The sequence below is a fragment of the Leucoraja erinacea genome, chromosome 4, assembly GCF_028641065.1.
Source record: "Leucoraja erinacea ecotype New England chromosome 4, Leri_hhj_1, whole genome shotgun sequence".
Taxonomy (NCBI): Eukaryota; Metazoa; Chordata; class Chondrichthyes; order Rajiformes; family Rajidae; genus Leucoraja; species Leucoraja erinaceus.
In genome coordinates, this window is record NC_073380.1 from 8,588,199 (window position 1) to 8,660,287 (window position 72,089).

The 72,089-nt window shown below is 47.7% G+C and overlaps 1 protein-coding gene across 1 annotated transcript; it reads right to left on the reverse strand.

Moving 5' to 3' along the window:
- Positions 1 to 7,621: 7,621 nt before the first annotated feature.
- ripk2 (receptor-interacting serine-threonine kinase 2) lies at positions 7,622 to 51,847 on the reverse strand. Its single transcript, XM_055633635.1, has 11 exons — positions 51,367 to 51,847; positions 36,554 to 36,707; positions 32,951 to 33,106; positions 31,626 to 31,783; positions 25,091 to 25,140; positions 23,820 to 23,981; positions 19,124 to 19,209; positions 16,655 to 16,735; positions 13,034 to 13,199; positions 11,833 to 12,024; positions 7,622 to 8,636 (listed from the first exon to the last, which is right to left on the reverse strand). The coding sequence occupies exons 1-11, from the start codon at positions 51,555 to 51,557 to the stop codon at positions 8,278 to 8,280; spliced, it is 1,755 nt and encodes a 584-aa protein (XP_055489610.1). The 5' UTR covers positions 51,558 to 51,847; the 3' UTR covers positions 7,622 to 8,277.
- Positions 51,848 to 72,089: the final 20,242 nt, after the last annotated feature.

Below are 72,089 nucleotides of genomic sequence, written 5' to 3' on the forward strand. Positions count from 1 at the left end.
AAAACCATGGCTCTTTCCAATTTTTACTATTTCCTTTCAACCGAACAGGGACATAAAGATTCTGTACTCTTAAAATTTCACCTTTAAATGTCCTCCATTTCTCTTCCACATCTTTCCCACAAAACAAACTGTCCCAATTTACTCCTTTTAAATCCTTTCGCATCTCCTCAAAATTAGCCGTTCTCCAATCAAAAATCTCAACCCTAGGTCCAGTTCTGACCCTCTCATAATTATATTGAAACTAATGGTATTGTGATCACTGGTCTCGAACTGTTCCCCAACACATACCTTTGCCACCTGACCCGTCTCATTTCCTAACAGGAGGTCCAGCACCACCCCTTCTCTAGTAGGTTCTTCTATGTATTGCTGCAAAAAACTATCCTGCACACATTTTACAAACTCCAACCCATCCACAGAATGTGTTTCCCAATCTATGTGTGGAAAATTGAAATCTCCCACAATCACTACCTTGTGCTTACTACTAATATCTGCAGTCTCCTTACATATTTGCTCTTCCAATTCTCGCTCCCCATTTGGCGGTCTATAATACACCCCTATAAGTGTTGCTACCCCTTTCCCATTTCTCAGTTCCACCCAAATAGCCTCCCTAGACGAGCCCTCTAATCTATCCTGCCAAAGCACTGCTGTAATATCTTCCCTGATAAGCAATGCTCCACCTCTTGCCCCTCCAATTCTATCACACCTGAAGCAACGAAATCCTGGAATATTTAGTTTCCAATCACAGCCCTCCTGCAACCATGTTTCACTGATTGCCACAACATCATACTTCCAGGTGTCAATCCAGGCTCTAAGTTCATCCACCTTTCTTACAATGCTCCTAGCATTAAAGTATACACATTTAAGAAACCCACCCTCTCTTATTCTCTGTTTATTGTCTTTTTCTTCTCTCTCCCCTACATTTTGGGTCAGAGTGCTACCATTCTCTGCCTCCTGCCTCTCACACTGACTGCTAGATTTCCCAATTCGAGTCCCTCCCCCGAACCACACTAGTTTAAAGTCTCCCCATACTTCTATTGTTATACTGACCTTGACTTCCCTTGTCAGCCACGGTCGCCTCTTACTCCCCTTAGATTTACTCTTCCTCTTTGTAATGAATTGCTCCTGCACCTTCTGTATTGTTCCCAGAAATACCTGCCATTGTTGTTCCACTGTCATCCCCGCTATGGTCTCTTTCCAGTCAACTTTGGCCAGCTGCTCCCTCATGCCTCCGTAAATCCCCTTTGCTGAACTGCAAATCCCCTTTGCTGAACGACATTGACAAATAAAGAATCTAATTCTAATTCTAATACTGACACTTCAGATTTTCCCTTCTCCTTCTCAAATTGTTGGTTAAAACTTGTCATATTATGGTCCTAATGGCTCCTTTACCTCGAGTTCATATTTAACGTTTTCTAATAAACTTCTGTCTTCACTTCCTTAATTTTGACCAAATTTGAACATTCACACAACAGAATGTTTCAAAGGTCTTTTATTGTCACATGTACCAATTAAGGTACAGTGATATGTGAACTGCCATGTAGCCATACCAACAAAAGCAACAAGACACACAGCTACATACAAGTTAACTTAAACAACCACACAGTGGATTCCTCACATACCTCACTGTGATGCAAGGCAAAAAAGTCTAATCTCCTTCCCTAATTCATAGTTACATTTCTGGCAGTGAGGAAATGCTGCATTAATATTTTACTCTCATTTCCATATTGGACCACAATTAAATATCATAAAGTGGAGACTCTTGAAAAATGAAGAACTGTAAGCATTGTGATTTTGGGGAAGGGAACTCCACCAGTTCCCTTCCCCAAGGGGAAGTATAAGAAGTAAAGTAGATGAGCATGAGGTTCAGTTGGAGGTTGGTAGATATGACATTGTGGGGATTACCGAGACATGGCTGCTGAGGATTGAGCCTGGGAACTTAATACTCAGGGTTATACATCCTATAGCAAGGACAGGCAGGTGGGCAGAGGAGGGGGGGTAGCTCTGCTGGTGAGGGATAGTAGCTCTGCTGGTGAGGGAGGGCCACAATTTATGAATAAGGAGTAAGCCATTTAGAACGGAGATGAGGAAACACTTTTTCTCACAGAGATCACATTGAATGGCAGTGCAGGCTCGAAGGACCGAATGGCCTACTCCTGGCACCTATTGTCTATAATTCAGTCCTTTGCGAAGGAAGACATAGGGACTGACGAGGTAGAGTCACTGTGGATTGAGTTGAGGAATTGTAAAGGCAAGAAGACACTAATTGATGTTATCTACAGACCCCTAAATAGTAGCCCGGATGTAGGGTGTAAGTTGCAGCAGGAGTTAAAACTGGCATGTAACAAAGGTAATGCCACTGTGGTGATGGGGGATTTCAATTTGCAGGTGGACTGGGAAAATCAGGTTGGTTCAGGTCCCCAAGAAAGAGAGTTTGTAGAATGCCTCCGAGATGTATTCTTAGAGCAGCTTGTAATTAACTAGATTTGATAAGAGAACACGAGGTAAAGGAACCGCTTGGAGGTAGTGATCATAACATGATTAGTTTTAATCTGCAATTTGAGAAGGAGAACGTTAAATCGGAAGTGTCAGTGATGCAGTTGAACAAAGGGGACTATGAAGGCATGAGGGGGGAGCTGGCCAAGGTAGACTGGAAAGGGATCCTAGCAGGAATGACGGTGGAACAGCAATGGCAGGAATTTCTGGGCATAATCTGGAAGACGCAGGATCATTTCATTCCAAAAAGGAAGAAAGATTCTAAGGGGAGTAGGAGGCAACCGTGGCTGACAAGAGAAGTTAGGGATAGAATAAAACTAAAAGAAAAGATGTATAACACAGCAAATAGTAGCCGGAAGCCAGAGGATTGAAAAACTTTCATAGGACAACAGAAGGAAACAAAACGGGCAATACGGGCTGAAAAGATGAAGTACGAAGGGAAGCTGGCCAGGAATATAAAGAAGGACAGTAAAAGCTTTAGATATGTTGAGGGAAAAAGAGTAGCAAAGTCAAATGTAGGTCCTTTGAAGGCAGACATGGGTGAAATTATTATGGGCAACAAGGAAATGGCAGAAGAGTTGAATAGGTACTTCGGATCTGTCTTCACTAAGGAAGACAAACAATCTCCCAGATGTACTGGAGGACGGAGGATCTAAGGGGGTAGAGGTACTGAAAGAAATTTTCATTAGGCGAGAAATAGTATTGAGTAGGCTAATGGGACTGAAGGATGATAAATCCCCTGGACCTGATGGTCTCATCCCAGGGTCCTCAGGGAGGTGGCTCGAGAAATAGTGGACGCATTAGTGATCATTTTCCAATGTTCAATAGATTCAGGATCAGCTCCTGTGGATTGGAGGATAGCTAATGTTATCCCATTTTTCAAGAAAGGAGCGAGAGAGAAAACGGGGAATTACAGACCAGTTAACCTGACTTCGGTGGTGGGAAAGATGCTCGAGTCAATTATTAAAGAGGTAATAATGGGGCATTTAGAAAGCAGTAAAAGGATTAGTCCAAGTCAACGTCGATTTTCTGAAAGGGAAATCATGCTTGACTAATCTTCTGGAATTATTTGAAGATGTGACAAGTAAAATGGATGAAGGGGAGCCAGTGGATGTAGTGTATCTAGACTTTCAGAAATCCTTTGATAAGGTTCCGCACGGGAGACTGGTGAAAAATTAGAGCACATGGTATTGGGGGTAGGGTGTTGACATGGATTGAAAATGGATTGGCAGACAGGAAGCAAAGAGTAGGAGTGAATGGGTCCTTTTCAGAATGGCAGGCAGTGGCGAGTGGAGTGCCGCAAGGCTCGGTTTTGGGGCCGCAACTGTTTACCATATATATTAATGATTTGGAAGAGAGAATTAGGAGCAACACTAGCAGGTTTGCGGATGACACAAGTCAAGTCAAGTTTATTCCTTACATACGCATACTAGATGTGCAGTGAAATGAAAAGTGGTAATGCTTGCGGATTGTGCAAAAAAAACCCTACAAAACAGAATGGAACAAAATCGCATATTACACATTTGTGGGAGGAAAAAAAAGTATAAAAAAACCCCAGCAATTTTAAAAAGACACCACACAACAGTAAATTGGTACAGTAAAGTTAGTCCTTGGTGAGATAGGAATTTACAGTCCTAATGGCCTCTGGGAAGAAACTCCTTCTCATCCTCTCTGTTTTCACAGCATGGCAACGGAGGCGTTTGCCTGACCGTAGCAGCTGGAACAGTCCATTGCTGGGGTGGAAGGGGTCTCCCATGATCTTGTTGGCTCTGGAGTTGCACCTTCTGATGTATAGTTCCTGCAGGGGGGCGAGTGTAGTTCCCATAGTGCGTTCGGCCGAACGCACTACTCTTTGCAGAACCTTCTTGTCCTGGGCAGAGCAGTTCCCAAACCAAATTGTGATGTTTCCGGACAAGATGCTCTCCACAGCCACTAAGTAGAAGCACTGGAGGATCCTCGGAGACACTCTGAATTTCCTCAATTGCCTGAGGTGGTAAAGGCGCTGCCTTGCCTTACTCACGAGTGCTGAGGCGTGTGATGCCCATGTCATATCCTCAGAGATGTGGACTCCCAGATATTTAAAACAGTTCACCCTATTCACAGTATCCCCATTTATCTTCAATGGAGTGTACGTCCTCGGATGTTGTGCCCTCCTAAATTCCACGATCAGCTCCTTAGTTTTTTTGACATTCAAGAGGAGGCTGTTGTCCTGACACCAGAGTGCCAGATCAGCCACCTCCTCCCGGTAGACCTTCTCGTCGTTGTCTGAGATCAGTCCCACCACTACAGTGTCATCAGCAAACTTGATTATAGAGTTGGAGCTGAACCTAGCCACACAGTCATGTGTGTACAGGGAGTACAATAGGGGGCTGAGGACACAACCCTGGGGCGATCCTGTGCTCAGGGTGAGGGACTTCGATGTATTTCCTCCCATCTTGACAACATGGTGAGTGAGAAAGTCCAGGACCCAGGCACACAGGGGGGTGTTGAGTCCCAATTCCATCAGCTTCTCAGCAAGTCTGGTGGGGACTATCATGTTAAAGGCTGAACTGAAGTCTATGAACAATATCCTCACATAGCCCCCCTTCTGGCTGTCAAGATGAGAGAGGGCGGCGTGCAAAACCTGGGAGACCGCATCATCCGTGGATCTGTTCGGACGGTATGACTGGGTTGCAGTGTGAACTGTGAAGAGGATGTTAGGAGGTTGCAGCGTGACCTGGACAGGTTGAGTGAGTGGGCAGATGCGTGGCAGATGCAGTATAATATAGATAAATGTGAGGCTATCCACTTTGGCGGCAAAAACAAGGGGGCAGATTATCTCAATGGGGTTAGGTTAGGTAAAGGAGAGGTACAGCGAGACCTGGGTGTCCTTGTACACCGGTCACTGAAAGTTGGCGTACAGGTACAGCAGGCAGTGAAGAAAGCTAATGGAATGTTGGCCTTCGTAGACATAGAAACATAGAAAATAGGTGCAGTAGTAGGCCATTCGGCCCTTCGAGCCTGCACCGCCATTCAATATGATCTTAACTAGAGGATTTCAGTATAGTAGTAAAGAGGTTTATCTGCAGTTGTATAGGGCTCTGGTGAGACCACCACTGGAGTATTGCGTACAGTTTTGGTCTCCTAATTTGAGGAAGGACATCCTTGTGATTGAGGCAGTGCAGCGTAGATTCACGAGATTGATCCCTGGGATGGCGGGATTGTCATATGAGGAAAGATTGAAAAGACTAGGCTTGTATTCACTGGAGTTTAGGAGGATGAGGGGATATCTTATAGAAACATAAAATTATAAAAGTTCTGGACAAGCGAGATGCAGGAAAAATGTTCCCAATGTTGGGCGAGTCCAGAACCAGGGGCCACAGTCTTTGAATAAAGGGGTGGCCATTTAAGATTGAGGTGAGAAAAAACGTTTTCACCGAGAGTTGTGAATTTGTGGAATTCCCTGCCACAGAGGGCAGTGGAGGCCAAATCACAGAGATAGTTAGATAGAGCTCTGGGGGTTAGTGGAATCAAGGGATATGGGGAGAGGTATAGAAAGTGTAAAAACACACATCTCCAGATTCATGGACCGTTTCTTCCCAGCTATTATCTTAACCCCTCAGATTCCTATTAAATCTTTTCCCCTTCACCTTAAACCTGTCCCTCGATTCACATACTCTGGGCCAAAGATCCTATAGCAAAGATAGAGGATCTTTGCTATAGGATCTTTGCTCTGGGCAAGCCACACTGGGCATCTCCCCAATCTATTCCTCTCATGATTTTATAACTTGATACTCATTTTTATACACTTTTATACACATGATTTTATAACTTGGATACACCAAAATTCTTACCACCACAAGGATAACTCCTTCACCTCAAGAAACGTTGCCTGGTTAGAACGTTCGATCTTGCTTATCTGAAGAAGGCTCTCAACCCGAAACATCACCCATCCTTTTTCTCCAGAGATGTCGGCTGACCCATTGAGTTACTCCAGTTACGCAGGAGAATGGGGTTAGGAGGGAGAGATAGAGCAGCCATGACTGAATGGCGGAGTAGATTTGCAGGGTCGAATGGCCTATTTTGGCTCCTATCACTTATGTTCTTATGATTTTTATACACCTTTATAAGCCCACCCCTCAGACTCTAGCACTCCGTGGAATAAAGTTCTAAATGTCCATAGCTAAATTTGTATGGTCAGTGTTTGGAAGACCCACTTGATTTTGTTGTTGAAGATACACAATCTGGTATTTTGATTTCATATGAATTCACTTTTATCCATAACTTCACAGTTAGTTTTAGTTAATTGTCACGTGTACCGAGGTACAGTAAAAAGCTTGTGTTGCGTGCATTCCAGTCAACTGGAAGACAATATGTGATTACAATCGAGCCATTTACATTGTATAGATACATGATAAGGGAATAAGGTTTAGTGCAAGGCAAAGCCAGACGAGTGTGGAGCGATTGTAATATGTGATTGTAGATCTGCTTCTGTGGCTAGCGCGCAAATAGTCGCCTGGGTTGAGCGCCATCTTGGAAGCTTCGCCCTTTTAAGCTTCAGGAGGGTTGTAAATGGATTGAAGTGCCTTTTCAGCAATTCGAAAACCCCAAATCTGCAATTGGAGTTTTGCAAACCGAGTGAAAACAACATTTCCATTTCAGTTCTGCTAAAAATGTATTCTAAAATTCAGATGTGGACATCACTTATGTTACAAACGAGGCAGAAAATTGATTTTTTTTCTCCCTTCAGAAGTGCACAATGACATCCAATCTCAAGTCTCTTAAAGGTATAGCACTATTATCTTGTTGCTCCATACAATGTCACATTCGGGCAAAAGACTACTTTAAACGTTATCACAAGTGATAGGAGCAGAATTAGGCTATTCGGCCCATCAAGCTTACTCCGCCATTCAATCGTGGCTGATGTAACTTTACCTCTCAACCCCATTCTCCTGCCTTCTCCCCCTGACGCCCGTACTAATCAAGAATGTATCCATCATTGCCTTAAGAATTTCCATTGACTTGGTCTCCACAGTCTTCGTGCTAATGAATTCCACAGATTCACCACCCTGATTTATCTCGCTACTTGCTGGAGAAACCATGTAATGTGAAAATGCAGACACATTGAACAAAAGTGATTTGGTCATGATAAAATTCAATGCTCGTTTATATGAGAAATATTTAAATGTTAAAAATATTAAATTGTTGCTAGGTCCCACCCATAGTCCAATGAGAAGACAGCTGAAGATGAAACAATCGTGACATTATAACTTATTGGTAACAATAGATCCAAATAAACAAATCTGAACCATAGTCTAGACACAAGGAACGGCAGATGCTGGTTTACCAAATGTATTGGAACAACTCAGCGGGTCAGGCAACGCCCCTGGAGAATAAATGTCTAAAGAAGGAGTCCCAAGAAATTCCTTGTGCGGCACACAATGGCGTAACGGTAGAGTTGCTGCCTTACAGCACCGGGTCCGATCCTAACTACGAGGTGCTTGTCTGTACGTAGTTCACGTGGGTTTTCTCCGAGATCACCCGTTTCCTCCCACACTCCAAAGACGTACGGGTTTGTAGACAAATTGGCATTGGCAAAATTGTAAATTGTCCCTCGTGCGCTGGATAACGTTAGTGTGCGGGGACCTCCGATCGGCGCGGACTCGGTGGGCCAAGGCCTGTTTCCACGCTGTCTTTCTAAACAAAACTAAACTAAACCAGAAACGTCAACCATCCATGTTCTCCACAGATGCTGCCTGACCTGCTGAGTTACTCCAGCACGATGGGTCTTTTTCAGATCAATTCTCACTTGCTTTTGTGGTTGGTGGACATCAGGCTCATGAAAGAGACTGGACTGGACAGTGTACATAGATCCGGGTAAGGTTGAAGACCCATCTGCTTGTTGTCCTTTAACTTCTGAACGATGACCCTGGCAAAGTCTTCTCCTTGGTTGTCGCTAGTGTCTAAGAGTTGCCGGATTTTAGCTGTCCTTGTGGGTTTGGTGCTGATGAGCTCATAGTCCTCCTTCATTATTAGGTCACGAGATATCAGGGCGTCCAATGTCTGATTCAGACACGCTTCTGTCATTTGGCAAATAATATCCTCCCTTTTGGTTTGAATCCATTGGTCAGCGACACCTTGTTGGACAGATTCTGCGAAGAAACCTGAAAAAAGCAACCTTCATTAGTAACTGGAGCCCAACACTAACCCCAAGGGAACAAACAATGAACTACCAACGCGTTCGACACTTCAACAAGTTAGAAAACAGTAATAACAAGGAATTGTTCATACCAAAGAAAGGCACAAAATGCAGGAGTAACTCGGTGGGCAGCACGGCAGCGGTAGAGTTGCTGCCTCACAGCGGCAGAGACCCTGGTTCGATCCCGACTACGGGTGCAGTCTGCACAGAGTTTGTCCTTTCTCCCTGTGACCGTGTAGGTTTTCTCCGGGTGCTCCAATTTCCTCCCAACAGGGTTGTCGGTTAATTGGCTTCAGTTAAATTGTCCGTAGTGTGTAGGATATAGGTATGTTGCAAAACCTACCTTCAGCGGGGCTGCAGATCTGTCCCAGCCCGTGTGCGCGATATTATAATAATAAAACGCGATTTTCCCTAGGCTATTCAAATCGAGATTGTTCAACCTACTTAGTTGCTGATGAAAAATCGCTGGGAGATTTTTTCGCTGGAGCTATTTTTAAACTATAATGGTTAATTTAGCTGTTATAGTAAGTTAAAAATTATCCTCTAAACCCGCGACCGCCGACAACGGGATGGCTCTCATACAGAGGACAATGGAAGGTAGGTTGTTTATTTTTACGTTAAAAAGGGCTTCTTAAGATCCCTTTATACAAAGTTTAATGTTGCGAGTAGCTAATTTGGGGCCCCATTAAATCCCGCAGTATTGTTCTGGGCATTTGGGGGTACAAATCTACCGCAATGGGAACGTTCTAAACCAGCGCATGCCACAGAGTTCCAAAGGATGCCACTCAAAAGCTGATTTAAATGGCCATTCATTTACAGCAATTGAACACTAAATTCCTTCCATTTGGCCTATAAATCAAAGTAAATGAGATTTAAAAATCATGTTTTATTGTGAATTCTTTGTGAATGTTCTTTGGACATTTAAGCTATTTAATAATGTTAATCTTTCCTTAAGAAATGGATAGATGTTTAGATCTAGTAATTGAAGTTTGTAATTAGCTACAATTGGGTAACTAACTAATTACATGCTTTAATTTCAGGTCATCCAAGTAAGATTGTTTCATATTTGTTTCAGAATGCTTCAATCTGTAATAACTGAAAATGTCTTTCAGTTCTCTTAATTTTTAAGAAAGTTATGGCCATTTTCACTGTCCTCGATCACAGCTTTTGTGTTAAGTCAATGGAAAATCATTAGGGAACAAGGTGCTAATTTCCGAGTATGAAAATGGCCATAAGTTTTTTAATACTGAAGATATGAAAGTGAATTAGGTGTCAAATTAAACTTATTTCTGTGCTTTATCTGGTGGGATAAATTGCAGACTTGATTTTTTAAATCTCAAAATTTTGTAACATTGCTAGAAGTGTAACATTGCTATAGTCTTAGTGTACGGTGAGATCACTGGTCGGTGGTGGACTTGGTGGGCCAAAGGGTCTGTTTCCGCGCTGTATCTCTAAACTAAACCATCTCAATGGGTCGTGCAGCATCCCTGGAGAACATGGATCGGTGATGTTTGGGTCGGGGCTGAAGAAGGGTCCTGACTTCAAATGTTGCCTATCCATGTTGGCCGGGGATGCTGCCTGACCCACTGAGTTACTCCATTATTTTGTGTCTTTCTTGACTATAAAACAATGTTTGACCATTTTTTTGGGACTAGACCTCTGACTACAGTCGAGGTCAGATAACCCCCTGCCATTCCATTATTCAGAAACCCCAATGGTGCAGTGCCCTGTTCACCAGGGTCCTGTTTCCAGCACTCTTGGTTTAATGAAGAACTTATTACAGCAGTGGTATAGTATGCCTGCCTTCATTTGATCAGGGCTTTGAGTATAAGCATCATTTGCAGTTTTATAGGACTTTGGTTTATTTGGAAGCAGTTAGAGTATTGCATGCAGTTCAGGCCGTCCCATGACAGGAAAGATGTGGAGATTCTGGAAAGAGTGCAGAGAAGGTTTACCAGGAGGCCATTGGGATTAGCGGGTATTAGCTACAGGGATGGGATGGACAGACTTGGATTGTTTTCTTTGGGACCACCAGAGGTTGAAGGCAGACCTGGTAGAAGCATATAAAATGATGAGAGGCAGAGATAGGGTAGACAGTCAGAACCTTTTTCTCCAGGATGGAAATATCAAAGGCGAGAGGGCACAGCTTTATGGTGACAGGGGCAAAATATTTAAAGGAGATGTGCGGGGTAAGATTTTGTTTTACACAGAGGGTGGTGACTACCTTGAACACGCTGCCAGGGCTGGTGGCCATTGCTAGGACGTTCTTTTTAGGAAGGAGATGAGGAGAAATTTCTCTAGTCAGAGGGTGGTGAACCTGTGGAATTCTTTGCCACAGAGGGCTGTGGTGGCCGTCAGTGGATATTTTTAAGGCAGAAATAGATTCTTGATTAGTACGGGTGTCAGAGGAGAGGTTATGGGGAGAAGGCAGGAGAATGGAGTTAGGAAAGATAGATCAGCCATGATTGAATACTCTTATCACTTATGACCTAAACTAAGTTTGGAAATTCTGCCTGTCTGGTACTACCAATGGCCCGAGTGTGCCAGATTATTAGATTTTATTTACGATACCCAGCAATTTTAGCCGAGGGTTTAAGTGCAGTGAAGGGTAACCAACATGGGAAGATCTACTAAAGTTACGGCAGGTCAGGGCTAAGATTCAAAAACTATCAATTTCCAGTAATGTAGCGTTGGTAAATAATGCATTCTGGAGTCAATCAGGTGGGAGTTATATTCAAGCTCAGGTTCCTCGTTTTGCCTGACACTCAACCCCATGAAGAACATTTCACTCTGTGTTTAGATCCGACTCAAAGAAAATATCATTGATACGCCTTTAGACTTTGGAGATACAACACGGTAACGGGCCCTTCAGCCCACCGTCCGCACCGACCAGCTATCAGCCCGTACACCAGCATTATCCTACACACACTAGGGACAATTTACAATAGCCAATTAACCTACATACCGGCATGTCTTTGGAGTGTGGGAGGAAACCAGAGCTCCCGGGGAAAACCCACGGGGTCACGGGGAGAACATACAAACTCCGTACAGACAGCACCCACAGTCAGGATCGAACCCGGGTCTCTGGCCCTGTAAGGCAGCAACTCTACTGCTGCACCACTGTGTTGCCTCATGGTTGATCACAATATAATTGTACTCACTTGAGGAAGGCTGCAACGTTATGAGTCCCCGTCCGTAGTCGGGCTCGCTTTCTGGAATTCCACTTCGTGGAGCAAAGTCGTTTTCTGGTTGACATATAGCGGTCTGAGGCAAACTGCCTTTGTCACTGAACCCAGCTAAAGGCGGTGGACTCAATTCTTCTTGGCACTTCATACTACACAGTGCATTTGTGTCTGTATGACCAACGCAGTGAGATAGATTAAACAATAAGCCACTGATAAAATGGTAAGATTTATTACTAAGTGAAACAATTTAAAAACACAAAAGATAGTATAATAATAAATATGTTCACATGAAATGGCGTGCAAGGAGAGGAACGACCGGACTGTTCACGGGACGACCAGAATGGAGGTGACGGCAAGAGTGGGCCATTGTCGCCAGTCGCAGCTGGGACTTTAGTTTAGCGATACAGCGGGGAAACAGGCCCTTCGGCCCAGCGGGTCCACACCGACATGCGATCCCCGTACACTAAAGGACCTGTCCTACAAGCATGCGACTCCATGCAGCAAGCGCGACCTAAAGGTCCCACGAGCATGCGACTCCATGCGGCAAGCGCGACCTAACGTGGTCGCTTGAGCCGTACGGCCTCGCGGGGCTGGTCCCACTTCAATTGGCAGAGCCGTATGGAGTTGTTCAGAGCTGGTCCCGACATCGCGCGGGGCTCCGAAAAACTGACCGTGTTCAAAAATTCCGCGCGGCAACGGCCTGGCCGCGATTGCCGCATGCAGTCGCATGCTAGTTGGACAGGCCCTTTTAGGTCGCGCTTGCCGCATGGAGTCGCATGCTCGTGGGACAGGCCCTTTACACTATCCTACACACATACACATTAGGGATAATTTAAAGTTATACCAAGCCAATTAACCTGCAACCATACATCTTTGGAGTGTGGGAGGAAAGCGAAGATCTCTAAGGAAACCAATGCATCCACGGGGAGAACGTGCAAACTCCATACAGACAGCACCCGTGGGCTGGATCGAACCCGGGTCTCCGGGGCTGGAAGGCAGCAACTCTACCCGCTGCGCCATCTTGCCGCGCCTACTTGTGTTGTCACCTTTAGTGGGCTATGAACTTGGCCTCCAAGATCCCTTGGCACATCAGCGCTGTGGAGGTCCTCCGCATCTGTTTCACCCCATTGAGTCAAATACCAGCAAAGCAGCATTTTCGGAGGTCACTTTTACTTACTTGTATCCTTGTGTTTGTCAACTCGATCATCCACTAACGTAGGAATTAGGTTGCTTGGAGATAATACGGGAGCAGTTGGTGATAGCTGGTTACATGCTGCTGATATCCGCTGGCAGGAGACATTACTCTGTAGGGAGGATAGGCTACATGGCTCTGCATTTATCGCCTGTGGCACAATAGAATCAGATCAAAAAGGCGAATTACAAAGCGGTTTATGAATATCAAATTACTATAAAATAACTAGCAAGATAGAAACACTGGAAGCCTTCAAACAATATGGGCGGCACAGTAGCGCAGCGGTAGAACATAACTTGGGTGGCACATCGGTCGAGTTGATGCCTTGTAGGGACAGAGACGGGTTCAATAGACAATAGGTGCAGGAGTAGGCCATTCGGCCATTTGAGCCAGCACCACCATTCAATGTGATCATGGCTGATCATCCCCAATCAGTACCCCCCCCGTTCCTGCCTTCACCGTGTATCCCCCTGACTCCTCTATTTTTAAGAGCTCCATCTAGCTCTCTCTTGAAAGCATCCAGCCTCCACTGCACTCTTGAGGCAGAGAATTCCACACTCACCACTCTCTGTCAGAAAAAGTGTTTCCTCGTCTCCGTTCTAAATGGCTTACTACTTATTCTTAAACTGTGGGCTCTGGTTCTGGTCTCCCCCAACATCGGGAACATGTTTCCTGCCTCTAGCGTTTCCAAGCCCTTAACAATCTTATATGTTTCAATGAGATCGCCTCTAATCCTTCTAAACTCCAGAGTGTACAAGCCCAGCTGCTCCATTCTCTCAGCATATGACAGTCCAGCCATCCCGGGAATTAACCTTGTAAACCTACGCTGCCCTCCCTCAATAGCAAGAATCCTGACTATGGGTGCTCGTCTTTATGGAGTTCGTATGTTCTCCCCGTGGTTTTTATCAGAGATCTTCACTTACCTCCCACACTCCAAACACGTACAAGTTTGGAGGTTAATTGGTTTGGTTAAAGTGGAAATTGTCCCCAGTGTGTGTAGGGTAGTGGTAGTGTGCGGGGATCGCTGGTCGGCGTGGACTTGGTGAACCGAAGGGCCCGTTTCCACGCTGTATCTCTAAACTAAACTAAAGTTGGCATCGAGACAGGAATGAATGCATGAACGGGAGATGGCACGCTTGCACCTCCCACATAATAGCTATTATTTAAAAAAATAAATTCACAGGAGGGATGTGGATTTTCCAGGATGAGTCAGCCATTCTCCTAGAGGGCCCTGAGCAGAAACATCACCTGTCCACGTTTCCCAGCGATGCTGCCTGACCCGTAGAAACAGGAACTCCAGATGCTGCTTTACCAAGGAAAGCAGGTAGTGAGCAGGTGTTGAACCCTGGTGGTGGTCGAGGTGTGGTTAAATCTGCAATGTCGTTAGGCCATTGTGTTCATCTGTTATGCCATTGAACGTCATGGGGTGATGGCTAGATTTTATATTGCTTGATATTGTCACTGCCTGGCATTTCTAACGTAATTATTACTTATGTCTGGCAACAAACGTTGGCCCTGATCTTCTAACACCATTTTTTTGTTACCCCCATCGCAACTTTTTTTTCTGCTAGTCAATTTCCACAGTAACTTTAAAGTGGTTTTCTAATTCCTGATCAAAATTATGTTGTAGCCAATTTGGCCCACATAATAGTTTCAGTTTCAGTTCAGTTTAGTTTACAGAGATACAGAGAATAGCTTTTGTTGCGTGCTAGCCAAGTCAGCAGAAAGATAACACATAATTGCAATCGAGCCATTTGCAGAGTATAGATACATGATAAAGGAATAAGGTTTAGTGCAATGTAAAGCCAGCAAAGTCCGATCAAGGATAGTCCGAGGGTCACCAATGAGGTAGATAGTAGTTCAACACTGCTCTCTGGTTGTAGTAGGATGGTTCAATTGCGTGATAACTGCTGGGAAGAAACTGTACCTAAATCTGGAGGTGCGCATTTTCACACCTCGACCTTTTGCCCAATGGGAGAGGGGAGAACAGGGAGTGGCCAGGGTGCGGCACGTTCTTTCGTTATGCTGCTGGTCTTGCCGAGGCAGCGTGAGGTGTAAATGGAGTCAATGGAAGGGAAGGTTGGTTTGTGTACAAACAGTGTTCTCCAATTGACCAGTCGTGTTAGATCCAATTTGCACTGTGGAAACATGCCTTGCAGCAGACCTGCCTGTGTTAATATTTCAGTGAGTGCTGTAAGTGTGCAAACACACAGTGCAGAACTTTTCTGGGGCTGAAGCACACCGAGATACAACCCCATTCTCCTCCAAGAGGTTCATGCGACTGAACTGAGCAATGGCATATTCCTGACCTAGCAACGGAAAGGAAAGTTGGGCCATTGGGTTCGGTTTAGTTTAGAGATACAGCGTGGTGACAGGCCCATCGGCCCGCCATGCCCTCGCCGACCATCGATCACCCGTGCACTAGTCCGATCCAATGCACTAGGAACTATTTTACAAAAGCCAATTAACCTGCACATCTTTAGAGCGTGGGAGGAAACTGGAGCACCCGGAGAAAACCCACGTGGTTAAGAGGGAGAACATACAAACTCCGTACAGACAGCACCTGTAGTCAGGAATGAACTCAATTCTCTACTATACCGCTGCGCCACTGTACCATCCTAGAGTGAACCTTGCAGCAGCTTTCACCGTCAACAAAATAAGATGGTGAAGGGCCTGTCCCACTTGGGCGTCACGCAGGTGGCGCGCGAGGATTTTGAGAATCACCAAAATCCTGGGGCGCTGCACGCTACGGCGCATCACAGATTACGCCACCACGTGCCATGCGCGCGTAATGCACGCCATGCGCGCATCGTGACGGGTGCATTATGTCGCGTAAATTACGCGTAAATGACGCCCAAGTGGGACAGGCCCTTGAACGTAGTTTTACGGTGTGGGAATTGTGTGTGATTGCGTATCGAACTCGCAACTCTTTCGCGTATCGAACCCGGGTCTCAGGTACAGGAAGGCAGCAACTGGACCGTCGCACCACTGTGCCACCATCTTATATAGCGTTTATTTTTCATTGTAAGCATCCTGCTCAAGGCGTGAAACTGGCTTTAATAAGTAACTCCTGCATATATCTTCTACAGTAATTTGTTGTAAAAGTTATTACTGTAATAATACAGTAAATTTAATCTTTAATTTTGGCCAAGGACAATGCAACCACGGAACACTACGTGGTTTTGTTGAAGTACAAGCTGATTGGTAGTTTAGTTTTAGTTTAGAGATACAACGCAGAAACCGGCCCTTCGGCCCACCGGGTCCGTGCCGACCAGCGATCACTGCGTATTAACTCTCTCCTACACACACAATGGACAATTTTCACATTTACCAAGCAAATTTACCTACATACCCGTACGTCTTTGGAGTGTGGGAGGAAACTGAAGATCTCGGAGAAAACCGACGCCTGTCACGGGGAGAACGTATAAACTCCATACAGATCAAACCCGGGTCTCCGGCACTGCAAGTGCAGCAAGGCAGCAACTCTACCACAGCGCCACAGTGACCACCATATTGTTCACCCCTACCTCCCATCACCTATTGTTCAAGTTCAACACGCATGCTTCCCCCAAACACAGACATTTGTATAATGCTTATATTTATTACCTGCACGGGTATATTAAGTGACTTCAAATCTCCATTTATCTTTTCATATGATGCTGAGAAATAGCCTGAGGCACAATTCCCCTGCAATTATTAAAATATATATTTATTTGCATTCTTTGTATGCTCACATACATGACATAACTATATTCTCTTCATGGAGTGTACACAGCCACCGTTAACCTACTTCAGTCCAATCAGTATTGATTGATCTTGATTGGAAGCAGAATTTACCAATAACCATCCTAAATCTGGCTTTTATCAATTTAATGTGAGGCCTTCTAGTTCAACTCTTACAATAGCATTGGGGAGAGTCTAGGACCAGAGGCCAGAGCCACAGAATAAAAGGATGTTCCTTTAGAAAGGAGATGAGAAGAGATTTCTTTAGTCAGAGGGTGGTGGATCTGTGAAATTCTTGGTCACAGACGGCTGGGGAGGCCAAATCAATGGGCATTTTTGAGGCAAAGATTGACATATTCTTCATTAGTACGGGAGTCGGGAGTTACCGGGAGAAGGCAGGAGAATGGGGTTGAGAGGGACAGGTAGATTAACCATGATTGAATGGCAGAGTAGACTTGATGGGCCGAATGGACTAGTTTTGCTGCTAGAAATGGCCATATATCCCTTTCCCATGTGTATACATGAGCAACTACAGATGCTGGTTTACACCGAAGATCGACACAAAATGCTGGAGTAATTCAGCAACTCTTTCGGGTCGAAAGACCTGAAGAAGGGTTTTGACCCAAACCGTCACCTGTTCCTTCTCTCCAGTGATGCTGCCTGATCTAAAGATAGCGGAGTCAGGGAACATGGGGAGAAGGCAGGAACGGGGTACTGATTGTGGATGATCACATTGAATGGCGGTGCTGGCTCGAAGGGCCGAATGGCCTACTCCTGCACCTACTGACTCGCTGAGATACTCCAGCATTTTGTGTCCATCCTTTCCGATGAGATGTTCCTTTACAAAATCACTTGAGGGGCATCCTCTATCAAGGTCAACGCAACAGTTTCTCCCCATCCTTCTTCACATTTGTCTACGGGAGGCATCCCCAGGGCATGAAGGTGGCCGGGCAAGGAGAGGGACAATAGTTTGTTGGACGGGTCCGGACATTGGAGATGGCTGCAATGGGCCTTTATAGCCAGCTGTAGCTGGGACTCTGAAATGGTGCCAAAACCTGGAGACTTTGCATATGGGCTCAGTGGGTCATTTCTATACGTTTTGTACTTTAAAAAATATATATATATTTTTTATATTTTATTTTATTAGAAGCAAGTACAATCATATGGCACCAAAGTGCCTAATATATATTTTCATAATACATTTTATGTACAGCTTCTTATTTTTTGTTATAATAAAGAAGAATAAGAATAAGAAAAAGAAATTAGACAGTAAAGGATAGAAAGACGTGAGATATATAGTGTGTGAAGAAAAAGAAAAAAAGAAGAATGAATGAAGAAAGTTGACATACGTTTTGTACTTAATCTGGGATTGTCATAAGGGATAGGGGTAGAATTAGGACATTTGGCCCATCAAGCCTACGCCATTCAATCATGGCTGATCTATCCCTCCCTCCCAACCCCATTCTCCTGGCTTCTCCCCATAACCTCTTACACCTGTTCATACATCTATGTATGTATGACGATAATTTTACTGAACTGCATGCAAAAAAAACCCCCAAAAAAAAGAATTTCACTGTAGCCTGGAAGAATTGAAGAACCAGTGAAGTTATCCATTCAAGGAGCAATTATCAATGCTACTACAATTTTGAGTTTAGTTTAGAGATACAGAACGGAAACAGGCCCCTTGGCCCACCGGGTCCCCACCGACCAGCGATCCCCGCATATTAAAACTATCCTACACACACTAGGGACAATCTTTACATTATCCAAGCCAATTTACCTGCACACCTGTACGTCTTTGGAGTGTGGGAGGAAACCGAAAATCCCGGAGAAAACCCACACAGGTCACGGGGAAAACGTACAAACTCCAACTCCGTACAGACAGCATCTGTGGTCGGGATCGAACCCGTGACTCCGGCGCTGCAAGCGCTGTAAGCCGGCAACTCTACTGCTGCGCCACCGTGACCACCCTTCTATTATTGGACCCAAAATTCTATGCACTTCTGTCTGTATCAAATATAATATTTCAAGTATGGCCTGTCTAGGTTTCACTTGGAAATGACTTATTTGAAGTGGTCCAATAATTTTATACACTGTAATTCAGTTCTATTGATTCTACTCATACCTACATTATTCTGTTCCATGTAAGCGGTTTTGACTGAAATCTTTGCTTATAAAGTTATGACAAATGATAATTTCACTAATCCTCTGCTTTCCCCAAATGGCTCTCAACGGGCCCTCTATACCTGCATCTTTCCCACCAAGGAGATTATATTTACATCACCGCACACTGCACTGTATTGATTTAATTAAAATATTTTAACCGGTGAGGTTAAATAAAAATGTACTTACTTTAGCTCGTTTGAGGTACAGAACATCTTCAAGCAGAGTCAGTTCACTAAATGTCCGAACTATAGGTTCCAATTCTATGAGGCATTCTGCAAACAAATAAGGATTAGATCAATGGATTTGTCTTTTTGTTATTTTTTAAGGTAGACAAAAATGCTGGAGAAACGCAGCAGGTGTGGCAGCATCATTGGAGCTACGCAATAGGCGACGTTTCAGGTCGAGACCCTTCTTCAGACAGATGTTCGGGTGGGGGTTCGGGGAAAAAGAAAGGAAGAGGCGGAGACTGTAGGCCGTGCGAGAGCAGGGAAGGGGAGGGGAAGGAGGGAGAAACCTGAAATTGGAGAAGTCAATGTTCATACCGCTGGGTCTTTTTTTTTTTTAAAGTTTAGTTTAGAGATACAGTCCGCACTGACCAGCGATCCCCGCACATTCCCCGAAATTCTGTAAGATTCCTTTCAACATATCCCACACTAAATTAGCCAAATCAGCATTAAACATTTTTGAAATTTCCTTGTTGTGGGTGGCACGGTGGCACAGCGGTAGAGTTGCTGCATTATAGCGCCAGAGAACCCGGTCCGATCCTGATACGTGTGCTGTCTGTACGGAGTTTGTACCTTCTCCCCATACCTACATTATTCTGTTCCATGTAAGCGGTTTGGACTGAAATGTTTGCTTATAAAGTTATGACAAATGACAATTTCACTAATCCTCTGCTTTCCCCAAATGGCTCTCAACGGGCCCTCTATACCTGCATCTTTCCCACCAAGGAGATTATATTTACATCACCGCACACTGCACTGTATTGATTTAATTAAAATATTTTAACCGGTGAGGTTAAATAAAAATGTACTTACTTTAGCTCGTTTGAGGTACAGAACATCTTCAAGCAGAGTCAGTTCACTAAATGTCCGAACTATAGGTTCCAATTCTAATTTGTATCCTGATACGTGTGCTGTCTGTACGGAGTTTGTACCTTCTCCCCGCGACCTGCATGGATTTTCTCCAGGAGCTCTGGATTCCTCCCACATTCCAAAGAAGTACAGGTTTGTAGGTTAATTGGCTTGGTATAAGTGTAAATTGACCACAGTGTGAGTAGGACAGTGTTAGTGTGCGGGGATCGCTGGTCGGCGCGGACTAGGCGGCAGAAGGGCCTGTTTCTGTGCTGTATCTCTAAACTAAACCAAACTAATAAAACAAACCCACCGAGTCCACACCGACCCCCACACGCTAAGGCAATCCAAATGGACAATTTACAATTTTACCAAAACCAATTAACCTACAAACCTGTATGAGTGGGAGAAACCCGGAGCAACTGGAAGACAGCAACTCTGCCGCTGCGCCACCGTACCACCTGGGAGTCACCCAAGTCAGACCAAGTGCGTTTGTTTATTAGGCAATTGGCCGTAATTACTCATGAAATTCAAACCTAGCCAATTTCTCCCCCACAATCCTCCTTCATGGTTACACAGTCCTGTACTACTGCACTGTCCTGGCATCAGAAGGCAGATTGTAATTTGATCTTATCCTGCATTCAGATCCAAAGCAAACAGCCCCACATAGTTGGAGATATGATGCAGGAAACCAATCCTGCACAGTCCACATGAAGCTCTATGTGACTGTTTAACAGAGAACTTTCTGCAAAGTGTGATAAGAGTCATACAGTGGGGAAACAGGCCCTTCAGCCCAACTTGCCCACAGTGGTCAACGTGCCCCATCTACACTAGTCCCACCAGCCTGCATTTGTCCTATATCTCTCTAAACCGGTCCTATCCATGTACCCGTCTAAGTGTTTCTTAAATGTTGGAATTGTCCCTGCCTCAACCACCTCCTCCGGCAGCTCGTTCGATACACCCACCACCCTTTGTGTGAAAACGTTACCCCTCTTGATGGATGTATGGATGCAACGGTGGAACTGGCAGGATAACCAAGGTTGGGGAGGGGCGGAGAGGAGAGGGAATGCAGGGGTTACTTGAAATTGGAGAAATCAATATTCATACTGTATCCGGAGACTTGATGTCTCATGAGAGAGACACATAGAAAGGCTGGGACCAGGAGGACAAAGAAGAGGTGTGAAAATGGTCACGTGATGGACATCTGGTGAGAACAGAGTTGAAGGTAATTTCATGGCTATGTCGTGTGGCCATGAGAAGATAGTGTCTGGGGACGGCCATTTTGCAAAGGAACTGTATGATGAGAATGAAAACATGAACAGGCAACATACTGTAATTAAGAACACTCTAGTCTGTGATAAGGAACGAAGATGCGTTTTGCTTATTCCGCACTTGGATGAGTGACTTCAGAATTGTGAGAGCCTTGGGTTAGAACAAAGGCTTCCTTTAGGAGTTTGATGAAAAATTAGCATAAAAGAAGGGCGGTCTGAGACCGCAGGAATGACAATGAGGAAAAAACCATGGCAAGAAGAAGGGAGCAGAGTTGTAAGCTCAGAGAAGACTACCTCCTACCAGCTGAGTGAATCTGGCCAATTCATTCATGCAGGTAATATGTCTGTGGAATCTGTGGAATTCTCTGCCACAGAAGGCCACAGTGAAGGCCAATTCACTGGATATTTTCAAGAGAGAGTTAGATTTAGCTCTCGAGGCTAAGTGAAACAAGGGATATGAGGAAAAAGCCGGAACGGGGTACTGATTTTAGATAATCAACCACGATCATATTGAATGACGGTGCTGGCTCGAAGGACCAAATGGCCTACTACACCTATTTTCTGTGTTTCTATAACTGATTCCAAGTCATGTGTTTTGCGATTTAGTATAAGAAGTGATAAGTTGAAATAGTAAAGTAAATGAAAAGTTATTAGAAGTCAATAGTTTGCATGTTTAAGTTACTCAAGAGTTAATAAAGTTACTCAAGTGTTGTACTACTAAACCTTGCTTTAGAGTCTTTAGTTCGACATGTCTGTTGATACCCTGCAGAGGTAATAGGGTCAATAATACCTCTCGGTTGTCAGCTGCCCAAGCAAGATATGAGGGGGTGTTCCACCAATTTGCACGTGGCCTCACTCTGACAGTGGAGTAGGCCCAGGAGAGAAAGGTCTGTGTGGGAATGGGAAGGGGAGGTAAAATCTTTGGCAACTTGGAGATCGCGTTGGGCAAGGCGGACTGAGAGCAGGTGTTCAGCAAAACAATAACCCCGTCTCACTGATATATAGGAGTCCATGCTGAGAACAATGAAGACAGTAGATGCCTGGAGTCTCATTTGGGTCCACCTGGTAAGGGCAGCGTACATGCTTCTCTGAAGAACCTTTCTGAATAAAATCCAATTTTACAATGTAGAAACAAGGAACTGCAGATACTGGTTTACAAAAAAAAAAGATACAAAGTGCTGGAGTAACTCAGGGGGGTCAGGCAGCTTTTCTGGAGAACATGGATTGGGGATGTTTCAGGTAGGGTCCGCTCTTCTGACCATCACCTGTGCTGTCACTAGTTCTATCCTACACACTAGGGACAACTTACAGAAGCCAATTCACCTTTCTTGGTTTGGTTTCTTGGTCCTCCAAAATATTCCAATTGGAATTTAAACTGGAGGTGGTGAAGGGAGGGTTTAAGCCAGAAAGAGTTATTGGGAAGAAAGAGCTACTTTAAATTTAGTTGCATCTGGTTGGGTAACTATAGTTGGGTGGAGATTATTCCATGCTTTAATTGTGCGGGGGAAGAACAAATTGCTGTGCACATCTGTCTTTGTAGCTGTAAGTCTTTGGAATGTGGGAGGAAACTGGAGCACCCGGTGAAAACAGGGAGAACGTGTAAATTCCACACCTGTGGAATTTGATCACCTACGGGATCAAACCCGGGTCCCCGGAGCTGTGAGGCAGCAACTCTACCACTGCACAGCTTTGGAGAGGGTGCAGAGGAGGTTTACCAGAATGCTGCCTGGATTACAGGAGTCAGCTACAAGAAGAGGCTGGATAAACTTGGATTGTTTTCTCTGGAAAGTTTAGACACCTCCATGACATCACCCCTCATCTTCCCGAGCTCTAAGGAAAGTTGGAAACTTGATAGAAGTACATAACATTACGAGAGGCATAGATAGGTTGGACAGTCGGGACCTTTTTTCCAGGAAACGTCCAACACTACAAGGCCTATCCATAGGGTGAGAGGGGGGAGTCTGATGGAGATGTTGATTACATGGAGCATGGTGGGAGCCTGCAATGCATTGTGGTAGTGACGGCAGACACAATGGCTGCATATACAGCAAGAAGCTTTTAGATAGGCTCATGGAAGGGCAAGGAATAGAGGGATATGGATCATGCACAGGCAGATGAGATCAGTTCAGCTTGGCATGGTGTCCAGCACAAACATTGTGGGCTGAAGTACCCATCCTTGTGCTGTACTTTGTAGAGCGGTAGCGAAGAAACAGGCCCTTCGGCCCACCGAGTCCGCTCTGACCAGTAATCCCCGTACATTAACACTACCCCACACACACTGGGGACAATTTTTGCATGTCATTTACACCAAGCCAATTAACCTACAAACCTGTACGTGTTTGGAGTGTGGGAGGAAACCGAAGATCGCAGAGAAAACCCACGCAGGTCACGGGGAGAGCGTACAAACTCTGTACAGACATGCGCCCCATGGTCAGGATCGAACCCGGGCCTGTGGAGCTGCAAGGCAGCAACTCTACCGCTGCGCCACTGTGCCTTGCCGTTCTACGTGCTATAGATGGCACATTTATGCCGACTCACTAATAAATGAAGGTCGCTCATTGGGGTTTTGCGACCAGCCGGTTGTTATCAGCTCCAGTAGAGGTTCACGGCTGGGGATGTCCAGAGGCAAGCTCTCCTCACTGATGTCAGGTCTCGTGCCCCTCAGTACACTGAACATGACCTGAACTGGGTTGGTAGCATCTGTGAAAGAAGAAATGGATACAAGTTTAGTACAGTTTACAGATACAGTGCGCAAACAGGCCCTTCAGCCCACCGAGTCCACACCAACCAGCGATCCCCGCACACTAACAGTACCCAACAGTAGATCTACCGCTAGGCTACAGTGAAGAAACATTTCTATGGGATGAACACAACCTACTTCCAATCAATTAAAATGTAAGAATATATATTTCCAGGATAAATAATGCAGAAATACAGAGCATGTAGAAATATTTTGTTGGGAACAATTTGGGTGTGCCATAGTTTTTAGTGTCGATTTATTTTTTCCTCATGGCACTGTCACTGGCCAAGACGTTGGTGTTATAAGGAAATGTGTAGGAAGGAACTGCAGGTGCTGGTTTAAACCGAAGATAGACACAAAATGCTGGAGTAATTCAGCGGGACAGGCAGAATCTCTGGAGAGAAGGAATAGGTGACGTTTTGGGTTGAGACCCAACTTCAGATAAGGAAATATGGCAGCTGGTTTATGCACAAAATAAAAACTCAAAAGGTTATAAGACTTCAATTAGTCAAGTGAAATTTAGATTAAAAAAAAACATTTTAGAGGTACAGCGTGGAAACAGGCCCTTCGGCCCATTGAGTCCGTACCAACCAGTGATCCCCCCCCTACACACTAGGGATAATTTACAATTACAGAAACCGAATTAACCTAGAAACCTGCACATCTTTGGAGTGTGGGAGAGAAAACCAGAGCACCCAGAGAAAACCCACACGGTCACGGGGAGAACGTAAAACTCCGTACAGACAGCAACTGTAGTCAAGATCGAAACTTGGTCAATGCATCGCTAGTGCCTATCCATGTATCTGCCCAATTGTCTCGTAAATGTTATGAAAGTACCTGCCTCAACTACTTACTATGGCAGCTCGTTCCACACAACCACCACCCGTTGTGTAAAAAAAGTTATCCCCCCCCCCAGGCTCCCATTAATTCTCCAATCTCCCAACCCCAATCCTTAAAAACACATTGGAAAAAAGTGAAACGTTTGGCTTTGAAATGGATGTTTTAGAATTTATTTAGAATTTAAAAAAAACAGCATAAAGTCTGAAATGAAAACCATGAGACAACCTACCTTCAAATGGCTGTTTTCTTGCGAGGACTTCCCACATTATTATTGCAAAGCTAGGAAGGAATCAAAGCACATTTATGCACAATTCTATTAACATGGAGAACATGTAGGGGGCGCTGCTCTGGCAGCAGCCATGTCAGCAGCGCGTCAGTTTTTTTTTTCAACTTTTTCTTATTTTTTAGTATGTTTTAAAGTATGCATTTTGTGTTTCTTTGTGTGTTTTGTGTGGGGGGTGGTGTGGGGGGGTAAGGGGGAAACCGCTTTCGGTCGCCTCCTCCATGGAGAGGCGACTTTTTTCCAGGTCGCCTCCCCCGTGGCCTAACATCAAGGATCGGCGCGGCCTTTCCCGGAGACGCGCCTGGGGCTTCAGCGGCAGGCGCAGCGTGGACTCTCGGCGTGGAGCGGGTGAGCCCTCGTTGGGGCTCGCTGGAGGGGAGCGCTCCGTTTCGCTGGCCCGGGGCAGCCGGCAGCCTGAAGTCGCAGCCTGAAGCCGCGGTCTGCAGAGCTCCAGCTGGCGCGGCGTCTACAGCCATCAATGCCGGCCCGCGGCCAACTTCTACCGCTGGTCCGGCATGGACTCACCATCACCCCTGGAGGGGAGCTTCGACCACCGGCCCTGCAGTCTGCGGTGCTTCTGTCTGCGGCGGAGACTTTAAATCTCGACCACCGGCCTGCGGCCTACAACAACTTAAAGCCGCGGTCTCTGGTGAGGAAGAGCCGATCCTGGACTGACTCTGGACTCTGGACCTGTCCACGGGGGGGAAATGGAGGAGGACTGGCCAAATGTTTGTGCCTTCCACCACAGTGATGAATGCTGTGGTGGATGTTTGTGTTACATTTTTTATTGTGGTTGTGTGTTCTTTATTATTGTATCGCTGCTGACAACCCAACCCAAAATTCCACTGACCCTGGCTGTGTGGTCATTAAAATACGATACAATACAATACAATACAATCACTCGCAACCTGTATCCATCCGTTCACACGCAGCCTATCCAAAATGCCTCCCAAAATGCCGCTATCATAGCTGGCTCCTCCATCACACTTAGCACTGTCAAGTCTAATCAATGGTGACCATAATCCCCACCAGTGGCTCCATCTGCACTTCACACTGCCTCAGAAAAACAGCCAACAACATCAGCAACAGTTTGAGGAAGGGTCCCGACCCGAAAACATCACCTATCCATGTTCTCCAGCGATGCTGCCTGAACCGCTGAGTTACACCAGTGTTTCTGTGGCCTTTCGTGTAACCTAGCACCTGTAGTTCCTTGCTTCAAAGACTTCCACCCTAGTCAGTCTTTCTTCTCTCCACTTCTTCCACAGCACCAGAGACCCAGGTTCGATCCTGACCACAGGCGCTGTCTGTATGGAGTTTGTACGTTCTTCCCGTGACCGTGAGGCTTTTCCCCGGGTGCTCCAGTTTCCTCCAACACTACAGAGACATACAGGTTTGCCACAGAAGGCTGTGGAGGCCAAGTCAGTGGATATATTTAAGGCAGAGATAGATAGACTCTTGATTAGTATGGGTGTCAGTGGCGATGGGGAGAAGGCAGGAGAATGGGGTTAGGAGGGAGTGATAGATCGGCCATGACTGAATGGCGGAGTAGACATGATGGGCCGAATGGCCTAATTCTGTCCCTATCAAAAGTTTCAAAGGTCTTCTGACCTTCTGAGGATTGTAGGTTAATTGGTTTTGGCAAAAATTGTAAATTGTTCTTAATGTGTAGGATAATTAGTTTTTAGTTTAGTTGAGAGATACAGCACAGAAACAGGCTCTTGTGCCGACCGGGTCCGCGCCGACCAGCGATCCCCGCACATTAACACTGTCCTACACCCACTAGGGACAATTTTTACATTTACCAAGCCAATTAGCCTACAAACATGTACGTCTTTGTAGTGTGGGAGGAAACGAAGATCTCAGGAAAAAAAAACCCACGCAGGTCACGGGGAGAACGTACAAACTCCGTACAGACAGCACCCGTAGCCGGGAACTAACCCGGGTCTCTGGCGCTGCATTCGCTGTAAGGCAGCATCTCTACCACCGCGCCACCGTATCTGCTGGTCGGTCAGAGTCAGAGTCAATTTAATTGTCATTTGGACCCCTGGAGGTCCAAACGAAATGCCGTTTCTGCAGCCATACATTACACACAAATAGACCCCAGACACAACATAATTACATTTAACATAAACATCCATCACATAGCTGTGATGGAAGGCCAAATAAACTTATCTCTCCACTGCACTCTCCCCCCCCCGATGTCAGAGTCAAAGTCATAGCCCCCGGCTGGCGATGGCGATTGTCCCGCGGCCATTAAAGCCACGCCGGGTGGTGCGAGGTCGCACACCGGGTCTTGGTGTTGGAGCCCCCGGTGTGCGCTCGCAGAGTCCGCGGCCATTCCAGCCGCGCGGGGCAGTGATGTAGGCCCCGCTCCAGGAGCTCATCGACCCCGCAACTCGGGCGGGAGAAGTCGCCGTTGCAGGAGCCCCGAAAAGCGGTCTCCCTCCAGGGACCCGCGGGCTCCCGGTGCCGTCGTCCACAGACCCATGCGGACTCGATAGGCCAAATGGCCTGTTTCCCCCTGGGTATCTCTAAGCTAAACTAAACAGTCCGGGTGGTTGTTGGGCCTCTTGCTGAATTCTGAATCCAACCCCTCTCCCTTCCTGTTTTTCCCCAGCAGCTTGTTCCACTCTCTGAACCCTCTGCTCATTCTGCCGGTCGCTTCCTAATCTCCGGGAGCAACTGACGGCTGTACAAGCTTGATAACGGCAAAACCTATTCCACGTCCATCGCACCACCTCCTGAAGACTTCTGCACTGTGGCTCATTCCTGCTTGTACAACATTGGCTGATGATAAAGTAATCAACTGTGGTTTGGACTGGCATAGTGGTCCCTATTAAATCTCCTCACTCCTCACCTTAAACATAGAAACATAGAAATTAGGTGCAGGAGTAGGCCATTCGGCCCTTCGAGCCTGCACCGCCATTCAATATGATCATGGCTGATCATCCAACTCAGTATCCCGTACCTGCCTTCTCTCCATACCCCCTGATCCCCTTAGCCACAAGGGCCACATCCAACTCCCTTTTAAATATAGCCAATGAACTGGCCTCGACTACCCTCTGCGGCAGAGAGTTGCAGAGACTCACCACTCTCTGTGTGAAAAAAGTTCTTCTCATCTCAATGGAGGATGGTTCAGTGTCCTGTTAACAGCTGGGTAAACCTACACCCTCTGGTTCTGGATTCCCCTACTCTGGGTAGAAGACTCCGTGCATTTACCCAATCTATTCCTCTCATGGTCCTATACACCTCTATAAGATCGCCCCTCATACCCCTGCGCTCCAAGGACTACAGGCCTATCCTGCTCAATCTCTCCCTATAGCTCAGGTGCTCGAGCCCAGACAACATCCTCGTAAATCGTCTATGCACCCTTTCCATCTTTCCCATTATAGTGGCGGCACAGCGGTAGAGTTGCCACCTTACAGCGCCAGAGACCTGTGTTCGATCCTGACTACGGGTGCTGTCCGTACGGAGTTTGCACGCTCTCCCCGTGACCTGCGTGGATTTTCTCCGGGGTCACCCGTTTCCTGCCACACTCCAAAGACGTAGAGCTTTGTAGGCTAATTGGCTTGGTATAAATGTAAATTGTCCCGAGTGTGTGTAGGATATTGTTAGTAAGCGGGGATCGCTGGTTGGCGCGGACTCGGTGGATCGTAGAGCCTTTTTCCGCGCTGTATCTCTAAACTATACAGGGCGATCAAAACTGAACACAATACTCCAAACGTGATCTTGTTCAATTGTAACATGGCCTTCCAACTTCTATACATATATCCATGAAGAAGTTGGGGCAGGGGATATAGTGCGGGTGGGAGGGGAAGGGAAGAGGGATGAGTTAGCCGACTGAAGAGAGCACAGAGATTGCAAGCACTGAGGTTGTTCTTTAGCAAACATGGTCACAGGGTTTGGGGAGGAGGAGAGAAGGACTTGGACTGTGGTACTGATGAAGGCAACAGGTAGTGGGAAGGAAAGAAAAGAGAGAGCTAGATAGGACTCTTAAAGATAGTGGAGTCAGGGGATTTGGGGAGAAGGCAGGAACGGGCTACTGATTGGGGATGATCAGCCATGATCACATTGAATGGCGGTGTTGGCTCGAAGGGCCGAATGGCCTACTCCTGCACATATTGTCTGTTTTCTATAATACGCACATTTAGTTTGCAGATACAGTGATGAAACAGGCCCTTCGGCCCACCAAGTCCGCGCCGACCAGCGATCCCCATACACAAACACCAGGGGCAATTTTACAAATTTTCCAAAGCCAATTAACCTACAACCTTGTATGTCTTTGGAGCGTGGGAGGAAACCAGAACGCCCGCGGAAAACCCATGCAGTTCACGGGGCGAAGGTACAAATTCTGTACAGACAGCGCCCATAGTCAGGATCAAACCTGGATCTCTGGCGCTGTAAAGGATGCAATTCTACCGCTGCGCCACCGTGCCGCCCTCGTGTGTGAGAAACTGGGGGAGAGCTGACCACAGTGAGGAAATGGCCGCAGTAGTGGTCTCGATTCAGAAAACACCAAAAAAATGGCGAATCATCAAATCCGATTTCACATCGCTCCTGAGTTTCCCAAGCAGCTGAAAAATCTGCTATAAATTGAAACGGTTCTCAAACCAAGAGAGGGGTTCCTAATTATCATGCTGTCATGATAGCTCACCTCTCTGTACAGGGGACCTGACTCTCCCCAAACCTGCCGTGTTCAAAGTACATCCATGGAAAATATTCCACACAACCTTTCCCCCCGAGGACATAGGTTTAAGGTGAAGGAAGGAACAGCAGATGCTGGTTTAAACCGACCACAGACACAAAATGCTTGAGTAACTCAGCGGGACAGGCAGCATCTCCAGAGAGAAGGAACGGGCGACATTTCGAGTCAAGATCCTGCTTCAGACTGGCAGACACAAACTGCTGGAGTCACTCACGGGTCAGGCAGCATCTCTGGAGAAAAGGAAAGGGTGACGTTTCGGGTCGAGACCCGTCTTCAGACTGATGTCGGGGGAGGGGGCGAGACAAAGGTAGAATGTAGTCGGAGAAATGTAGTTCTACAGGCTGGAATCACTCTGAAGAAGGGTCTCGACCCAAAACATCACCCGTTCCTTCTCTCCAAAGATGCTGCCTGTCCCGCTGAGTTACTCCAGCATTTTGTGTCTAAGATGACATTGGAAGATTTAATAGGATCACGAGGGGCACTTTTCTCCCCCCTCCCCCACACACACACAAAGATGGTGGATCGCATATGGGAGGATGGTTGGTTGGAGTAATTTTTTAAGGCAGGTTCGACGACTACATTAACAGGGCATTTTCCAGAAACATGGAGAGGAAGGGTTTAGAGCAGAGGTTCTTAACCTGGGGGTCGGGACCCCCATGGGGGGGGGGGGGGGGGGGGGGGGGGGGGGGGGGGGGGGGTTTTGTTTGGGGCTTTACCCGGGGACATGAAGGGGTCATAAATAACATATCCATTTGTTGAGACTATGTTTAAGAACCTAACAAAGGTACATACCACATACAGTGTTTTGTTCGCGTACGCACGTACGTATGCCAAAAAGGTTAAGAACCACTGGTTTAGAGGGGCATGGGTCAAATAAGGGCAAATATGACCAGCATAGATGAGAGACGTCAGGCCGAAGGGCCTGCTTCCGTGCCAAGAGGGAAGCTACTGTTGTCTGTCCATTGAGTTCGAATTGTCATCTGGCCATTCCCTCCACAGATGCTGCCTGACCTACCGAGTTCCTCCAGCAGTTTGTTTTTCTGCTCATGGTTCCAGTGGCACTGTCGAGCTGCTGGCAGAGACCTGGGTTCGATCCTGTCTGTGTGGAGTTTGCACGTTCTCCCTGTGACCGCGTGGGATTCCTCTGGTGGCTCAGTTTTCTTCCCACAAGCCAACGACGTGCGAGTTTGTATGCTAATTGGATTCTGTAAGTTGCCCCTGGTGTGCAGGGTGTGAATGAAAAGTGGGATCTCATTGAACTAGTGTGAGCGAGTGATCGATGAGGACTCGGTGGGCCGATGGGCCTGTTTCTACGCTGTATGCATAAACTAAATTAATGATCGGCACAAAATACTGGAGTAACTCAGCAGGTCAGGTAGCATCTTTCGGCTTTAGATTTTAGAGACAAAGCACAGAAACTGGCCCTTCGGCCCACCGAGTCTGTACCAACCAGTGATTACCCCATAAACCTGGGGTGGGAGATTGCAACCTTCACGTGGTCCGCCCTGTTTCGACGAGTGCAATCAACCCGGCGTGCACAATCAAATAAGATCAAATAGAACAAGTTGTCCTACAACTTTAGGCTGTGCACGCTATACGCAAGAAGAAGACCCCATACACTAACATTATCGTACACACTACTGCCAATTTACAATTTTTACTGAAGTCAATTATCCTACAAACCCGTACATCTTTGCGTGTCCAAATTGTATTGTTTGCTGTCTTATGAAAGTGATAATGTCGAGTAACCGTTCAAAGGTCTTCAGTTGTGCTTACCTGTAAATGTCGTGTTTTACATCTGCTCGTTTCACTTTATTTGGCTCGTACTGCTCGGGGGCCATGTAGATAATGGTCCCACCAGCGGTGGGGGACTTCAGGCCCGACGATTTACTCATGGTTAAATGCCGCCACTTTGACAGTCCAAAATCTGCAATCTTAACCAGCAATCACACCCATCACAAAACTACGTTAAATCAACATATTAAATCTTTAATGACAACATGAATCAATCATGTGCAGGAAGGAACTGCAGATGCTGGTTTACACCCAAGAGACTGGAGTAACTCAGGAGAACAGGCAGCATCTCTGGATAGAAGGAATGTGAGACGTTTTGGGCCGGGAAGGGTCTGAAGAAGGGTCTCGACCAGAAGCGTCACCTATTCCTTCTATCCAGAGATGCTGCCTGTCCCGCTGAGTTTGCTCCAGCATTTTGCGTCTAAATCAAACGTGTGTTGAAGGAGAAAGAAATCACGGTGTTAACTTGCGATGAGATTGGGCGCGCCTCAAAATATCCCACGTGAAATTAAATGCACTACAACAGCTCAGCAGGGTGGCGCAGCGGTAGAGTTGCAGCCTTATGGAACCAGAGACCTGGGTTCGATCCTGTCTACGGGTGCAGCCTATACGGAGTTTGCACGTTCTCCCTGTGACTGCATGGGTTTGATCTCGTCGCTCCGATTTCCTCCCACATTTCAAAGTCGCGCAGGTTTGTAGGTTAATTGATTTCTGTGTGTAGGATAAAACTAGTGCAGAGGGGATTGATGGTTGGCGTAGACTCGGTGGGCCGAAGGGGCTGTTTCCACCTTGTAGCTCAAAAGTCCAAAACATTCCCAATACTGTTTTAAAGCATGATATATTGCTTACAGTAATTAGTTTTGTTTAATTGTTTAGTTTAGTTTAGAGATACAGCGCAGAAACAGGCCCTTACGGCCCACCAGGTCCCCGCGGACCAGCAATCCCCGTACATTAACACTATCCTATACCCACCAGGGACAATTTTTACATTTACCAAGCCAATTAACCCACACACAAACCTGCACGTCTTTGGAGTGTGGGAGGAAACCAAAGATCTCGGAGAAAACCCACGCAGGTCACTGGGAGAAAATTAGTTGATTCATTTTTATTTTCTGATGTAGAATCACGGAGCAGTCACGATGCGGAAGTCTAAAGGATTGGCCAAAGGTCCTGTTTCCACGCTGTATCTCCAAAGTAAACTGAACTACACCTGCCTCCATTGGTGTATGACTCAATCACTCTTCTATCAAGCATAATACGATGAAGTGGTGCATTGGCGAATTAAGACCCAGCGTACTATTTCTTACCTTCACGTGGAATTCATTATCCAGCAGAATATTCTGAGCCTTCAGGTCGTGATGCAGCAATGGTGGGTTCATGTTGTGCAGGAAATTCACTCCAAGGGCAATTTCATGTAGAATACGGAGTCGTAACGCCCAAGGGAGTACGGGATAGGTTTCTTTCTATATCAGAAAAAGCATACATCCATTTTTAGAAAATTCATCCAATAGACAATTGGTGCAAGAGTAGGCCATTCGGCCCTTCGAGCCAGCACCGCCATTCAATGTGATCATGGCTGATCATCCCCAATCAGTACCCCGTTTCTGCCTTCTCCCCATATCCCCTGACTCTGCTGTCTTTAACAGCCCTATCTAGCTCTCTCTTGAAAGTATCCAGAGAACCTGCCTCCACTGCCCTCTGAGGCAGAGAATTCCACAGACTCACCACTCTCTGTGTGAAAAAGAAACCCAAAACAATACATTTTTAGTTTTAGTTTTTAGAGATACAGCGCGGAAACAGGCCCTTCGGCCCACCGGGTCCGCGCCGACCAGCGATCCCCGCATATTAACACCATCCCTACACCCACTAGGGACAATTATTATAATTACCAAGCCAATTAACCTACATACCTGTACGTCTTTGGAGTGCGGGGGGAAACCAGAGCACCTGGAGAAAACCCACGAAGGTCATGGGGAGAACGTACAAACTCCGTACAGACAGCACCCGTAGTCGGGATTGAACCCAGGTCTCCGACGCTGCATTCGCTGTAAGGCAGCGACTCTACCGCTGCGCCACTATGCAATTTAAGGTTGTTCAACAAAAATATTGTTCATTAAGGGAAAATCGTGTGATAAAACATTCTAGTTGGAAACACGAAATGTGGGGCATTCAGTATTTGGACTCCAGTTAATTTAGTTTAGTTTAGTTTAGTTTAGAGATAGAGTATGGAAGCCGACCGAATCCGCACCGACCAGCCATTACCTGTACACTAGTTCTATCCTACACACCAGGGGCAATTTACAGAGGGCCAATTAACCTACAAACCCGTATGTCTTTGGAATATGGGAGGGAACCGGAGCACCCGGGGAAAACCCACGAGGTCACAGGGAGACCGTGCAAACTCTGCACTGCCAGCACCCATGGTCAGGATCGAACTTGGGTATCTGGCGGCGCAAGGCAGCTACTCTACTGCTGAGCCACCGTGCTGCCCGATCAAGGAATGTATATTGGACGTGCCGGAAGGCAAACAATTTCAAGCACACAATTAGCCCCGTCATTTTCATTGGGGGGGGGGGGGAAGGGGGGGGGGTCTACGTGTGATTTTTACGAAACATCAACCCGCAAAGCACGAATATCTTATGCATGGACATATGTATGTATGTATATGGTTGTGTATGTGTATATGTATGTAGATGAGATAAAGTTTGTGAAATAATTGCTGAGTAGCGGAGAAGAGGTAGGAAGCGTGTATACGGTACTTCCTCCTACTCCTTATCGAACATGTAAGATTTAAATTGTTATGTTTATGAAAAGTTACTCAATGAGTTGTGTATAGGTTTATTGTTCATTTCATTTTATTGTTATTTTGCTTCGTTTAACTTTTTTTTGTTTTACATGTTCGAAATAACATATATGCTACTAAAATATGTACTACCAGTGCCTGCTAAGAAGAGCCACCAGGAAGTGGAAGTGCATTCCTCAATGAGGAACCGAAAAGGTCTATATATATATCTATATATTACTAAAAGTCTGTTCTTGACCGGTTTTGGCCATCTGTGCTGCAATTTCCGAGAGAACGGCGCCACCTACGGCCGTCATTTTTGGCCATCTTGCTCAGAGCCCCCCTCCGCCGTATGTTTGCCGAGGATTTTTTCCCGTCGACGAAAAATGACAGAGATATTAATGTCTACAAAATTCCCCATTCTCTCTGCTGCCCCCGCTGGAGGCAGGGGAAGGGACCATAAAACCAGCAAGTGGTGTGCCTCAATTAATCTCTGCAGGCTGGAGCTCTGTCAATTAGTCTCTGTCACTCTGAGCTCTGAATGACACTGAACAAATGTCTACAGCACTGCGAGTACCCTTAATTTGGTTTGAAAATGAATATATAGTTAGTTTGATGAAGTAAAAAAGCACTGCCTGCAAATGGTTGTTTGGGTTGAAGTAAAAAGGCTCTCTCTCTCTCTCTCTCTCCCTCTCTCCCTCTCTCTCTCTCTCTCTCTCCCCCCCCCCTCCTCTCCCCCCCCCTCCCTCCCCCGCACTCCCTCTCTCCCCCTCCCTCCCCTCCCTCTCCTCTCCCCCTCCCTCTCCCCTCTCCTCTCCCCCCTCTCTCTCTCCCCTCTTTTTGCCCTCCCCCTCCTGCCCTCCCCCACCATCCCTCCCCTAAACCTCCTCCCCTCCACACACTCCTACCCACTTCCCCCTCCCCCTCCCTGCTCCACTCTCTCCTCCCCCTCTCTCTCTCTCTCCCCCCCCCTCCCCTCCATCACCTCCCCCACCCTCCTTCCCTCCCCTAAACCCCCCTCCCCTCCACACCCTCTACCCTCCACCCTCCCTCCCCCTCCCTGCTCCCCACCTCACAGCACCCCCTCTCTCTCCCCATCACTCTCACCCTCTCTCTCTCCTCCCCTCTTCCCCCACCTTTCCACCCTCACCCATTCTCCCTCTTGTCCTCCTTTCCAACCCCCCTATCCCTCTTGCCCCTCTCTCTGTGTCTCTGTCTCTGTCTCTCTCTCTCTGCCCCTTCTCTCTCTGCCCTCAGTCTCGGGGCGGCACAGGGATGCAATGGTAGAGATGCTGCCAGATATTGCCTTACATTCGATCCTGACTACAGGTGCTGTCTGTACGGAGTTTGCATATTCTTCCTGTGACCGTGTGGGTTTTTATCTGGGTGCTCCGGTTTCCTCCCACATTCCAAGACGTGCAGGTTTGTAGGTTAATTGGCTTCTGTAAATTGTCCCTAGTATGTAGGATAGAAGTAATGCGATTGCTGGTTGACGTGGACTCGAAGGCATGTTTCCACAGTGTATCTCTAAGCTAAGCTAAGTCTGAAGAAGGGGCCCCGACCCAAAAAGGCACCTATCTGTGTTCTCCAGAGATGCTGCCCTCCCTAACCTATTGACCTAGCAGGGCATCACCCTGCCTGATGTCATCTGTTGCCGCCTCTGATGTTCCTTCTCTCGCCTCCGCCCAACGCCGCACCTCTGACTTTTAGTCTGAAGACATTTCAACCCGAAACGTCATCTATCCTTTTTCTCCAAAGATACTGCCTGACCTGCCGAGTTACTCCAGCACTTTGAGTCTATCTTTGGTAATAACCAGTATCTGCCATTCTTTGTGTCCACGTGCTGCCTGACCCGCTGCGTTACTCCACAACTTTGTCGTGTTTTTTGTAACCCAGCATCTGCAGTTCCTTGCATCTACCTGGTTACCATGTGTTGGCTTTGATTAGATCGAACAGCAACCGATGTACCGGACATATTTCTGGAGCCTACGATCAAAGTCCAATGGGAAAATCAATGAAATATAGAGATTCTCAGAGATTGGCGATTAATCCAGGGGTGGGGGGGAAGAGAAAAAGTAAATCTTCGCTATTTTTATTGCTAGAATTTTCAAGCTATTGAACGGATTACCTGATGAAGGAGTTGATCCAAGGATCCATTGCTCATGTATTCGGTGACAATGCCCATGAATTCGGGTTCGTTGCAGATACCATGGATTTGGATTATGTGGGAGAACCTGGCTCTGTGCAAGACCTCAGCTTCTTTCAACAGAGTGTTCCTTACACTTGAGGGGGAAAAGAAAGAGAAATAATTAGATTAGAATTAGAATCATTTCTATACGAGTAGTTTCTTTGTCACCTATAGGGCAATTGTGAAGGAAGGGAAGAAGTCAGACGGACTCACTATGCTGGAGCAACTCAGCCGGTCAGGCAGCATCTCTGGAGAACATGGACATGTGAAGTTTCAGATGGAGACACTTTTTCAGGAGAAGGGTCTACCTCCAAAAGATCACCTCACCATGTTTTCCCAAGTTCATAAATTTTAGGAACAGAATATAAATTAAATGATGGAGTCGACCTTGACAGGCCAAATGGCCAACAGTAATTCTGCTCCGGGAACTCATGACCACAAGAAAAGGTATGGGATTGTGACATCTTGACCCTGATCTTTTACTTCATTTTCCTGCACCATCTCCAGATTCCATTGTTCAACATCTCTGACTTTAACTCTCGAGTTTGAACAAAACCAAATGACTGAATCTCCACAGCCTTCCAGCAGATAGAATTCCAAAGTTTCACCACTATGATGTCTGAAGAGATTTACACATAGAACATACAAAATAGCGGCACAGTGGCGCAGGGGATGAGTTGCTGCCTTACAGCGCCAGGGACCCAGGATCGATCCCGACTAAGGTTGCCGTTCTCTCCGTGACCTGCGTGGGTTTTCTCCGGGTGCCCCGGTTTCCTCCCACACTCCAAGGATGTGCAGGTTTGTAGGCTAATGAGCTTTGATGAAATTAGGATAGTGCTAGTGTACGGGAATCGCTGGTCGGCGCAGAGTCGGTCGGCCGAAGGTCCTATTTCCACACTGTAGCTCTAAACTAAACAGTGCGGCACAGGTTAATTTAACCGGCTTCATGTTCAGCACAGATCAGTATCGTTTATTGCCACGTGTACCGAAAGCTCTTGTTGCGGAAAGACAATACATGATTATGGGCCGAAGAACCAGTTCCTGTGCTGTGCTGTTCGATGGTCCATGACGTCCATTGATACAATAGATGGATTTTGGGGCTTGAGTGCAGGGAGCAGATCTCCAGCTCACAGAGCGGGGATACTTAATAGAGTTGGGAAGAGAGCCCAGCAGTCGGGTCTCATGCCGAAAGGATCGGAATTTCCAAACAGTAGAAACACTGCCTCACAGCACCAGAGATCTGTACACCTCAAGGGCCTGTCCCACTTTCACCACTTGATTCACGACCTCTGCGGGACTGTTTAGTACCATCGCCCGGTGCAGGGAATTCGGCCTTCGAGCTGCAGAGCCATTCAAGATGATCATGGCTGATCATCCAACTCCTAAGTACCTGCCTTTCTCCCTACCCCCTGATCCCCTTAGCCACAAGGGCCAGGTCTAACTCCCTCTGGAGGACTCAATGTGGCCTGGACTACCCTTTGTGGCAGAGTTGTTTATTAGATTACCACTCTCTGTATGAAAAAGGCTTCTCATTTCGTTTTTCAGGATTTCCTCGTAAGCTGTGACCCCTTGTCCTGGACAATAAAAGGGGAAAAATCTTCCTGCCATCTAGCCTGTACCCCGAAAGAATTTTGTAAGTTTTCTAAAGATCCCCTCTACAATCTTCTAAATTCTAGAGAGTATAAACCAAGTCCTATGCTGTGCTGTCATATGGTCCTGACATCCCAGGATACAGTCTGGTGGATTTTCTGCACTCCCTGCAGGCAAGCAGATCTCCAGCTCAGATTTGGAGACCAAAAGGTACGCAATACTCCAGTTGGGTCTCACCAAGACCCCAGCAAGTGCAGTAGAACCTCTCTGCTCCTATACTCAAATCCTGTTGCAATGAAAGCTAACATACCATTCGCTTTCTTTACTGCCTGCTGCACCTGCATGCCTACCTTCAATGACTGGTGTACACTGACACCCAGGTCTCGCTGCATCTCCCCCTTTCCCAATCGGCCACCATTTAGATCATACTCGCAGCATGGCCGTCACAAGGTCGTAGGTAGGTTGTGATGCTAGTCGTAGGTACTGGTGGCATCAAGTGGGTCGGGGCTTTTTTTCCACAATGATGATAAATGCCCACGAGTAAAAATGGTCGTGAATTAGGTCGTGAAAGTGGGACAGGGCCTTCATGCTTCCTCGGCAAGGCTAGACCATCACACAAACCTACATCCCTTCTATTGACTCCATGTATACCTCACGCAAGGCCAGCAGCATAATCAAGGACGAGTCGCACCCTGGCCACTTCCTCTTCTCCCCTCGACCACCGGGCAAAAGGTACAGAAGTGTGAAAACGCACACCTCCAGATTCAGGAACAGTCTCTCTTCCCCGCAACGGAATCATCCAACCACAACTAGAGAGCAGTGCTGAACACGTGGGTGACACTAGGACATTCCTTGATCACACTTTGCTGGCTTTACCTTGCACTAAACATTATTGCCTTGTACTGTAAATGTACGGCAATACACTGTACACTATATGGCTCGATTGTAATCATGCATCGTCTTTCCACTGACTGGATAGCATGCAACAAAAGCTTTTCACTGTGCCTCGATACACCCGACAATAAACTAAACTGAAACTGAAACTGGATTCAATCCTCACCTCAGGCCATGTAGGTGTGGAATTTGCATGTTGAAATAAGGAACTGCAGATGCTGGTTTACAAAAATTGACCACAAAGTGCCGGAGTAACTCAGCGGGTCAGGCAGCATCTCTGGTGAAAAGGAATAGGTGATGTTTCGGGTCGAGACCCTTCTTCAGACTCTAATAGGTCTGATGGAGGTGAGGGGGGCAGATGGTTGAACAGGGGCCAGTAATGAAAGGACAGAAGGTGTGAAACCGAAGGATTGAGAAGTTGCAAATTGTGAAGCTAGAGGAAGGAATGTACAGTAGGTGGAATGGGAGGGGGAGGGGAATCATGCCTGACCCGCTGAGTTACTCCAGCACTTTTGTGTCGTGTGGATTTGCATGGTCTTCCTTTGACTGTGTAGGTTTCCTCAAAGATCCCAAAGATGCATAGATTGGTAGATTAACCTGCACTGTAAATTGCATTTTGTCTGCAGGCAGAAGGGAGGAGATAATGAGAACATGGGAAGAATAAAATAAAAGGGATTAATGCCGGATGAGAATGAATAGGTGATTGATGATTGTTGAGGATTCAGTAAGCCAAGGGACTTCTTATGACTGTTATGAATGAAATATTGCAATAGAATTTATTTGGGGAAATAAAGGGAATTTCCCGTCTGTAGTTTTTGCAATATTTGCTAAGAGTTTAATTTAAAAAAAATTATTAACCATTTCTGGAAGAAAATTTCAGATTCTGGAGTTAATTTGCGTCGTGAAATTTAAGTAAGGAGCAGAACTGCGAGGCAGAATCGGAAACTAATTCACTGCAGGTGCAGATCATATGATCAAAGACATTTGAAAGGGCTTTGTTGTTTTAGTTTTGGTTTCAGAGATACTGCATAGAAACAGACCCTTCGGCCCACCGATCGACTGCACGCCGACCATCGATCAGTTGGGCGGCACAGTGGCGCAGCGGTAGAGTTGCATCACCCGTAGTTGGGATCGAACCTGGGTCTCTGGCGCTGTAAGGTATAGGTTGTTATCCCGACACCATGATGCAAGATTCTCGATGTAGTCTCCAATTAAAGACCTCCACTAACATAAGAACTCACTATTTCAGATTGGAAAGTATTCACAAACTGCCGAAGTGTCACTTTCAATGATGCATCGGTCTCCAGCGTTTACAATAATATTTTTTAAGTCCCGTGCAATGGAGTCATAAAGGCGCAGCACGGTGGTGCAGTGGTAGAGTTGCTGCCTCACAGCGCCAGAGAGCCGGCTTCGATCCCGACTACGGGCGCTGGCTGTATGGAGTTTTAGGTTCTACCCGTGACTTGCGTGGGTTTGCAAGAAGCAGAGGACATACAGTGCCCTCCATAATGTTTTGGACAAAGACCCATCATTTATTTATTTGTCTCTGTACTCCACATTTTTAAATTTGTAATAGAAAAAAAACTCACATGTGGTTAAAGTGCACATTGTCAGATTTTAATAAATGCTATTTTTATACATTTTGGTATCACCATGTAGAAATGACAGCAGTGTTTATACATAGTCCCCCCATTTCAGGGCACCATATTGTTTGGGACACAGCAACGTAATGTAAATGAAAGTAGTCCTTTTTAGTATTTTGTTGCATATCCTTTGCATGCAATGACTGCTTGAAGCCTGTGATTCATTGACTAGCACTATTGCACACACACAAGGGACTATTTACAATGTTACCAAAGCAAATTAACCTACACACCTGTAAGTCTTTGGAGTGTGGGAAGAGACGGTAGCATCCAGAGAAAACCCATTCAGGCCATGGAGAGAACGTACAAACTCCACACCGACAGCACCCATAGTCAGGATCGAACCCAGGTCCCTGCCACTGTAAGGCAGCAACTCTACCGCTGCGCCACCGTGCCATCCTAATGCTACTTGCTATGTAGAAAACAGCAGAATGATTGCTGGATGTTAACACTTTGTCGAAGGCAAAAGGAAATGATCGGTCAGGATGCATCTGAAGTAAGTTTCTGATTCGCGTGCACCAAGGTACAGTGAAAAGCTTTTTGCTGCAAGTTATCCAGTCAGCGAAAAAACTACACACGATTACAATCAAGCCTTTACCGGTCAGGTCGGGGGAGGGGAGTCCCCCCCCCCCCCCCCCCCCACGGGTACCGTGTAATTCCGTGCTACCTGCTCCATGGTCGAATAGTCGGCGACCAAACCGTCTCCCCCACCTGGTTTGCCAGGTGAGGAGGGGGCTGTGGACCCCCAGCAGGACCAAAAACAAGACCTGTCAAAGGGCGGATGAGCTTCTAGCGAGCCAGCCACGTTGCCATCCACACGTTTTCAGTAAAGCCTGTAGTTGCGATCACTGTCAGTACTTAGTCCATCACTGTTCCCGTTGTAAGGTACAAATCTATGATTCAAAGCCTTTAATTTCCAGCGGCGGACAGTCCGCATTTAGGAGCTGGAAGAGCGACCATAGCAGAGTGTGCGTGGTGGGTCCGTGATTCAGTCACCGTACCCGTGGTGAAACCGGGAAGCTGTTCCCACAGTTCGGCAACGGAGAGACCTGTACGGAAATACAGGATAACAGGGTGATAGCAGTCCTTGGCGATGCTGAGCGCCCTCCGCAGACAACGCTTGCTTTGGACAGACTCAATGGAGGGGAGAGAGGAACCGGTGATGCGTTGGGCAATTTTCACCACCTTCTGCAATGCCTTCCGGTCGGAATACAGCATAAAGGGTATAATGTTTAGTGCAAGACCGTTGAAGTCTGAATAAAGATAGTTTGAAGGTTTCCAATCATGTCTATGTGAGGTCAGGAATTCTCGCTCGTTGGTGAGAGCGCAGTTCAATTGCCTGATAACAACTGGGAAGAAACTGTCCCTGAATCTTTCAGGATCATCTTTCAGTTTATATTATTTGCCCCACTGTAGACACTGCCTGCACCTGCTTGTAAAATCTAAACAGAAAAAGGGGAGAAATACGAAGTTTTTGGAATCACAAGTTGAAACCATAAGGTGTCATTTGATTGCATCAGTTTAAAACCTGTGTTGTACTTCCGGTGGCGCTGGTGCCAGCAGCCTCCACCTTCAGCCGGGTATCTTTTTGTTTTTTTGTTTTTTTAGTTATGTTGAAGTGTGTTTTTAATGATTTTTTTAATGTCTTTATGTGGGGGAAGAGGGCACGGTGTGGGGGATACCGTCCTTCAGCCGCTTCCTGGTGAGGACGCGACTATTATTCGCCCCCCACCCCCAGCGGCTTACCTACCTGGATTGGCGCGGCCTTTCCTGCCGGGATCCACCGGAGCTCCAGCAGAGGCGGGACAGCGCTGATACATCGCGGGGCTGGCGATGCCTTACCAGGGGTCGCCGTCTGGAGCCCGGAGTGCTGGACCTGCTTCACCGACATCATGGAGCTGCGGTTTGCGGAGCTCCCAACGCGGGTGGCGCTGACTAACAACGCGGGGTCCTGCGACTCTGCCCGGCTCGACCTGTGGACTCGGGAGCTGCGGACTCCGGCTGCGGGAGGCGGCTGATCGGGAGGTCCGGGCCGCTAGGAGGAGGATGTTCACCGTTGGGGATCGACGTCGGCGTTCCACTAGCCCGGCGTGAGGGCCTGAACATCGGGCCGTCCGGTGCGGCGACTGTGGGTGCTCGGAAGGCCCCGACCACGGATGAATATCTGGGAAGATCGGAGGGGAGGCTGGCTGGACAATGGTGCCTTCCTCACCTTGGTGCCACTGTGTTGTGTTGTGTCGTGGACTTTCTGTGTTTGTGCTTTTTTTTTTTAATTTCTATTTTATTTTTTTAATGTTTTAATATTTATTATTTATTTATTTTTATGATACTGACTGTAAAGGGAAATTCATTTTGTTGTCTCTAATTGAGACAATGACAATAAATTTGAATACAATACAACAATACAAAAAAACCTGAAGGTCTTCATTGCGATCATTAATTTGCATCCCCGCCAGACCCGATTATCAGGTTATTGACACCGCATTGTAGGGTGTTGTATCTTTCAGAGCAACATTATAAACATCAGTCACTCAAAAATAAAATAATAGACATTCGTTTTCTGGTACACAAAAATGCTGGAGAAACTCAGCGGGTGCAGCAGCATCTATGGAGCGAAGGAAATAGGCAACGTTTCAGGCCGAAACCCTTTCTTCAGACTGATCGGGGGTGGCGGGGAGAAGGAAGGAAAAAGGAGGAGGAGCCCGAGGACTGGGGGATGGGAGGAGACAGCCCGAGGGCTAAGGAAGGGGAGGAGACAGCAAGGGCTAACAAAATTGGGAGAATTCAATGTTCAAGCCCGCAGGCTGCAGACTCCCCAAGCGGAATGTAAGGTGCTGTTCCTCCAATTTCCGGTGTTGCTCGCTCTGGCCATGGAGGAGACCCAGGACAGAGAGGTCGGATTCAGAATGGGAGGGGGAGTTGAAGTGCTGAGCCACCGGGAGGTCAGGTTGGTTCCTGCGGACCGAGCGGAGGTGTTCGGCGAAACGATCGCCCAACCTCCGCTTGGTCTCACCGATGTAGACTGAGATGAGGGAAAGACTCTCGTTTTCTGGCATTGGGCAGGTGCTGTAGACCTGCACGGGAAGGTAGACGCTCCCGACCCCATGAGTCTCGGGCAGATGGGGCTCGTCAGCCTGGGAAGGCAGTCCATCTAGGAGAGGGAAAACTCTGATTTAAAACCTCCACTGCCTTGTGGCCATATCCAGCCATGGAAAAGGCTCCAGGAGTAAACCTCAAGAAAATCCAGAGTCGGAGCCCCTAAGGCAGTTTGTCGTTGTCTACAACCTCGCTCTGGCAGCTCCTGCGACGGCGCTGGTGCCAAACTGTAACGGCCCGGCTGTTCCTTTGGATCGATCAGCGACGTGGAGAGGTGGGGGACGTGCTGCGTGGGCAACAGCCTGTCCTCCATATAACATCGCCCAGGCTTGCATCCGACTAGGGGGAGCCTACTACTATTTTCTGGCAAGGCTAATCCTGTATTGATCGCTGCTGAGAGAAGTTACAGGATGTTAACATAGAAAATAGGTGCAGGAGTAGGCCATTCGGCCCTTCGTGCCACCACCGCCATTTAATATGATCATGGCTGAACATCCAAAATCACTACCCCGTTCCTGCTTTCTCCCCATATCCCTCGATTCCATTAGCCCTAAGAGCTAAATCTAATTCTCTCTTGAAAACATCCAGTGAATTGGCCTCCTCTGCCTTCTGTGGCCGAGAATTCCAGAGTCGCAACTCTCTGCATGAAAGAGTTTTTCCCTCATCTCAGTCCTAAGGCCTACCCCTTATTCTTAAACTGTACAGCAGGCAACAATTTAGAAAAGTTAATCAAGCTACAAACCTGCACGTCTTTGTTGTGTGGGAGGAAACTGGAGATCTCGGGGAAAACCCACAGAGTCACAGGGAGAACGTACAAACTCCGTACGGACAGCACCCGTAGTCGGGATAATGGGTCAGAGGTTGAGGGGAGACTTAACCCAAGTATATTAAATTATGAGCGCATAGAAGGCAGCCATCATCAAAGACCCACACCACCCTGGCCACACACTCATTTCCACCATTGCCATCTGAAAGAAGGTACAGGAGCCTGAAAACTGTAACGTCCAGGTTCAGGAACAGCTTCTTCCCAACAGCCATCAGGCTATTAAACACATAGAAACATAGAAATTAGGTGCAGGAGTAGGCCATTCGGCCCTTCGAGCCTGCACCGCCATTCAATATGATCATGGCTGATCATCCAACTCAGTATCCCGTACCTGCCTTCTCTCCATACCCCCTGGTCCCCTTAGCCACAAGGGCCACATCTAACTCCCTCTTAAATATAGCCAATGAACTGGCCTCAAATACCCTCTGTGGCAGAGAGTTCCAGAGATTCACCCTCTCTGTGTGAAAAACGTTCTTCTCATCTCGGTTTTAAAGGATTTCCCCCTTATCCTTAAGCTGTGACCCCTTGTCCTGGACTTCCCTAACATCGGGAGCAATCTTCCTACATCTAGCCTGTCCAACCCCTTAAGAAATTTGTAAGTTTCTATAAGATCCCCTCTCAATCTCCTAAATTCTAGAGAGTATAAACCAAGTCTATCCAGTCTTTCTTCATAAGACAGTCCTGACATCCCAGGAATCAGTCTGGTGAACCGTCTCTGCACTCCCTCTATGGCAATAATGTCCTTCCTCAGATTTGGAGACCAAAACTGTACGCAATACTCCAGGTGTGGTCTCACCAAGACCCTGTACAACTGCAGTAGAACCTCCCTGCTCCTATACTCAAATCCTTTTGCAATGAAAGCTAACATGCCATTCGCTTTCTTTACTGCCTGCTGCACCTGCATGCCTACCTTCAATGACTGGTGTACCATGACACCCAGGTCTCGCTGCATCTCCCCCTTTCCCAATCGGCCACCATTTAGATAATAGTCTGCTTTCCCGTTTTTGCCACCAAAATGGATAACCTCACATTTAACCACATTATACTGCATCTGCCAAACATTTGCCCACTCACCCAGCCTATCCAAGTCACCTTGCAGTCTCCTAGCATCCTCCTCACAGCTAACACTGCCCCCCCAGCTTAGTGTCATCCGCAAACTTGGAGATATTGCCCTCAATTCCCTCATCCAGATCATTAATATATATTGTAAATAGCTGGGGTCCCAGCACTGAGCCTTGCGGTACCCTACCAGTCACTGCCTGCCATTGTGAAAAGAACACAACAAATAAGCTCTGAACTACAACAGACCACTATTATTATTGCACTATATCGCATTTATTTATTGAGTATCTGTGCATATGTACATATACACATTGACATTTTTTTTCTCCCGTTATGTACTATGTTTACATATTCTGTTGTGCTGCAGCAAGCAAGAATTTCATTGTCCTATCTAGGGCAATGGACAACAAAACACCCTTGACTCTAGATAGGGTCAACAGTCAGAACTCCCCCCCCCCCCCCCCCTTCTCCCCTCCCCGGTAGAAATGTGAAACACTAGAGAACATAGCTTTAAAGTCCGAGGGGAAACATTTAATGGAGATGTACGGGGCAGAGTTTGTTTTACACATAGCAGTGTGTGTGTGCCTGGAACACATTGTCAGGGGTGATGGTGGTCTTTAAGAGACTTTTGGATAGGCACATGGGAATGCAGGGATTAGAGGATATGGATCATGTTCAATCAGATGGGATCAGTTGAACTAGGCATCGTGTTCAGCGCAAACATTGTGGGCCAAAGGGCCTGGTCCGGTCATGTACTGTCCTGTACTGTGCTAATCAATGTTCCTTCTAAAATCTTAAATTGACATTTTACATCCGTTCACTCTATCACGTATACATTCCACATCTCTTTTCCTACCAAAAGCTGTTTCTTTTTCAGTTCTGTTCTAATGCATAGTTCTATCTCATCCTTTGCCTCATCATAGAGTGATACAGCGCGCAAACAGGCCCTTTGGCCTAACACCCACACCGACCAACATGCGCTAGTCCTACCTGCCTGTGCCTGGCCCATGCGCTAGTCCTACCTGCCTGTGCCTGCCTCCAGCAACTCGTTCCATATATCCACCACTTTGTGTGGAAAAGTAACCCCTCTGGTTCCTATCTCCCCCCCACCTCGCATTGATCCACTAGGGGCGCTGCACTGGCAGCAGCCTCTGCCTACAGCCTGTCTGTTATTTCTGTATTTTTTATTATTTTCAGTTAGCCCAAAGTCTGTTTTAGGGGGAAACTTTTACTTTTCTATGTGGGGGAGGGGGGCAGGGTAAGGGTGAAACAGTTTCCCAGTCTCTCCCACCTCACGGCATACCAGCTGGATCGGAGCGGCCTTTCCTGCCGGGGACCGGGAACCGGACCAGGGCTGCTACAACGGCGGCGCAGCGCTGGGGTCACCGCGGAGCGGGCGATACCTACCTGGGTCGCCGTTGGAGCTCCGGAGCGTTGGGCCGTTGCTCCAACATCGTGGAGCTCTGGTGCGGAGAGCTTCCAACGCGGGCGGCGCTGAATGGCATCGTGGAGTCTTGGGGCGCCTTGCAGAGGGTCTCCAGCAGCAGTCTCCACCCGGCGCGGCCTACGGGCATTGGAAGCAGCAGACTCCGGTAGGAGGGGGCCGACTCTGTGTCCACGCCGCTGAGGACGTCCCGCAGCCCCGACGTCGGACTTGTATCACCCCGGCGTGCGGTCCTGAACATCGGGCCGCCCGTAGCGGCAACTGCAGAGGGCTTGGGGAGACCCTGACCACGGGGAATAGTGGAGGAAGAAGACTGACCTTGGTGCCTTCCCACACAGTGGGGAACTTTGATTCTGCTGTGTGGGGATGTTTTATGTCAAACTCTATAGTGTGTTGTGTCCTGTTGACTTTTATTGTATGGCTGTATGGAAATTCATTTCACTGTGCCATCAGGCACACGTGACAATTAAATCTATCTTGAATCTTGAATCTATGTGCTCTGGTTCTCGAGGTGCTGTCTGTACAGAGTTTGCAAGTTCTCTCTGTGACCGTGCGGGTGCTCCGGTTTACATTAGTTTATTGTCACGGGTACCGAGGTACAGCGAAAAACTTTTGTTGCGTGCTGACCAGTCAGCGGAACGACATTACGTGATTACAATCGAGCCATGGGGGTCAAGGAAAGGGCATTCACGTCACGGCCCTGTTTTCACCAATCTTTCCACCACCACGCACATGAAGCAACAAGACAGGCACCATTGTATGCAGATGCCAAGAAGTGTGTTCAGCTCTGGGTGAACAACCTCTAATCTTGTGTGTGGACTCGATAAGAAGATTGAGTCATTACAGTGGTATAGATACACGATAAGGAAATAACGTTTAGTGCAAGGTAAAGCCAGCAAGGTCCGATCAAACATAGTCCGAGGGTCACCAATGAGGTAGATAGTAGTTCAGGCCACCTCTCTAGATGGTTCAGTTGCCTGCTAACAGCTAACAAGAGTCAATTTTATTGTCATATATCCCAGATGGAACAATGAAATTCTCACTTGCATCTGGACAAAACTGCACCTCCAGATTCAGACACAGTTTCCTGGAGGGGTTTCCTCCCACATTCCAAAGACATGCAGGTTTGCAGTTAAATTGGCTTCTGTAAATTGTCCCTAGTGTGTAGGATAGAACTAGCGTAAGGGGTGATTGTTGGCCAAGCCCAAGGACCAGAGAACCAGAGAGGAGGGTGGAAGGAGTCGGCAACAGTGGACATGATGAACAAAGGGCCGGGAAGAGGAACCGAGGTCACGCCCTCCGTGCCCTCAAGGATGGCAGCGGGTGGCGCCCCCTGGAGCACAAGGGTTGAATGGTGATCGGGCGAGGAGCCCAGACCATCACACAAACCAATCCTACCTGCCAATGATTCCATTTAAACCTCACGCTGCCTCGGCAAGGGCAGCAGCATAATCAAGGACGAGTTGCACCCTGGCCACTCCCTCTTCTCCCCTCTCCCATCAGGCAAAAGGAATAGAAGTGTGAAAAAGCACTCCTCCAGATTCAGGGACACTTTCTTCCCAGCTGCCATCAGGCAACTGAACCAACCTATATCCCCCAAAACCCTTGATTCTGTTAGCCCCTATGATCTATATCTAACTCTCTCTTGAATACATCCAGCAAATTGACTTCCACTGCCTTCTGTGGTAGCAAATTCCACAGATTCACAACTCTCTGGCTGAAAAAGTTTTTCCTCATCTCAGTCCTAAATGGCATACCCCTTAGTCTTAAACTGTGACCCTTGGTTCTGGACTCCCTCAACATGGGGAAAATTTTTCCTGCATCTCGCCTGTCCAATCCATTAAGAATGTTATATGTTTCTATAAGATCCCCTCTCAACCTTCTCAATTCCAGTTAATATAAGCCCAGTCGATCCATTACAGCTGATAGAACAACGGTCCCTGTGACCTGGGTTCGACCCTGACCCTGCTGTTGTCTGTGCTGAGTCTGCACGTTCTCCCTGTGACTGCATGGGTTTCCTCCCACATCCCAAAGACATGCAGTCAGGAATTCTGACTGACCAGCATAAAATGCCCCTGGAGTGCCCCTGAAACTTAAGGTGAGTCATGGAGAATCCGGTGCAAACAAAATGTGGCTTGTGAAAGTGGATGTCAGTGGACCACGGACACACTCCCATACCCATGGCCACCAGCATAATAAGGTCATATGTGATAGGAGTAGAATTAGGCCATTCAGCCCATCAAGTCTACTCCACCATTCAATCATGGTTGATTTATCTCTCCCTCCTAACCCCATTCTCCTGCCTTCTCCCCATAACCTCTGACACCCATACTAACCAAAAATCTATCTATCTCTGCCTTAAAAATATCCACTGACTTGGCCTCCACAGCCTTCTGCGGCAAAGAATTCCACAGATTCACCACCCTCTGACTAAAGAAATCTCTCCTCATCTCCTTCCTAAAAGAACGTCCTTTAAATCTGAGGCTATGACCTCTGGTCCTAGACTCCGCCACTAGTGGAAGCATCCTCTCCACATTCACTCAATCCAAGCCTTTCACTATTCTGTATGTTTCAACTAAGTCCCCCCTCATACTTTTAAACTCCAGCGAGTACAGGCCCAGCGCTGACAAATGGCTCCTCATATGTTACCCAACTCATTCCTGAGATTATACTCGTAAACCTCCTCTGGACCTTCTCCAGAGCCAACACATCATTCATCAGATAAAGTGCCCAAAACTGCTCACAATACTCCAATTGCAAGCTTACCAGCGCCTTATAGAGCCTCAGCATTACATCCCCGTTTCTGCACACAAATCCTCTTGAAATAAATGTTAGCATTGAGTTTGCTTTCTTCACTACCGATTCGACTTAATAAGTTAATGTCCAGGACCAGTCTCACCCCGATTACTCCCTCTTCTCCCCTCTCCAATCGGGCAAGGGGCACGGAAGTTTGCAAATGCCTACCTCCAGATCCCATCACCAACAACAGAGCAGTCCTGAACTCCCATCGACCTCTTTGGAGACCCTCGGGCTATATGTAATCAACTTTACATGACTTTATCTTACACTAAGCGTTATTCCCTTCATCTTATATCTGTACACTGGTGCAGTTGTACACATCTCCACGCAACAATAATGCTTTTCACTGTACCTCGGTACACGTGACATTCAACTAAACTCTTTGAATTTAAACTTATTCCCTCTGGTTCTTAACCCCTTACTCTGGGGGGGGGGGGGGGGGGGGGGGGTCAAGGATAGCCTGGAGGTCACCAATGAGGTAGACAGTAGTCTTGATATTGCTAATAATGACCGTTCCCATTAGCACAGTTATTTCCCTGATACAGATAGAAACATAGAAAATATGTGCAGGAGTAGGCCATTTGGCCCTTCGAGCCTGCACCGCCATTCAATATGATCATGGCTGATCATCCAACTCAGTATCCTGTACCTGCCTTCTCTCCATATCCCCTGATCCCTTTAGCCACAAGGGCCACATCTAACTCCCTCTTAAATATAGCCAATGAACTGGCCTCAACTACCTTCTGTGGCAGAGAATTCCAGAGATTCACCACTTTCTGTGTGAAAAATGTTTTTCTCATCTCAGTCCTAAAAGACTTCCCTCTTATCCTTAAACTGCGACCCCTTGTTCTGGACTTCCCCAACATCGGGAACAATCTTCCTGTATCTAGCCTGTCCAACCCCTTAAGAATTTTGTAAGTTTCTATAAGATCCCCTCTCAATCTTCTAAATTCTAGCGAGTACAAGCCGAGTCTATCCAGTCTTTCTTCATATGAAAGTCCTGACATCCCAGGAATCAGTCTGGTGAACCTTATCTATGGCAAGCTCCTGTTACTAAACAAAATTCCGATATATGTTTTACAACTCCTGTCTCCTAGAACATCCAGCGTTCACAGTCTAGGTTGCTTTCTTGATATTGCTAATAATTAACACGTTTAATAGCACAGTTGTTTCTGTGATACACATCCTATTACTAAGTTAAATACCGGTATGTTGAAAAACAGGAAACATCAGTCTATGTCGCTCTTGATATAGCTACTGATGGCTTTCCCCTGAGGCACATCCTACTGCTAAAGCAAGTGGCGTTGAAGAACTAGGAATGTTTCACGTATAACCTGGCAGTATCTCCCCTCCCCCGCCCCCACTCTCCCGCAGACCATTAATTCCGTGCGATTCCTACCCTTCCTCCATCGGAGTGTCAAACTGCAGACACTTGACGGCCACGTCAATCCTCCAGTCGCTGTGCCGAGCTCTATACACCACTCCATAGCCTCCTCTGCTGATGTAGTGGAGGTCCACCAGCTTCTGGTAAGGCACGACGTCCAGGATGGATGAGATGGAGGGGTAATTGCTTCCCTCGGTACACTCCATGACTCCGGGAGGCTTCGGCAGGCACTTTCCAGCTCAGTCCTCCGAGGCCAAGCCTAGGGACAAAACATATCCAAGTCCAAGTCCACCTCCTCTCCTCCCCACAACGCAGTGTGTGTGTGTGTGTGTGGCTGGCCTCTGTAACTCGCGGCTCAGAGGAGAGGGAATCACAGTCGCCAGAGCAATGCCAAAGGGTTAATTGATCGTCCAGCAGAAAGGTTCCCTCCTGTTCCCTCTGCTATTGTATTAGCAGCAACTCCCCTCCCCTTAAAGGGGAAACGTAACGCCCTTCCGCCTTCTCACTCAGCTGCGCAACAAGAAACCGCACCTTCTACAGGAAACCAAAGAGGAGGATTTGGTGAACGGGGCTCCAATGCATATTTCTGCAAACACATACACACACACACAAGAAACATTGTCTTCCTTGTATGCTGACTGTTGGGGCGACTCTGACCAACAGTTGGCGCAGTGAAGGATCTTTTTGGAGACACAAGAAACTGCAAGATGATTTTGATTGAATCTTGAGCACGACACTTCAGGGGAGACTCAATAAGAAGTCTTAAAACTTCTTAAAGGAAGTTTTTCACTATGAGTGGTATTGACAGTCAGAACTGTTATTCCCCCCCAGGGTGGAAATGTCCAACTTTTTAAGTTTAGCTTAGTTTAGAGATACAGCAGCATAAACAGGCCCTTCGGCCCATCGAGTCCGCGCCGACATGCAATTCCCATACTCTGGCACTGTCCTACACACACAAGTTAGGACAATTTACAATTTTACCAAAGCCAATTAATCTGCAAACCTGTAAGTCTTTGGAGTGTGGGAGGAAACCCACACGGTCACAGGAAGAACGTAGAAACTCCGTACAATAGGTGCAGGAGTAGGCCATTTGGCCATTCAATCCAGCACTGCCATTCAATGTGATCATGGCTGATCATCCACAATCAGTATCCCGTTCCTGCCTTCGCCCCATATCCCCTGACTCCGCTATCTTCAAGAGCCCTATCTAGCTCTACTTTTGAAAGTATCCAGAGAACCGGCCTTCACCGCTCTCTGAGGCAGAGAATTCCACAGACTCACCACTCTCTGTGAAAAAGTGTTTCCTCATCTCCATTCTAAATGGCTTACCCCTTATTCTTAAACTGTGGCACCTGGTTCTGGACTCCCCCAACATCGCGAACATGTTTTCTGCCTCTAGCGTGTCCAAACCCTTAATGATCTTATGTTTCAATAAGATACCCTCTCATCCTTCTAAATTCCAGAGTATACAAGGCCAGCCGCACCATTCTCTCAGCATATGACAGTCCCGCCAAATTAACCTACAGACAGCACCTGTAGTCAGGAACAAACCCGGGTCTCTGGTGATGTAAGGCAGCAACTCTACTGCTGCGCCACTGTGCTGCCCAATGCTAGAGGGCATAGCTAGCTATAAGGTGAGCGGGGAAGGCTTAATGGAGATGCGTGGGCAAGTTTTTACAGAGGGTGGTGGAGACGTGGAACGCACTGGTGGAGACAGATAGTATAATAGTGTGTAAGAGGCTTTGAGATTGACACATGGAAGTGCAGGCAATAGAGGGATATGGATCATGTTCAGGCAGATGAGATTAATTTAACTAGGCACCATGTTTGGTCCATCACAGGCACTGACCTTTCCATCATCGAAGGGATCTACAGGAGTCGCTGCCTCAAAAAGGCAGCCAGCATCATCAGGGTCCAACCCCCACACTGACAAATTACTTTCACCATATTTTCTTGTTGATAGTGGAAGCTGCTGCAAGGCTCATTAACTCCAGGACGACACAGTGGCTTAGCGGTTGAGTTGATGCTTTACCATGCCAGACACTCTGGTTCGATCCTGACGACGGGTGCTGTCTGCACGGAGTTTGCACGTTCTCCCTGTGACCGCGTGGGTTTTCTCCGGGTGCTCCGGTTTCCTCCCACACCCCAGAAAACATGCAGGTTTGTAGGCTAATTGGCTTCTATAAACTGCCCCTAGTGGATAGGATGGAGCTACTGTACGGGGTGATCATTGGCCATGTGGACCCGGTGGGCCGAAGGGCCTGTTTCCGTGCTGTATCACCAAGCCGACCAAAGCCACCATGGTTTAACGCTTAACATTTCTGGTACAGGTATTGAACCTTGTAGCAGTTTCCAGTATCAACAAACAAAAATGGTGAAAGTAGTTTCTCAGTGTGGGGATTGGGACTGATTGGACCTTGACGATGCTGGTTGCTTTTTTGACGCAGCACCTCCTGCAGGTCCCTTCGATGGTGGGGATGTCAGTACCCTGATGGAGTAGGCAGTGTTCACCACAGAGCACAAATCCAAAAAGTCCTATACTACTGTAGAGCCATCCATCAGAAAAGGAATTCTGAAGTTCTGGGAGCAAAATTAGGCCATTCGGCCCATCAAGTCCACTCCGCCATTCAATCATGACTGCCCTCTCTTTCCCTCTCAACCCCTTTCTCCTGCCTTCTCCCCATAACACCCGACACCCATATTAATCAAGAATCTATCTGTCTCCTCCTTAAACATATTTCTATTGACTTGGCCTCCACAGACGTCTGTGGCAAAGAATTCCACAGATTCACCACCCTATGACTAAAGATATTCCTCCTCATCTCCTTCCTAAAGGACCATTCTTTAATTCTGAGGCTATGACCTCTGGTCCTAGACTCTCCCACTAGTGGAAACATCCTCTCCGCACCCACTCTATCCAGGCATTTCACTATTTGGTGGTACGTTCTGTCATCAGCCACGATCACATTGGCGGTGCTGGCTCGAAGGGCTGAATGGCCCACTCCTGCACCTATTGTCTATTGTCTATCCCATTTTTTTGATTGTGCTACATTTCCAGCCTTGGTTATTCCTGAAAACAATAATCACAAGCCAATTCCACAGAGTTTTCACGAATGCAAATAGTGTGAATAGAATTTCAAAATCCGTTGATGCCTTTATTCTGTGTAAATAGTTTATACACAGACATAGATAATGAAAGTAAGTGCAGGAGTAGGCCATTTGGCCCTTCGAGCCAGCACCGCCATTCAATATGATCATGGCTGATCAAAACACAGATTAATTATTTGCATATGAACAGAAGGAAATAAGCCTCTTCATTAGTCAAGAATTAATTATGGTCTTCTGCAGAAAACATCCTTTCATTTAATGTCAGAACAATCACCAAGACAAAGCAACGGCCCAAGAAATTAACTATAAATCCAGAGGTTTTATGAAGAATACAAGCATCCTACCCTTAATCGGTTGACAGTAATAAACAAGGGCATATTAATTTGTCTAAATCTTGAACCTTCTGTGAAAGCAGACCCCAGGGTGTGTTAGAATGAATGGTAATGCTCTAATTGCTTAATTATTCATTTGGGACCCAGGATATGTGAGCTGGTTTAGTTGGAGATGTTATGAAAGGCACGTCGCTGAGGAGAGTAATAGGAAAATTGGGGGGGGGGGGGGGGGGGGGAAGACTAGCTATGACAAACGAGGAGATCTATCGGGAAACTGCAACAAAGCCTCTCAGCCAGGACATAGAGGTACGCAGGATGAAATTTGCAGGCCATGTATTCAGAATGTCACCACAACGTGCCCCGGAGATGCAATGACATGACAACCTGACTGTTGCATTGCATCAAAAAATGTCTGCTTCACGGCTCCCTACACCAGGGGTTCCCAACCTTTTTCATCCCGTTTACCCCTGGCAACTTTAATAGCACTTAACAATGTTATTTCACTGTTGTGGGACATATCACTGATGGGGACGAGTCAGAGTATAGAAGTGAGATCGACCGACTGACCAAATGGTGCCAGCACAATAACCTGGTCCTCAACACCAGCAAAACCAAGGAACTGATTGTGGACTTTGGAAGGGGTAGGATGGGGACCCACAGTCCTGTTTATATCAATGGTTATTCAACCATATATATGGTTAAAAGGGTCAAGAGCTTCAAATTCCTGGGCGTGCACATCTCTGAAGATCTCTCCTGGTCCGAGAACATTGATGCTATTATAAAGAAAGCACATCAGTGCCTCTACTTCCTGAGAAGATTACGGAGAGTTGGTATATCAGGGAGGATTCTCTCTAACTTCTACAGGTGCACAGTAGAGAGCATGCTGACTGGTTGCATCGTGGCTTGGTTCGGCAATTTGAGCGCCCAGGAGCGAAAAAGACTACAAAAAGTAGTAAACACTGCCCAGTCCATCATCGGCTCTGACCTCCCTACCATCGAGGGGATCTATCGCAGTCACTGCTTCAAAAAGGCTGGCAGCATCATCAATGACCCACACCATCCTGGCCACACACTCATCTCCCCGCTACCTTCAGGTAGAAGGTACAGGAGCCTGAAGACTGCAACATCCAGGTTCAGAAACAGCCTCTATCCCACAGCCATTAGGCTATTGAACTCAACTCAAACAAAACTCTGAACATTAATAGCCCATTATCAGTTTATTTGCACTTTATCTGTTTTATTTATTCATGTGTGTATATATTTATACAATGGTATATGGACACACTGATCTGTTCTGTATTCATGCCTTCTATATTTAGTTGTGTTGAAGCAAAGCAACAATTTAATTGTCCTATCTGGGACACATGACAATAAACTCTCTTGTAGTAACAGCCCAGTCCATCATCGGCTCTGACCTTCCTTACATCGAGGGGATTTATCGCAGTCGCTGCCTCAAAAAGGCTGGCAGCATCATCAAAGACCGACACCATCCTGGCCACACACTGATCTCCCTGCTACCTTCAGGTAGAAGGTACAGGAGCCTGAAGACTGCAACAACCAAGTTCAGGAATAGCTACTTCCCCACAGCCATCAGGCTCTTAAACCTGGCTCGGACAAAACTCTGATTATTAATAAGCACTTTCTGTTATTTGCACTTTATCAGTTTATTTATTCATGTGTGTATATAATTATATCATGGTATATGGACACACTTATCTGTTTTGTAGTAAATGCCTACTATTTTCTGTGTGCTGAAGCAAAGCAAGAATTTCATTGTCCTATCAGGGACACATGACAATAAACTCTCTTGAATCTTGAATCTTGAATCACTTATTTATGAACAACTAATGATGAACAGATACCGGATACCGGTATACCAGAATCAAACACAGTCAGTCAATGAGAAAAAATATGTACAAACCCAAAATCAACAAATGTACCCCCTAGGTAGGCAAATTTTACCCCAGGTTGGGAACCCTTGCCCTAAACCCATGCTTACCAGCTCTGAAAGCAGAATGGAGAGGGTCCAGAGGAGGTTTACGAGAATTATCCCAGGAATGATGAGCATGTGATGGCACTGGGCCTCTACTCCCTGGAGTTTAGAAGGACGATAGGGTTGCCTATTTGAAACCTACCGAATAGTGAAAGGCCTGGAAAGAGTGGATGTGGAGAAGATGTTTCCACTAGTGGGAGAGTCCAGGACCAGAGGTCATAGCCTGAGAATAAAAAGACGTTTGTTTCGGAAGGAGATGAAGAGGAATGTGGGAAGACAATACCTGATTACTATCGAGCTACACGCAGCGTACAGATACATGATAAAGGGAATAATGGAAGGGAAGGGTGGTGAATCTGTGGAACTCATTACCACAGGCGGCCGGTGGAGGAGGCCAATTCAATGGATAATTTTAAGGCAGCGATAGATAGATTCTTGATCATTGCTGTTGTCATGGGTTATCGGGAGAAGGCTAGAGAATGGGGTGAGGAGGGAGATATAGATCAGCCATGATTGAATGGGTCTTGCAGAGGGTCTGCAGCAGCAGTCTCCACCCGGCGCTGCCTATGGACTTTGGAAGCCGCCGACTCCGGTAGGAGGGGGGCGACACTGGTGTCCACGCCGCTGAGAACGTCCCGCAGCCCCGACGTCGGACTTGTATCACCCCGGCGAGCGGTCCTGGACATCGGGCCGCCCGTAGCTGCAACTGCGGAGGGCACGGGGAGGCCCTGACCACGGGGAACAGTGGAGGAAGAGACTGACTTTGGTGCCTTCCCACACAGTGGGAAACTTCGATTCTGCTGTGTGGGGATGTTTTATGTTAAATTCTATAGTGTGTGTTCTTTATACCCTTTCTGGCTTAATCCCTCCCTTCACCACCTCCAGTTTAAATTCCAGTTGGAATATTTTGGAGGACCCAAGAACCAAGAACCAAGAAGAATGGCGGAGTAGACTTGATGGGCTAAATGGCCTAATTCTGCTCCTATGGACTTACGAACAGAAGTCTTACTTTATTTTTCCCTGTGTGTCCCTGGGCAACACAGTTGTGCAGCTGGTAGAGTTGCTGCCTCACAACGCCAGAGACCTGGGTTCAATCCTAACCTTTGATGCATCAAAGAGTTTTCATGTTCTTTCTGTGATTGCGTGGGTATACTGTGGGTGTTCTGGTTTCCTCCCACACCTCAATTACATTGACTGCATTGTAGGTTAATAGTAAGATTAAACGAGTACTTACCAGTACGAAGTTTGATCTGTATTTTATGAGGAGTTACGATGAGGGATTACGTGAAGAACCCACCCAGTGCGCAGGCGCGGCATACTTCCAAGCAGCGGTGTGGAATCACAGATAGACACTAGTTGAAGTAAAGATAGTAAAGACCAACGAGACATTAGTCCGAATTTGATCTATATAATGAGGGTGGGAGCGGAGGGCACGTAATCCCTCATCGTAACTCCTCATAAAATACAGATCAAACTTCGTACTGGTAAGTACTCGTTTAATCTTACTATTTTACTTCGGAGTCACGTGAGTGACTACGTGAAGACTTCAAAGGTCTGTGATTTCAAACCGTGTAACAGTTATATCACTCACTGCCGAAAGATCATCGAGGGAGGAAGTGGTATCTAAAGACCAACAAGTTTGTTTAGTTATAAAAGAAATGTTTATTAACTATAACAAAAAATAGCTCCCCTGGGCTTTAAATCATAACTTTGCGGTTTCTAAAATGCTTTCCGCAAAGACGTCCGGTTCCATCAGCGGTTTTCTGTAGAATCTTTGGAATGTCGATTCCCTTGACCATCCCGCTGCTCTGAGGATGTTGTCTAGGGGAACCTGCATCCTATCAGCCGCTTAGGTGGACGCGGCCCTGGTTGAGTGGGGGTTAAAAAACATCTGTGTTAATCCCTGCCATGTTGAGGACCTGTTTTAACCATCTGGATAAAGTCTGGCTGGTAACCCGTCCAAAAGGCTTTTTGTGGCTAACCCATAAGGCTTTCTCTCCCCCTCTAAGTGTTTGGGTAGTGTCTAGATAATGATGAAGGTGGGTCACCACACACAGCCTGGGTTCTGGAGGGTATGCCCGGAAGATCAACGGGGAGTTGGATGTACCTGGTCTACTTTGTTTTACCAACCCCGGCATGGTGAAAGTAATGGTATCTGGGGTGGTCACCATGTAGTTCAGATTTAGCTGGTGCAGCGACTGAACCCTCTGAGCCGAGACAAGCGCCATTAGCATAAGGGTCTTATAAGTGGCCTGTTCCAGGCTCAGGGATCCCACCGGAGGCCAACCTCGAAGGTGTGTAAGAACTACACTCACATCCCACATATGGGTGTATCTAGATGTAGGGGGTTTGGTGTTAAAGATCCCCTTAAGGAGTTTGATGACCAGAGGGTGGGATCCGACAGTATGCTGTCCTATGGGCATGAGGTATGCGGACAGGGCGCTCCGAGCTGTATTGATGGCACTGTAGCTCATCTTGAGGTCATGGTGCAGGTGGGCCAGGAACTCCAGCACATCCGAGATCGAAGCCGTCTTGTAGGATGTCCCTGCTTCCAGACAGTACTGTTCCCATTTCCTGATGTAGGTCAGGTATTGCTTTTTGGTGGAAACTCGCAGGGATGCCGACATGGTGGTGATTGTTCTCTCTGATAACCCCAATCCCCGGTAAGGTCTGTTCAAAATCTGGAAACCAGGAGGTTCAATTTTTGGTGGCATGGATGGCTAATGCCAGTTACCGGGTGAGTCAATAATTGGGGGTGGCTATGAAGAACCATAGGTGTCTCTACCACCATGTCGTGGAACATTGGGAACCATGGTTGGGTAGGCCAGTCGGGTACGACCAGAATGCCAGAGGCTGAGTCTGCCTGAATTTTCTGGAGTACCCGACTGATGAGGCAGAAGGGAGGGAAAGCATAGAAAAAGAAATTTCCCCAATCCAGCGTGAAGGCATCTACCGCTGCTGCCTCTGGGTCTGGTTCCCAAGCCACATACATGGGTAGTTGGTGATTTAACCTAGATGCAAACAAATCTATATCTGGCGTACCATATTGCTTGACAATCTTAGCAAATAATTTTGGGTCCAACATCCATTCGATGTTGTCATTGAATTTTTCGTGACCTGGTGTCCGCCACTAAATTTAGCTTGCCTGGTAAATAGGCAGCTGATAGCCAAATATGTCTCTCGACACACCATTGCCAGATAATAGCAGTTAATTTGTCGCATGATACTGATTTTATGCCACCCATGTGCTGGATATAAGATACCGCCGTAGTGGTTGTCGATCATAATTCTAACATGCACGTGCCGCATATCAGATGCATATGCTTTTAGCCCATAAAAGGCCGCGAGCATTTCCAAAAAATTAATGCCCAGTGATTGTAGTAGCGATGCCTCTGAGTTAGTCCATCTGCCACCCGTGCTGTCTATGGAGTTAGTAGCTCCCCAGCCTAAAGCACTGGCATCCGTTGTAATGATTATGTTAGGATTGGTTACGGCGATAGGACTGTGACTGTGCCAGATATTTTCAACCCACCACTGAAGTTCTGATTTAGCTTCAGTGGGTAATTCCATTTTGCGGTCATAATGTCCCCTATTAAGACGTAATGCATGAGTCCTTGCTCTTTGTAAATTTTGATAATGCAAGGGCCCATGTTGGGCAGCCGGGAATGCTGCTACGATAGAGCCAATAACTCTCAATTTCCTCATGGCCACTTTAAGAATTTTCGTAAATAGTCTGGGAGCTGTCGTTAACCCATTGGGCAAGGCTCGGTACTGCCATAGCCGGCCCATCCAGATAAATTTCAGATATTTATAATAATTTTTATGAATGGGTACCAAATAGTAAGCATCTTTGATATCTATGCTTGCCATGTAGTATCCCTTGGAGATCAGTTGTCTGGCAGTGACAAATGTCTCCATTTTGAAATGTTGATACTCAACAGACTGATTAAGTGACGTCAGATCAATAATAATGCGACATCCACCATCTTTTTTGGATTTGAGAAAAATATTTGATACAAATTCTTGCGGCTCGTGTGTGGTCATTTCGATGATGCCTTTAGCCACGAGCCGATCAAGTTCAGCTTGTCCTCTACCTTCTCAATTGCTGAGGGAAGGAATACCCTTTGGGGCATGTGCTGAACTGGCGGTTCTACGCCTGGTTTGAACTCAATTTTGTATCCACTAATACTGTTGAGTATAAACTTATTATTAGTAAGGGAGCACCAAACCTGCTTGAAAACCTCAAACGTCCTCCTGTTAATATTACACCCTTTGTCTGTGTATGTTGACAGGAACCAGACCCACCTACCTCCATGTTTACTTGTGGGGTCGTTTTCGGTGGGTTTGGCCCAAGGTTGTCTGTGTTGGTGCTGCGGTGGGGCGGCGCATCTTCCCACGGCTCCGCCCTGGGCCCCGCTCTAAAAAAGAGCTCTGGGGGTAGTGGGAGGCGGTCACCAGGCTTTCACCAGCTCGGTACCTGCTGGTGGCTGCCGAGGCGTGCTGCCAACTGGGTGTCTTCACCCTGCTCGGTCCTGGCCCTGCCCTCATGAGGCCTACAGGTTTAGCCGCCTCTTCCAGCTCCTTCAGCCTTTTGGCCAGGTCTGCGCCAATAGCAGCGCCTCCCGTTCGTAGCGCTGGAGCCTTGCAGAGGCCCGCATATGTTGGGTTGAGGGCCGGCCTGATGTTGTCGCGCCGTAGGTTGTTTTACTCGTAGGTGGTGTTGCACATCAGTGCGAGGGCATCCTGTTGGGTATGGTCAGGTCTTCCAACAGTGGACCGAGCAAAGGCGGGTGACGGCTGCTGAATGGAGCTTCAGGACTCGCTGCATTTTAACTTCCTGAGCCCTGATCTGCTGCCCCAGTGGTTCCAGATCTGCCCATTGACCGTCTTGACCGTCAGCGCCTCACAATTTCTGGCGCTGTGTATGTGTCAAGGGCCTGCTGGACAGCCTTGTCCTGCAGCGGGTTGTTGGACAGCCTGTTTATGCTGGCCGCCAGTCTGGGTGGCAACACCATCCCAGTTGTTGGGGGCGCTGCTATCGCCCCACTACACCCCAGTAGCTCTTCTTCCACGCCCGGCATGCTGACGGTATCCTCCGCCTGCCCTTGAGATAGGCCAAGTCCTGGCCTCCCTTACTGCCCTCGAACATAGAGGGTACAGAAAGGGTGTGGAGAGGAGGAGGCCAAAGCCCGTCCTCCTGGGAGATGCCTAGCCTGCATCTCCTCGTTGATCATTCGCTCAAGGAGCTGCCTCATGCAGCTTATCCGAGCGTCTCCCCTTTTTCGGTGGGGGGGAGAGAGTTCCCGTTTTCCTCCGATTCATCGGAGGACACCGGCCGGTCGGTCTTATGAGTCGCCTTCCTCCCTGTGCGGGGCGTTGATATCTGCAGCACTGGGGGCGGCTCGGTGTCGGGTGAGCGGGAGCGTTGAAACGACTCCTCCGCTGCGAGAGGCTGCCGTCCAGCTATGGACCCCTCCTCGGGTGGAGTTGGGCAGGCAGTCCTCCTGGCTGGTCGCTTCCTAGAGGCCATTATTTCCCTGGAGCGACTCTGTAACAAAAAAGGCACTTACCTGAGGTCTTGTCTTTATGCTGCAGCTGGAGAGCCTGGCTCCAGCTGCTGCCGCTGTTGCACTGCTGACGTAATGCCGCGCCTGCGCGCTGGGTGGGTTCTTCACGTAGTCACTCACGTGACTCCGAAGTAAAATTGGCCTGGTGTGTCGGGAGTGGATGAGAAAGTGGGATAACATAGCACTTGTGTGACACAAAAATCTGGAGTAACTCAGCGGGTCAGGCAGCATCTCTGGAGAAAAGGACTAGGAAACGTCACCTAGTGCTTTTCTCCAGAGATCCTGCCTGACCCATTGAGTCTTTTGTGTCTGTCTTCAGTTTAAACCAGCATCTGCAGTTCCTCCCTACACATAGAACTTGTGTGAACGGGTGATCAATGGTTGGCGTGGACTCGGTGGGCCGAAGGGCCTATTTCCATGCTGTGTCTATAATTAAACTATATTGGAGTGGCATGATAGGACTCTCTCAGTTGGCAAAGTCCAGCTACTATCTATGTTGCCTGTAAAGTGATTTTAGTAGTTAAAAAAAATGTGGCAATGTAAAACTTTAATTTGGCAAACCACTGACGGCAACCCAAAGTTAGTTTGAAACTAAGGAGCGCAACAGTGGCGCAGCGGTAGAGTTGCTGCCTTACAGCGTTTGCAATGCCGGAGGCCCAGGTTCGATCCTGACTACGGGTGCTGTCTGTACAGAGTTTGTATGTTCTCCCCGTGACCTGCGTGAGTTTTCTCTGGGAGCTCTGGTTTCCATCCACACTCCAAAGATGTACAGGTTTGGCTTGGTGTAAGTGTACATTGTCCCCAGTGAGTGTAGGTAAGATAGTGTTAATGTGCGGGGACTGCATGTCAGTGCGGACTCGTTGGGCCGACAGGTCTGCTTCCTCTGTATCTCTAAACTAAACTAAACAAACTGAATGAAAATGAAAAGATCAACTTTTCTTTCACTTAGCTTGTCAACCGCAGTCTTGCATTCTTCAACGAAAGCAGGAGATTCTTGAATTCTGTGCCAGGTCCGACCTGATGTATTAACATTTCAGATTGACCCATCAGAACTAATTTAATTTAGTTTAGTTTAATTTAGAGATATTGCGCAGAAACAGGACCTCTAACCCACCGAGTTCACGCCGACCTGCGATCCCCACACACTAACACGCATGAGGTGCAATTTACAATTTTACCAAAGCCAATTAACCTACAAACCTGTAGGTCTTTGGAATGTGGGAGGAAACCGGAGCTCCCAGAGAAAACCCACACAGGTCACAGGGAGAATGTACAAACTCCGTGCTGACAGCACCCATAGTCAGGATGGAACCCAGATCTCTGCCGCTGTTAGGCAGCAACACTACTGCTGTGCCACTGTGCTTTTGCATTATTATCTGCAATGGTACGTGCCTCAATTACCTCCTCTGGCAGTTCGCTCCATATACCGCTGTAAAAACGTTGTCCCTCAGGCTCCTATTAAATCTTTTTCCTGCCCAACTTAAATTCGTAATTGAATTGGATTTGGGCATGGATGCCTTTGCAACAGAAGAGATTTGGGAATGTTCAATATATCAAAGCGATAATGCAATCTCTACATTGTACAAGATTGGGGATGTTTACAAGTTCACATTATAGGAGTAGAATTAGACCATTCGGCCCGTCGAGTCTACACCACCATTCAATCATGGCTGATCTCTGCATTTACAAACCTGCTAAGCTCTTCTGAAGAACCCTCATACATATTAACAAAAGGAAGGACATCTGGACCTCACCTTATCCTCAACTTCCATCTAGGGTCCAGACTCCTTGGAGCTGTGACTCACAGCTTGCAACTTTCACAGAAAGAGGCCAAGCAGGCTTTGCAAATACAGCGATTCTCCATCCTGTGACATCTTTTATTTGGCCAATTACAAAATTTGGATTCATTCAAAAGGCCGCACTTAATGGCCTAGAAGGCTGCATGCGGCCTTAAGGCCGCAGGTTCCCCACCCCTGGGCCAGAGCTTTCAAGGGCAAAGTGACAGGAGAGAGAGAGAGAGTGGGAGGCCCACACACTACAGAAATCTGTCATCTTCCACTGCTAGACGTCCAGCGAGCCACTTGCAAAGATGAAGATGCCCAACTATTTACTTACAATCTCTCAAGGAAGTTGGAGTTGATACACACCATGACCCAATAAGCAGTACACTATAGGTGCACGGATTTGCTTAGATAGTAGGTTTTCAGATGGTTCGAGGTCTACAATTGACTGCTTCCCCGGGATCCTACATTTGAGCCCAGAGCTTTTTAGTTTTAAATTAGAGAGGCAAAGAAACATAGAAAATAGGTGCAGGAGTAGGACATTCGGCCCTTCGATCCAGCACTGCCATTCAATATGATCATCCAAAATCAGTACCCCGTTCCTGCTTTCCCGCTATATCGCTTGATTCCGTTAGCCCTAAGACCTAAATCTAACTCCCTAGAGTACATCTTGCTGCATGGAGTCTGGGCTTTTGGCCCACCGAGTCCACGCCGGCCATCATTCACACTAATCAACCCCATTCACACTCGTCTCATTTTGTCACCTCATTTTTGCATGCACTCCCTACACATGTGGCAATTTTACAGAGGGCCAATTAACCTACAAACCCGCACAAATTTGAGATGTGGGGGGGGGGAGACCTGAGCGCCCAGAGGAAACCCTTGCTGTCACAAGGAGAACGTGCAAACTCCACACAGACAGATCTGGATCAAGCTCGGGTGTCCGGCACAGTGAGGCAGCAGCTCTACCTGCTGCGCCACCGTGCTGCCCATTTTCGACTATAAATAATATTAATTGCTCAATTCTCAGAAGGGGTAACTATAGGTAAATAAATCTTCCCAGCCTGCATCATGCGCCCAGGACACGTAACGTTTTGCTTCTGAGGCAGTTCAGCATTTCTCAGTGCGGAGTTTGCACGTTTTCTCGGTGACTGCGTGGGTTTCCGGGTGCTCCGGTTTCCGCCCACATCCCAAAGATGTGCTCCATTGGCCTCTGTAAATTGCCCCTAGTGTACAGTGAGTGGATGAGAAAGTGGGATAACATTGAATTAGTGTGAATGGGTGATCGATAGTCGGCGTGGACTCGGTGAGACAAAGGGCCCTGTTTGCTTGCTGTATCTTTAAATCAATCGACAATAGACAATAGGTGCAGGAGTAGGTCATTCGGCCCTTCTTCGAGCCAGCACCGCCATTCAATGTGATCATGGCTGATCATCCCCAATCAGTACCCCGTTCCTGCCTTCTCCCCATACACCCTGACTCCGCTATCTTTAAGAGCCCTATCCAGCTCTCTCTTGAAAGTATCCAGAGAACCGGCCTCCACCGCCCTCTGAGGCAGAGAATTCCACAGACTCACAAATCAATCAGTCAGGAGCAACAGCAAGGGATCTTTGTTGACAGATAATTATTTGTTTCATGCATTTAATTTTTCTATCTGCAAGGACATGTTGGAAGTTGCAGAGGGATTTAACTCCTAACTCCATGAAGTGGCTCCACTATTTACAAAGCCACAAGTCACAGAGTGATACAGCGTGCAGACAGGCCCTTCGGCCCAACTTGTCCACACCGACCAACTTATCCCAACTACACAAGTCCCACCTGTCTGTGTTTGTCCCATATCCCTCTAAACATGTCCTATCATGAACCATGTACCTGTCTAAATGTTTCTTAAACAATGCGACAGTATCTGCCTCAACTACCTCCTCCGGCAGCTCGTTCCATACGCACACCACCATTTGTGTAAAAACAAGTTACCCCATCTGCTGCGTCATAGTGTGACTTAGCATGGTGTGACTAGTTTAGTTTAAGAGACGCAGCGGGAAACAGGCCCTTCGGCTCCACACCCACCATTGATCATCCAGACACTAGTTCCATCCCACATTCAACCCAGCACAGTTTTGCAGCCAAGATTAACCCACAAAACCGCATCCCTTTGGGATGTGAGATGAAACCGGAGCAAAAAAACCCACGCGGCCACAGGGAGAACGTGAAAACGCCACACCCGTTGTCGGGATCGAACCCAGGACTCTGGCGCTGTGAGGCAGCAGCTCTACCGCTGCGCTACTGTGCCTCCCTACATTTCTTTGCTATGTTACTGCTGTCGACAATCAACGAACAAGTTCACAAGTTCACAAGTGATAGGACTAGAATTAGGCCATTCGGCCCAACGAGTCTACTCCGCCATTCAATAATGGCTGAATTCTGCCTCCAAATCCCATTCTCCTGCCTTCTCCCCGTAACCCTTGACACGCGTTCTAATCAAGAACTTGTCTATCTCTGCCTTAAAAATGCCCACTGAACCCCTTATCCCATTCACTCCCTCCCCACCCCCTTTCCCCGCCCCCCCACTCCCCTCCTCTGCCCCCCCCCCTCACCCACCCTACACTCCCCTCCTCCTCCTCCCCACACTCCCCTCCTCTGCCTCCCAACCTCCCCACAACCCCCTCACACTGCCCCCCTCCCCCAAACTGCCCCCCCCACCTCACCCCCCACACTCCCCCCCCTCCTCCCCAACACTCCCCCTACGCCACAACTCTTCCCCACCTCTCCCCCACCCCCCCCTCTGCCCCCACCCCCCTCCCCCCACTGCCCCCCCCCTCCCTAAACTCCCCCCCACATCCGCACACATTCATTCCTCCACCAACATTCCCCCATCTCCCCAAACTCCCTCCCTCCCCCCCCACCCCCCCCCCCCCCCCCCCCCCCCCCCCCCAGCCAGACCCCCCCCCCCCCCCCCCACCCCCCCTTTCCCTTCCCCTCCCCCTCCCCCCCACCCCCCCCCCCCACCCCCCCCACCCCCCCCCCCCCCCCCCCCCCCCACTCCCCCCCCCCCCCCACACCCCCCCTCCCCCACACTCCCCCTCCCCCACACTTCCCCCTACCCCACACCCCCCCTCCGCCCACATCCTCCCCCCCCTCCGTTCACACTCCCCCCCACAACACTCTCCTTCCCCTTTCCTCCCTTGACCCTCCCCTCCTCCGTCCCCCTCTCCCCCAGCAGGCAGTGCCTCCCACCTGCTGACACTGAGGGTGAGGTGTTAGAGCTTGCCCTGACGGCGGATCTCCTCCATGAGGCCGTCGTGGCGGGTGGGCGGGCAGGTCGCCCACACTCAGCGGCATCAGCGCCTTGTGTCCGCCTCCAACATAGTGCAAAGAGTGATGAGCCACAGATTGAATAAGAGTTAGGCGTATAAAATATTTAATAACATTAAAGAAAAGTTATTAGAGAAATTAACAGGGCTAGACGCAACGCAAAATAAATTGAACCTAATGGCCTGTTTTAAAAAAGCAAGTGGTGAGAATATAATTGATGCATTGCCTTAGATCTTCTAAAATTCCTTAGTTCTGCTTAAATCCCTGGGGATTGGAAAGCAGCTGCTTATGAAAGGAATGAGAAGCGAGAAAAATAGGGAACTCTACAATAATTAGTGTCTCATCAGCAGCGGATGAAATTGCTGAAATGTACTGTTGAATAGACGGTACAAGAACACATGGAAAGAATACATATATCTTTATTTTAGACTTTAGACATACAGCGAGGAAACAGATTAATTGTCTTCAGTGAAATTGTAAATCGTCCCTAGTGTGTAGGATAGTGCTAGCGTGCGGGGATCGCTGGTCGGCACGGACTCAGTGGGCCAAAGGGCCTGTTCCCACGCTGTATCTTGAAACTAAACAAAACCAAACCTCAGGGATGCGTGGGCAGGAACATAAGTCCAAAAGAGGGGCAGGCAGTTGACTCGGATAGAACCCCCGATTGGCTGATGTCTGGAGCCTTTAATGGCCATCTTGGCCACGCCCAGAAGCAAACCTACAAGAGACCCCCCCCCCCTCCATCCTCCATACTAAAGATTAGGAACATGGGGTTCAAAACCAAAGGAGCAACCCCTTTAGATACTCAAACAGGAGCTGCAATCTCTCACTCCATGTACACAAGGTGCACAGTCACTTCCAGGCTGCAGAAGTGACAGGAGGCTGGCGAGTCCGTGAACCAACTTAAAAATCTATTACACGGCTCTGCTCTGGGCAACACTCCCCACCCCTCACCCCAGATGCTGGCCTGGATGAGCAGAATGATGTTGGTTCAGCTATGTTGCCAATGCACTTGCTTGAGCGGCATGTGTTCATAGTTCATTGTCATGGGAGAAGAATTAGGCCATTGGGCCCATCAAGCCCACTCTGCCATTCAATCATGGCAGATCTATCTTTCCCTCTCAACCCCATTCAATAGACAATAGACAATAGGTGCAGATGTAGGCCATTCGGCCCTTCGAACCAGCACCGCCATTCAATGTGATCATGGCTGATCATCCCCAATCAGTACCCCGTTCCTGCCTTCTCCCCTTCCCCTGACTCCGCTATCTTTAAGAGCCCTATCTAGCTCTCTCTTGAAAGCATCCAGAGAATCGGCCTCCACTGCCCTCTGAGGCAGAGAATTCCACGGAAAATTAATCAGTCTCCTTCCCATATCCGTTGACACCCTTACTAATCAAGACTCTGTCAATATCAGCCTTAAAAATACCCACTGACTTGGTCTCCACAGCTGTCTGTGGCAATGAATTCCACAGATTCACCACTCTCTGACTAAAGAAATTCTTTCGACTTTCGACTTTAGTTTTTAGACATACAGCGTGGAAACAGGCCTTTCGGCACATTGAGTCCATGCCGACCAGCAATCACTCCCGTACGCTAGCACTATCCTACACTCTTGGGACAATTTAGAACTTTTACTGAAGCCAATTAATAAGCGAGTTCGGTATTCCGAAAAACGCAATGAATCATGGGATTTGTCAAAGGTCACTCGCTATAAAGCAAAAGCAAACAAAGCGGTAGCTGCATAGACTGTATGCAAATTCTTAACTTTATTCATGATTTATGTGTAAAAATATATTTAATCTGAGGAACGGGGATGCCAGGTAGCAGGAGAGTGGGGCCTATGCGAGTGGGAGACAAGGGGAGATACTACACCCTTGGAGAGACATTCTCGGCAGCTGCAGACTGCTGCTGTGTTCTCCGCACACAGGCCAGCGCCTCATCCGCAGCCAGGATCAAACCCGAGTCCCCGGCACCGCTTGCGGGACAGGGACGGGACGGGACGGGACGGGATGAGGACGGCCCAGCAGCAACAGCGCCAACAGCGACGAGGAGCCGGGCCTGATCTCGCCAATCCAGGGCTGCCTGCCAAACCCGGCGGGATAGGCAGAGCCGTGCTGAAGCCAATGGCTGCAGCATCGGCTGCTAGTCCGGGGTCACCCCGCCAGCCCAGGGCCACCCCGGACACTTCCAGACAGGGATGGGAGACCCAGGAGGGGACGGCGAGCCCGCAGAGACGGAGAGCCCGGCCCCGACCCCGACCCCGGACGAAACGTGAGCCTGCACACAACGCAGCACCACCGTTGCCGAGACTGTTTATAGCGAGTGACCTATGACCTGGGCATGCGCAGTCGGAATACCGACCTCGCTTATTAGTACGCATCAAAAGCTTTTCACTGAACCTCGGTGCACGGCATAAGCTAAACTAAACTAAACTAATTTGAAAATATTCCTCCTCATCTCCTTTTATAAAGATACGTCCTTTTAGTCTGAGGCTGTGCCAGCTGGTCCTACACTCTCCCACTAGTGAAAACATCCTCACCACATCCACTCTATCTAGGCATGTCACGATTCGGTAAGTTTCGATGCGTTGTCTCTGTACTGTACACTGACAATGACAATTAAAATTGAATCTGAATCTGAAGTTTCAATGAGGTACCCCTTCATCCTTCTAAACTCCAGCGAGGACAGGCCCCGTGCCTTCAAACGCTCATCATACGTTAGCAGGAGAGGGGATACAGTCCACCACAGTGCATTAAAAACACGGTTGTCTCAGGAATAACCAACGCCAATTCCAGTTAATGTGATTTATTCTCCTGCCTACCCAATGAGGATTCTGACGTTGTTATGTGTCTAGTCCGCCACTGTGTGGTGAAAGACTGCACTACGAATAAAGTCTTCACTTTGGAATTATCATTGCCACTATCTCATTTACCAATTGTAGTTTAAAGTAAAGCGGAACATGTTACGGAAACACAGTTGGTCAGACAGCATCTGTGGAAAGAGAAGCAGTTAATGTTTCAGGCCCAGGACATTTATCGGAACTGAGCAGGCAACTCCGGGTGTAGAAACAAGGAACCACAGGTGCTGGTTTACAAAAAAGGTCACAAAGTGCTGGAGTAACTCAATGGACAATAGACAATAGGTGCAGGAGTAGGCCATTCGGCCCTTCGAGCCAGCACTGCCATCCAATGTGATCATGGCCGATCATCCCCAATCAGTACCCCGTTCCTGCCTTCTCCCCATATCCCCTGACTCCGAAAAGACAATAGCAGCGGGTCAGGCAGCGTCCCTGGGGGTCTGATGAATGGTCAGGATCAAATCTGGGTCTCTGACGCAGTAAGGCGCCAGCTCTTCCGCTGCGCCTCTGTGCCGCCCCTGATGTTATATGTGGAGGCTCCAGGGCTAGTGGGTGATGATCACGGGTTTGCTGTCCTTGCTCTGGCCAGGAGGAGAAGGGATGAGTGGAGATGCACAAGAAATGGATGAGGAATTCTCCATGGCTGCAACGTAGGCACGGTGAAGCTGCGGTGGAGTTGCTGCCTCACTTCGCCAGGGATCCGGGTTCCATCCTGACTACGGGAGCTTGTCTGTACGGAATTTGTTCCCTGCGTGACCTGTGTGGGTTTACTCCAGGAGCTCCGGTTTCCTCCCACACTCCAAAAGACGTGCAGGCTTGTTGGTTAATTGGCTTTTGTAAAGTCAAGTCAAGTCAGTAAAGTCAAGTTTTATTCATCATTTGCACATAAAGTGCAGTGAAATGAATTAGCCAGCAGCGGTACAATAAAAAAATAACACACAACATACATTCATCACTGTGGTGGAAGGCACAAAGTTTGGTCAGTCCTCCATTTTCCCCTGTGGTCGGGACCACAACCCTCCGCAGTCGCTGCTGCGGGCATCCAGATGTGCAGAATCAGTGTCTCCCCACCGGAGACCGCGGCTTCAAGATGGTGTAGGCCGCAGGCCGGCGGTCGACTATCTAAAGTCCCAGCCGCGCTGCAGCCAGAAGCACCCAGACCACAGGGCCGGCGGTCGGAGCTCCTCTCCGGGGATCCCCGGCGAGGGAACCTGCTCCGGAAGGTAAATCCCCGTCACGCCAGCTGGAAGCACAGCGGTCCGCAGCTTCTAGATGGTGTAGGCCGTGGGCCGGTGGTCGGAGCTCTTCTCCCCCGGGGTCCCCAACGAGGGATCCCAGGCTTCGGACGCCGTGCCAGCTGGAGCTCCGCAGACCGCGGCTTCAGGCTGCAGCGAGCCAGCAAACGGAGCACTCCCCTCCGGCGACCCCCGGCGAGGGTTCGCCCGCTCCACGACGAAAGAGTCCTCGCTGTGCCCGCTGTTGAAGCCCCGGGCACGTCTCTGAGAAAGGCTGCACCGATCCTCGATGTTAGGCCACGGGGGAGGTGACATGGAAAAAGTCGCCTCTCCGTCGAGGAGGTGACCGAAGCAGTTTCCCCCTAACTCCCCCCACCCTCCACACCATCCCCCACACAAGACACACAGAGAAACATTAAAAACACACTAAAAAAACAAAAAAAGTAGAAAAAAACGAACACGCCGCTGGCAGGGCTGCCGTTTCACAGCGCCCCCATTGACTATTGACTTGGTATAATTGTAAATTTAGTTTGAACCTTCTCCCCGCAAC

Coding starts and splice junctions, on each gene's coding strand:
- ripk2 (XM_055633635.1), bottom strand. CDS start 51,557: ATGGAGTGTACCGAGGGAAGCAATTACCCCTCCATCTCATCCATCCTG. Junction 16,736..19,123: donor TGTACCTCAAACGAGCTAAA/GTAAGTACATTT, acceptor TAATAATTGCAG/GGGAATTGTGCCTCAGGCTA. Junction 8,637..11,832: donor AACGTTGCAGCCTTCCTCAA/GTGAGTACAATT, acceptor TGCTTTTTTCAG/GTTTCTTCGCAGAATCTGTC.